The sequence below is a fragment of the Humulus lupulus genome, chromosome 3 (assembly GCF_963169125.1).
Source record: "Humulus lupulus chromosome 3, drHumLupu1.1, whole genome shotgun sequence".
In the NCBI taxonomy this organism is placed as follows: Eukaryota; Viridiplantae; Streptophyta; class Magnoliopsida; order Rosales; family Cannabaceae; genus Humulus; species Humulus lupulus.
Window position 1 is genome coordinate 235068076 of NC_084795.1, and position 72089 is coordinate 235140164.

At 36.4% G+C, this 72089-nt stretch overlaps 2 protein-coding genes and 1 non-coding gene across 3 annotated transcripts; 1 reads left to right on the forward strand and 2 right to left on the reverse strand.

Moving 5' to 3' along the window:
- Positions 1–27911: 27911 nt before the first annotated feature.
- Positions 27912–28018, reverse strand: LOC133827801 (small nucleolar RNA R71). The gene has a single exon (XR_009890452.1). It is a non-coding gene; the product is annotated as a small nucleolar RNA R71 (small nucleolar RNA).
- A 2058-nt stretch (positions 28019–30076) lies between these two features.
- LOC133821570 (uncharacterized) lies at positions 30077–32650 on the forward strand (the record flags this gene model as incomplete). Its single annotated transcript, XM_062253784.1, has 5 exons — positions 30077–30191; positions 30915–31109; positions 31311–31685; positions 31920–32196; positions 32605–32650. Coding segments are annotated over 5 exons (1008 nt in total), but the record flags the coding sequence as incomplete, so codon positions are not given.
- Positions 32651–47605: 14955 nt separating this feature from the next.
- On the reverse strand, positions 47606–52606 carry LOC133823487 (DEAD-box ATP-dependent RNA helicase 37-like). Its single transcript, XM_062256292.1, has 7 exons — positions 52332–52606; positions 51029–51920; positions 50847–50930; positions 50304–50546; positions 49876–50043; positions 49642–49755; positions 47606–48628 (listed from the first exon to the last, which is right to left on the reverse strand). Exons 2-7 carry the CDS (start codon positions 51761–51763, stop codon positions 48134–48136), a joined length of 1839 nt encoding a protein of 612 aa, XP_062112276.1. The 5' UTR covers positions 51764–51920; positions 52332–52606; the 3' UTR covers positions 47606–48133.
- Between the last annotated feature and the right edge of the window lie 19483 nt (positions 52607–72089).

Here is a 72089-nt window from a genome sequence, read left to right on the forward strand (position 1 = left end):
ATATCTTGGTCACACGGCACCAGGCCCACCATCTGAAGGAGGTCCACAGTGACCAATTTTTTCACATCCTTCTCCCTAGGACTCATGCTGGCCAACTTCTCTGCTCGCTCAAACATCCCCTTGGTAGGCAATGGTTGCTCGAATGGACCCGCGCGTGTAAAGGCCAAGTTGTTGGCCTTAATATCCGATGTAAGGAAGTATTCTTTGTGATACTTCCCAAGGTTCTATTTGTGAGAAATACCATTGAGGTATGTAGTCCCTCTTTGCCTGTGGTAGAAGTGAAAGAAGCTCGTATTGTTGTGGGAAGGATTGGTCCAAAGGTCAAATAAGTAGTGCACCTCGTGAGGGGTGGGCTCATCCCAACCATGCAGGAAGTAGAGGATGTACAACGCGAAGAGTGCCTGGATCCCATTCGGTGCGATCTGGAATGGGGAGATATTGAAGTAATCCGCTACAGACCGGAAATAGGGGTGAAGCGGGAGTGTCGCTCTGGCATGCACATGATGCCTGGACCAGGCGCAGTATGTTCCACCAGGCCTATTGGCTCTTTGATGAGAGCCCGAACATATCACGTTTGCCTCGCTCAAGCCCAAAGCTTCAATGTGTTTTTGGAACAATGCGGGATTAAGCCTTGAAGCTTCGGCAATGAACCAGGAAGGTTCTTCTTCTCCCACCTTACGTGGCCTTTGAACAGCCAACTCCTGGATCACGATAGCAAATGTCTGAGAAGGTTCTTCTGAAGGAGTGGCAGTGCGAGCGTGACTGCGCTTTACCATCTTCTGCACTGCTCTGCGGGCAACCTGTGGATCACGACCCTGAGGAAGTCTGTTGGATTGTTTCACCCTCATCGTCGACTGAGAAACTTGTTGAAGGAACTGTTCCTCGTGGAGGAGATACAAGGCTGAGCAAGGGAGGATCTGCTTGAAGCGATGAAGGCGGTCCTCTGGAGTACAACCGGTGGACGAGTTTGGTGAGGAATCGCTATTTAGAGGAGTCTCGATTGATTGCGGGATGGATGTATCGGAGTCCGTATGGTTGTCACCTCCCCTATAGTCAGAATGATTCATCTACAAAAATGAATAAAAAATGGGGAGGTGAGTAACCATACAGAAGAAATTCACCAAGAATAAAATTTATTTTTATACTTAGAAAAATTTATCTAAGTTATAAAAATATAGTTCATAAGAAAAAAAAAATGATCTTAGTGCCCAAGAGTGCCTATAAAGTACTTGAGGTATTGAAGGTTACTAAAGTTTATATAAATGGAAAATTTTGGGGTTTTCCTATGAGGCTAGATTCCCTATGCGTGTGAGTGTGCATACCACAGGGTTGGGTATGCATTTAAAAGAAAAGAAAGAAGGCCGAAGCCTAGGAGAGTGGTTGTGGTCCGACCGGACCACATTTTTTATCCTAAGAGGTGGCCTTGCCTAGTGCATCCAATCGAATGCCTAGACACGCTAATGCACACGACCGAAGAGACGTTCAGCAGCCGTGGGAAACCGAAGAAATTGCCTCCGTGCGAGCCCAGCGCCAAGTCCCCCCAAGAGACCTGATCGGACGTTGCACACCCGAGGAGAGGTGTGCCGCACGGTCCGAGCGGAGGCATTCGAGCGTCCGAGCCCAACGTGTCCGATCGGACATGGGTAGTCAAGGATGGTAAGTGTGGTCCGATCGGACCACATACTTGCCTAGAATTTTCAATGGCCAATTGGCCACTTTCCATAACTACACACTTTTCATACCCCAAACCGTACAAGCAAAGTCTTAAAATCCCTATCTTAAACACATTTCTTCATTTCACACATACAAAAACAAGATCAAAGCATGGAAATGAAAAGTTTTTCTTATGTTCTTGAAAACCCATTATACTATCAAAAACCCCAAAACCCATACTCATGATTCATGCCAAATTAGCCCATTTTTCTTGAAATTCCTATGAAATTAAAGGTAATGTTGGGTTACCCATATCACAAACATCATCAAAACCACAAGCTAACACATTGTACAAAGCATTCATAAGAACTTCAAGAACAAACTCAACTATCAAGAAGTTTCGGCCATGGCATGGATTTCCATAGAAGTATTTTGAAAAATTATAACAATGTAAAGGCATGGAAAAGAAGACTTACTCAAGGATTGGAGGACCTTTGGTTTGCTTGAAGATGGAGAGCTTCCCTTGAAGTTCTTGGAGATTCGGCAAGAAGAAGAGAGCTTTTGGGGGTTTCGGCCAAAAGAGAAGGAAGAAGAAGGAAGGGTTTTGAAAAATGTGATTTTTCTTTTGTGAAGAAAAGTGTGTAAAGTTGGGTTATTTAAAGAGAAAAAAGTGGGGTTTATTGTTTATTTTTAGACCCTTGGCATTCCGGGACTATTTTTTCTCTCCACGATCATGGGCAGTTTTTTGCAGTGATCGTGGGTCTGCTGCATGGAGATGAACAGTTATTATTTTTTATAATGACGTCAACTGGAGAAAAATTTTATTATGTGAATGTATCATATAATAAACTTGGGGGGAAAATGTTATCCCAAAATTTTTAAAGGATGATGTGGCAGTAAAATTGACACGTGGCATGGATTAGTTGGGTGATCTGGCTTAGCAGTAGCCCAATGCATCAGTGAAAAACTTGGACTGCCTGAGAGATGCCATAGTCAAACCAAATACACCCGAGGAGAATTGTAACGACCCAAATCCGCTATTAAGGCTTAAGGGCCTTGATTAGCGTGCCAGGAGGGCATGATGGGATTTATGTGTGATTTTAATGATTTAAATGCATGGTTATGATTTAAAGCATGTTATATGACCATTTGTTTATCTGAGATGCATGACTATGTATGTTAGTATGCATGTAGGCCCGGATCGTGTTAGAAGGGCATAATTGTAATTTTGGCCATGTTGGGCATAACTGCATTGATATGTGATGATTGTTGAGACCACATTGTGATGTGGATGTATCTGTGAATTGTGACTCGAGGCGATCCCAGTGAGCAGGCTAGCGGAAATTCATGACGGGAATTTATACCCGGCTCGGGGCGAGCCCGGAGGTATGAACAGGAATTCAGAGAAATAGATTGAGATTTATTTTGATGATGGGGGATAATTATTTGGTGATTTATCAGGTATTGGGAAGCAACGGGAAAATATTAGAGACACTTGAGGATTAGCGGGAATTGGGTAAATGACTAAAATGGCCCTACTTGGGAAAAAGGGTTTAGAATTAACAGGGAGGGCATTTTGGTCAATTGGCTTTTGAAGATAGAATAAATAAGGCTTTATACACTTAGTGGATTTTGTAGAATAGAGTAAAGGGGCTGAAAAAGAAAGGAAAAAGGAAAGAAAGAAAAGAGAGAAAACTGATGGGTTTTCTAAGGGATCGGTTTGGGGGTTCTAGCACCTCTTCTCTTCATTTTTCTTGAGGTCAAGCTCAGTGGGGAGCTAGGATAGGCGGTGCATCAAGAATCTTAAGGTCACACTTGAAGACTTGGCAAGGATTAGCAAGAACATCTGAAACTTGAGGTAAGTTCTTGAGGATTTCTGTTTTAGGGTTTTGGCTGGTTTGAGCTGTGTTTTGAACTGAGTTGTTGGGAACTTTAGGGGATTTCTGGGCAAGCTTTGAGGATGAACAAGCTAAGGAGGCCTAGGGTTGAATCAAGGTCGAAATTGCATCAATGGTAAGAATTCTAAGCCTTTAACTTTGTTGTTGATTGAATTTCTGGTTTTTGAGTTCTTCATGTTAGATTTTGAGATTTGGGTTGAATGTGATTGGGTTTTGAGTTCTTGGGATGCTTGGGATGAGTGTGGAGTGTGTATAAGCTTGATTTTGGGTTTGGAAAAGGTTTGGACAAGTTTGGAGTTGAAATGGGAGGAGAAAATCGCAAGATGCGATTTTTGGTTCTGCTGGGCTGCAACTAGCGCTACAGCGCTAGTCAGTGGGCGCTGTAGCGCTAGCCCCTGTTCTGGGGGGAGTGTTCTGCTTGTAGCGCTACAGCGCCCTCTTTAGAGCGCTGTAGCGCTGCACTGTTCACAGAGGTGAATTTTTGGGTTTTTATGAGGGATTTTGACCTAGGGTTCGGGGCTCGATTCCGCCGCTTTGTTTTGGGGATTTAGGACTTCCCGGGGGCTCGGGATTGGTCCCGAGGCTAGGTATTCGGACTTGGGGTTCGGTGTTGACTTTGACCTATGTTTGTGCCTAGGTGTGCGCTATGGCTCGAGTGGGATCGTGCTCAAGGAGTCAGGTGATCTAAGCTATTGAAGGGAAAGGTAAGAAAACTATAACACCCGTAGGATGGGGCGTGGGCCCATAGTGTGATTGCGAGGCACGGCCCTATATTGCATGTTGCATGATGAGATGATTGCAGGGCGTGGCCCTATACTGCATTACATGTTAGGGTGCAGATTTAATTGAATTAGCATTTGTTTGAATGTTGCTTGATTTATGCTATGTGTGATTATGATGAATTGAACGGCAAGGGCCGAGAACGGCGTAGGCCGGGTACGGCAGCGGGGCCGGAAGTAACACCTAGCACATGGGATGCTATAGTCAGGGTGGGACCCAAGGGATACATGAGTTATCCTCGCGGTGAGAACCGATACCCCAGGACTTTGGTAAGGTTTCTGGGGCGGCATGGCCGTGTTTGCTTAGTCTAATTATTGACTTGTTTATTTGTGGATTATCTGTTATGATAAACTGTATACATTGCATATGTTATGTTCTGCATGAGTTTTCTTGCTGGGCTTCGGCTCACGGGTGCTCTGTGTTGCAGGTAAGGGCAATGACTGAGTCAACCAACCATGAGTACGGAGAGCGTGAAGCGACGTGTACATGTTTGGTCTGCCCGACTGCTTTGGTTGGGGGTTTATTCGAAAATGGCTGTAATAATCTATGATTTTATGATCTCTCAACTGTAACCTTATTTCAAGATGTAATTAGTTTTCAAACCTTATTTTGGGATCCCAAATGTTTAATAATAGAAGTTTTAATGAAATGACGCATTTTCAAAGATTACAGCCTTAACTTTTAATTAGTCGCACTTTTGTTTCAGAACCTCGGTTAGCGAGTCCATTGCACACTGTTTTGTCTTAAAAACTCACTTAGTAACGGCTCTAAGGAAGTAGGGCGTTACAAGAATACTTGGGCTAAAGGGTGCTTGGCTCGGACCCTTGTCCGAGAAGCCCAAGTGTTTGGTTCAAACTCAAGTCTAAGGAGCTTAAAGGATGGGTTTGGACTTTGGCTCGAGGGACAGAAGCAGCAGGTCCGATCGGACCTTAAGCTTGAAGAGCCTCTAGAAGCTTGGCTCGAACCTATCCGAGGTGAGCTTCAAGGAGGTTGGCTCGAAGCTATCTGAGGTAAGCTTCCAAATTCCTTGGCTCGGACCTATCCGAGGTGAGAGGTCCAAGGAGATTTCCTCGGACCTATCCGAGGTGAGAAGTCCAAGGAGATTACCTCGGACCTATCCGAGGTGAGAAGTCCAAGGAGATTGCCTCGGACCTATCCGAGGTGAGAAGTCCAAGGAGATGCCAAGGAGATTGCCTCGGACCTATCCGAGGTGAGATGCCAAGAAGAGTGGCTCGGACCACCTTGGTCCGAGGAGAAGGCAAGAGGAGATTGGCTCGGACCATCTTGGTCCGAGGAGAAGGCAAGAGGAGATTGGCTCGAACCACCTTGGTCCGAGGAGAAGGCAAGAGGAGATTGGCTCGGACCACCTTGGTCCGAGGAGGAGGCCAAGGAGATTGGCTCGGACCTCCTTGGTCCGAGGAGAGGCCAAGGAGATTGGCTCAGACCACCTTGGTCCGAGGAGAAGCCAAGGAGATTGGCTCGGACCACCTTGGTCCGAGGAGAGGCCAAGGAAATTGGCTCGGACCACCTTGGTCCGAGGAGAGCCAAGCATGCATGACCTTGGTCCGAGGAGAGCCATGCATGCATAACCTTGAGCCAAGGAAAGCCTAGAGGAGTATATCTGACCAATACTTGCATGTAACCAACATGCATGTGTTCGACCAGGAGACTACGTCAAAATCCTCGGAACGACTTCAGCAAGAATCGGTCTAGGCACCCGGGAATCTCTCATTCCTCACTCAAATTGAGGAATCTGTTGTATTTTAAATATTTCTTGTAATTTAAATATAATATGAATAATAAAGTATCCCTATCTAAAGGGGATATCAGTTGAGGATCCCAAGCCTATAAATAGAGGGTTGATGGGATCGTGAAAGGACTTTTTGGCAAATTGAGAATTAGTCTATGTTCTAGAGAGAGAAAGTGTGTTTTTTTGGAGAGAACCCCTTTTTTGTATTCTTGAATATTTACGCTTAAGAAACTCAGTTGACACTGGTTCATCTGATCTTGAGTGTGAATAGAGCAATAAAATCTCTAAGTGGATTAGGCTATTACAGACTATCGGGGTGTTGACTGTGTTTTTAGCCAACGACGTGAGAACGTCAAATATGACAAACCTTCAAGAGAATTTAAATCACATAGACGGTTTAAACAAGAAAAGTAAATAACACAAGAGATTTTTATAGTGGTTCAACCCCGATCAGTCGGTAATAGCCTAATCCACTTAGAGTTGTGATTATAGATCTGTACTCAAGATCAGATGGACTGAGCCAACTGAGTTTCTTCAATACAGATTGCAAAAATACAAGGATCCTTTCGAATATCAGCACTTTCTCTCTCTAGAATACTCAGACCCAAATTTTCTCTCTCTAGAAAGAAGAAGCAGAAGAAGCCCCTCTCTCATCCCATAAGCCCTCTATTTATAGGCTTAGGGTCATACATACGGTATCCCCTAGAACCGGGATATTTTATTATATTTATTACATTTAAATTACAAAGAAACATTCAAAATTCAAAATGTAACAAACCCCCCATTTGTGGGAAGAATGAGAGATTCTCGCGTATCTTGTTGAAGTTGTTTCTGGGAATCTTGACTTAGTCCTCCTCTAGCTAGTTGATCCACCTCTCCTACTGACCACTCATGCAAGTGCTGGTCAGACATGTGCATGGTGGTAGGACATACACTTGTTGGTCGGACGTGCATGGTGGTAGGACATGCACTTCTCTCCTCATCCTTGGGGTCTCCTAGGTCCACTCTCTTGAGTTCTCCTCGGACCAAGGTCTCTTGGGCTCTCCTCCTCGGACCTCATCCTTGGGGTCTCCTAGGATCACTCTCTTGGGGTCTCCTAGGACCACATCCTTGGGGTCTCCTAGGACCACTCTCTTGAGTTCTCCTCGGATGCACTCTCCTTAGCTCTCCTAGGATGCACTTTCCTTAGCTCTCCTAGAATGCATTCTCCTTAGCCTCCTAGGATGCACTCTCCTTAGCTCTCCTAGGATGCATTCTCCTTAGCCTCCTAGGATGCACTCTCCTTAGCCTCCTAGGATGCACTCTCCTTAGCTTTCCTCAGACCAAGGTGCACTTGGCTTGGTTATGACATCTTTCATGCAGTCCAAATTCTTCTACCGGGTCACTTTCTCACAACTCTCAAGAGTCAATGTATTTATTGACTATTTAATGTGCCTTTTACGGACCATGTACTACCATTTGTCACCTCTATTGTCACGTCATTAATCTCCATTTTTGGGGATAACAGTACTGGGTTTGAGTTTTTCTAACCTGGGAATCTGTACTCCAGGGGTTTTAACTTTTCCTGATTCTAGGTTCAAGTGAAACCCATCTGACAAGTGGTTTTCAGATACCCAGGAATGTGAAACACTTCAAAATTATTATTATTTTTTTTTTTTTAAAATCTTAAACCAATAATTTTTTAGTTAATGACTTATTTTATTTTTGAAGCTTATAATATAAAAACAAATATACATATATCAAACTATAAAATGATAAATAATATTTGTTTATTTAAAGAAATTAATTTGTAAAGCCTTTATATCATTATTTTAGTTTAAAATAACAAATGAAATATTATTAAAAATAAAATAAGGGTATTTTTGTAATTTTAAAAATTATACTTGATTCTAGTATTCAATAGATGTATTTTTTTAATTCTGTTAAAAAATATTTCATGAGTAAAATTGTTTATAAATTATTTTGATGAAATATATTATTATATTAATTTTATGAAAATATGAAGAAAAAAAACAAATATACATATATCAAACTATAAAATGATAAATAATATTTGTTTATTTAAAGAAATTGATTTGTAAAGCCTTTATATCATTACTTAAGTTTAAAATAACAAATGAAATATTATTAAAAATAAAATAAGGGTATTTTTGTAATTTTAAAAATTATACTTGATTCTAGTTGTTATCCCCAAAAATGGAGATTGATGACGTGGCAATAGAGGTGACAAATGGCAGTACATGGTCCGTAAAAGACACATTAAATAGTCAATAAATACATTGACTCCTCAGAGTTGTGATAAAGTGACCCGGTAGACTGGTGAAGAGTTTGGACTGCTTGAAAGATGTCATAACCAAGCCAAGTGCATCCTAGGAGATCCCAAGGGTGTGATCCGAGGAGACCCCAAGGGGGTGGTCCTAGGAGAGCTAAGGAGAGTGCATCCTAGGAGATCCCAAGGGTGTGGTCTGAGGAGACCCCAAGGGGGTGGTCCTAGGAGAGCTAAGGAGAGTACATCCTAGGAGATCCCAAGGGTGTGGTCTGAGGAGACCCCAAAGGGGTGGTCCTAGGAGAGCTAAGGAGAGTGCATCCTAGGAGATCCCAAGGGTGTGGTCCTAGGAGAGCTAAGGAGAGTGCATCCTAGGAGACCCCAAGGATGTGGTCCGAGGAGAGCCCAAGAATTTGGTCTTTATACATATGTCCAACAAGTGCATGGTTTCCCAAATAAAAGAGTGCCATGTTAGAGGAGAGATATGGCATGCTAGAGGAGAGTGCCATGTTAGAGGAAAGGAGTGCATGTCCTACCACCATGCACTTGTCCGACCCACAAAAACATGTCCTGCCACCATGCACATGTCCGACCAGCACTTGCATGGGTGGTCAGTAGGAGGTGGATCAACTAGCTAGAGGAGGACTAAGTCAAGATTCCCATAAACAACTTCAACAAGATATGCGGGAATCTCTCGTTCTTCCCACAAATGGGGGGTTTGTTACATTTCGAATGTTTTTTGTAATTTAAATATAATAAGTATAATAAAATATCTCGGTTCTAGGGGATACCGTATGCATGACCCTAAGCCTATAAATAGAGGGCTTATGGGATTAGAGAGGGGCTTCTTCTGCTTCTTCTTTCTAGAGAGAGAAAATTTGGGTCTGAGTATTCTAGAGAGAGAAAGTGCTGATATTTGAAAGGATTCTTGTATTTTTGCAATCCGTACTGAAGAAACTCAGTTAGCTCAGTCCATCTGATCTTGAGTACAGATCTATAATCACAACTCTAAGTGGATTAGGCTATTACCGACTGATCGGGGCTGAACCACTATAAAAATCTTGTGTGTTATTTACTTTTCTTGTTTAAACTGTCTGTGTTATTTAAATTCTCTTGAAGGTTTGTCGTATTTGACGTTCTCACGTCGTTGGCTAAAAACACACCAACACTAGTATTCAATAGATGTATTTTTTTTAATTCTGTTAAAAAATATTTCATGAGTAAAATTGTTTATAAATTATTTTGATGAAATATATTATTATATTAATTTTATGAAAATATGAAAACTTAACAGATTCCTATGCACAACCAAACACAGAAAGTGATATTCCCAGGAATCATAGATAAGATTACAGTGCACAACCAAACACAATGATATAAGTTTTCAGACTATCAGATTACTCTCTTCAACTTTCCCAGTAATATGAAAACTGCAAACTCCTCATACCAAACGGCCCCTAAAAGTTTTTGTAGCTCAAAGTTACATGCATGAGTTCTTCCTTTTTCTCTAAGTTTCTAAGAACCTCTTTATCACCTCTGTAAATTCTATAATCGGCATTTTTATAGAAATATCTTTTTCTTAAAAGATAAATTGGTTGTTTCCCTTTATTGTAATTTTTAGAAATTCACTTTCCTTTTTTGTGAATTTTGGATAATAATTAGCTTCCTTATTTAGCTTTATATTATCCTAATTTGTTTATAAAGGGAAGTTTTATATTGCAAATATTCAGTACTTACCCAAAGTCATTTATGAAATATTTTATTATATATTTTCGTGCAGCTCAAGAATTGAAAAACAGGAAACTGGATCCTTAATGTCATTAATTGTTGTTTCCTTTTTTAGCTTGTTTTGGATCTGACACAGGTCTTAGCTGTCCCCACCAACATCGTATCTGACGGATCAGCATCTTCTAAAAAAGGTAACTCTTCATCAATCAAGAATATCTTCAATTATTCTTGCCTTTATTAGAAGAATTCTTTCTCAGCCTTTATGAGCACAAAAAATGACTCTATAAATAGGGCTCTAATGGCAGTGAGAAAAGTGAACTCTTAGATGCATAATTTGTGAGTATAATTGTAATATTTATGAGAGTTCCTCTTTGTATTCAAGATCATAAGTATTCACGTGATCTTGTAGAAATATGTGTGTTCAGTTTTTAGTGGTGAGTTTATACCATGTTCATGAGTGAATACACATTGTAATTTGAACACAACATTTATAGTCTTCGGGAGAAGATTTTTACAAGCCTTGCGTCGGGAGGATGCAAGCACTCACTGGCCATTGAAGGGAGTTCAAGTGGTTGAGCATTTCAATCAAGATCAGATTAGTGAAGAGAAGTACAACAAAGTTGCGGCAAATCTCAAGAGGGAGTCTTGTTTTGTTTAAGTCAATATGTTGTACTTGTGATTCTTTATTAATTGGTTTTATTCTCTGGGCATAGCCCCAAGGAGTAGGTTATCCGAAAGGGTTTCTGAACCTTGTAAAAATTCGTTGTGTTCTTTATTTTTTTGCACTGTCTTTTTATTGTGTTCAGTTTCTGTCGTGACAAGTTCGGATTCTGTCCCGACAGAACTGGAATCTGTGGAAATAGTTAATTACCATTCCGCACTTTAATTAATTCAAATGGTTTAATTAATTTGGTAATTACTCAAAACGGAATTTCAATTGGTATCAGAGCGGGTCACTCATTTCTAAGTGTGATCTTGGTTTATTCTGTTGGTTGTTCTTGTTCTTGCAATGTCTTTTTTCACAAAAGGACGATCCATAACTCGCCCCCCTTTACTCAACGATTCGAACTATCCATATTGGAAAGTTAGAATGAGAGCCTTCATCAAATTTCAAGATGAAAAAGGCTTGGAGAGCTGTTTTAAGTGGTTGGACTCCTCCAACAGAAAGCGATGATGTAACTAAGGTAAAATCTGAACTCGATTCGACTGATGCTGAAGATAAACTATCCAGTTACAATAATAAAGCATTACATGCTATTTTTAATGCAGTTGGTGAAGGTTACATTAAATTGATTTCTTCATGTGTTTCGGCCAAAGATGCTTGGCAAATCCTTCAAACTTAATTTGAAGGAACTGCTGATGTCAAGCGTTCTAGGCTTGTTATGCTCACTACAAAATTTGAAAATGAATGAAAATGAAACTCTCACTGAATTTTATGAGAAATTGTCAGATATTGCTAACGAATATTTTGCTCTTGGTGAAAAACTTGAAGAGAATATTTTGGTTCGAAAAATTGTTAGAGTTCTTCCTGACAGGTTTCAGACGAAGCTAACTGCAATTGGAGAAGCAAAAGATCTGGACAAAATAAAAGTAGAAGAATTGATGGGTTCACTTTGAACTTTTGAACTAAACCAGCAAATTAGACAAAAAGGTAAGACAGAAGAAATCAAGCAGAAATCTATTGCCTTGAAATCTTCTAAAGAAAAGAAGGAAAGTTCGGATGATGAGGATGATGAGATGGCTCTGTTGACAAAAAATTTCCAAAAATACATAAAGAAATTGGGAAACAAAAAGGCCATATCCAAAAACCCAAAAGGTAATTTTTCTAAACCCTTTGAGACTAATAAAAAGGATATTCAGTGCAGGGAATGTGAAGGATTTGGACACATTCAATCTGAGTGTGCAAATACCTTAAAGAAAAAGAAAGTCGTGACAGCTACATGGAGTGATCAAGACTCTGAACAGAGTGATGAGGAGGAAAATAGTGTTGCCTTAACCTCTGTTCACAAAGGTATGGTTCTCTCTTCAATCGATTACAAGGATGTGTTATGCCTTAATAATTCTGTTCAGAATAATGAGAATTCTGACATTGATTTTGATGATTCTGACTTAGATGAGGAGTCATCGAAAGAGTCTTATAAAATAATATATGATCAATGGCTGAAAGTGTGTTCTGAGAATCGTCTAATGGCTAGCAATAATAAAAAATTTGTTGAAAAAATTGAAGAACTTGAGATGATTATTGCTTCCAAAAATGATGAAATTAATTCTATGAGTAAAGAAATTGATCTTTTGCAAAAAGGTGTCAAAATGTTTAATCCTAGATCTGGAATATTGGATGATATTCTTTCTATAGGAAAAAAGGCTGGTGATTATAGTGGATTAGGATCTAATGGATCTGAATCCTCAAGAAAAACGGTTTTTGTAAAATCTATGAATTATCCGACTGTTGTGCCAACTAACCGTTATGCAGGAACAAGTCACTCTGCTGAGACCACAAAGTTGTCATCTGTTCCAACAGATCTACAACTAAAGAAAATTTCTCCAAAAAAAAACATTGGACAATTTGTACCATTTTGTCATTTTTGTGGGATGAAATAACACATAAGACCTAAGTGTTTTTCTCTGTTAAATTTGTTTAAAAAGAATTATGTTAAACACTTTGGTAGTATGAATCAATTCTTGTCCAAAAGAAATTCAAAATCAAAAATAATATGGGTCAAGAAAGTTAACTTTGTCTGCTTGGCTACCTTTACCTGTCATAAAATGCATGCATCTAGTTCATGGTACTTTGATAGCGGTTGTTCAAGACATATGACAGGTGATGCCAACATACTTACCAACTTCAAATCCTTGAAGTGTGGAGTAGTAACATTTGGGGATGGAATGATAGGAAATATTTTAGGTAAAGGTACTCTAAACATTGAAGGGTTACCGAAACTGAAAAATGTGCTTCTTGTTGATGGGCTGAAAGCCAACTTAATTAGCATAAGTCAAATTTCTGACCAAGGTTTTCTTGTTAATTTTTCGCATGATGAGTGTAATGTTTTAAATCAAAGTGGTGATATTGTTCTCAAAGGTTCTCGTTCTTTGGATAATTTTTACACTCTCATACAAAAATTCACATGTCATGCGTCTTCATCAAGTTTTAATATCACTGACTTGTGGCATGAAAAACTTGGACATGTAAATTTCAAAAACTTGAAAAAGATTGCTAATGCAGGTCTCATCCGTGGTATACCCAAGTTGGGTAAAGAATCGCTTGGTAAGTGTGAATCATGTTAATTGGGAAAACAGTTGAAAATTTCCCATAAAGCATTATCTGATATTAATACTTCAAAAGTGTTAGAATTATTGCATATGGATCTCATGGGTCCTATACAAGTTGAAAGTATTAATGGTAAGAGATACATTTTTGTATGTGTGGATGATTTTTCTAGATTTACTTGGGTAGATTTTTTAAGAGAAAAATCAGATACATTTGAAGCTTTTCAAACACTATACGCAAGACTTAGAGTTGAAAAAAAATTGTAACATTGGAAAGATTGTAAGAATACGAAGTGATCATGGTAAGGAGTTTGAAAATTCTATTTATGATGAATATTGTAAATCTTTTGGAATTTTGCATGAATTTTCTGCTCCCAAAACCCCTGAACAAAATGGGGTAGTGGAATGGAAAAATTGTACCTTGCAAAAAATGGCCAGAGTTATGCTTAATAGCAAAAAACTCACAAAGAAATTGTGGGCAGAAGCAATTAATACAGCTTGTTACACAATTAGTCGTGTTTTTCTGCGTCCAGGTACAAATAAAACTCCTTATGAAATCTGGAAACGTAGAAAACCCAATGTCAATTATTTTCATGTATTTGGGTGTCTGTGTTATATTCTCAGAGATCGTGAGAATCTGGGCAAATTTAATGCCAAAAGCAATATGAGAGTTTTTCTTGGTTATTCCACCAATAGTAGGGCTTATCGTGCCTATAACATGAGAACCCAAACTATTATGGAATCAGCTAATGTGGTTGAAGATGATTTAAAAGATTTTTCTAAGTACTCCCATGAGGAGGAAATTGACAGGCTCATTGATGTTCAACATCATAAAGAAATGGCAGATCTGACAGCACAGCCTTCGGAGGTGACAACAGCCACTGCTGATGTATCAAATGTTGATTCTGTCAAAACAACAACTGGGCAAATAGAGAAGGAAAATCCAGTTATTTCCTCTGACTCTGTTCAAAGAGAACCATCAACTAGAGTAAAAAAGAATCACCCTTCTGACCTTATTTTTGGAAATCTTGAAGAGAGTATGGTCACTCGAAAGAGGTATGTAAATTTGGTTCAATTTGTTTGTTTTACTTCTACTTTTGAACCAAAAAATGTGAAGGAAGCCTTAAATGATGAATCATGGATCAATGCTATGCAAGAAGAGCTAGATCAATTCACAAGGAATGAGGTATGGATTCTTGTCCCTAGACCGAGTCATACTAATGTTATAGGTACAAAGTGGATATTTAAAAATAAAACTGATGAATTTGGGACCATAATAAGAAATAAAGCTAGACTAGTTGCACAGGGGTACACTCAAGTTGAAGGAATTGATTTTGATGAGACATTTGCCCCTGTTGCAAGACTTGAATCCATAAGATTATTACTAGTTACTTCATGTGTTCTTGGTTTTAAATTGTTCCAAATGGATGTAAAATCTGCCTTTTTAAATGGATTTTTGAATGAAGAAGCTTATGTGGAACAACCCAAAGGGTTTGAGGATCCTTACAATCCTAATCATGTTTTTAAATTGCAAAAAGCTTTGTATGGGCTGAAACAAGCCCCACGGGCTTGGTATGAGAGACTAACTCATTTTTTGGTCTCAAAGGGGTACAAGAGAGGGGGAGTAGACAAAACACTTTTTATAAAAAATGTTGATGAAAATATTATGATAGCACAAATCTATGTTGATGATATAGTGTTTGGTTCTACTAATGATTCTCTAGTGCAGGAATTTGTGAAACAAATGCAGGAAGAGTTTGAGATGAGCATGGTAGGAGAACTTAATTTCTTCTTAGGACTTCAAGTGAAGCAGTCAGATGAGGGAATTTTCATTTTACAAAGCACGTATGCAAGAAGTCTAGTGAAAATATTTGGACTCGATGCATCTAAACCTGCTAAAACTCCAATGGGTACTACGGTCAAATTATCTAAAGATGAAAATGGGAAGAAAGTTGATCCAACTCTTTACAGGAGTATGATTGGGAGTCTCCTTTACTTAACTGCAAGTCGCCCTGACATCAGTTACAGTGTTGGAGTGTGCGCTCGTTTCCAAGGGAACCCCATGGAGTCTCATGTGATTGCTGTAAAAAGAATTATTCGTTACATCAATAATACTCTTGATTTAGGCATTTGGTATTCCAAAGAAACAAATTCTAACCTTGTGTGTTATAGTGATGCAGATTGGGCAGGAAACACTGATGATCGCAAAAGTACAAGTGGTGATTGTTTTTACTTAGGAAACAATTTGGTCTCCTGGCATAGTAAAAAACAAAACTCCATCTCCTTGTCAACAGTCGAAGTTGAGTACATTGCTGCTGGAAGCTGTTGTACTCAACTTTTGTGGATGAAACAAATGTTGGCAGACTATGGGTTTGATATTAAAACTTTAACCATTTTTTGTGATAATACAAGTGCTATTAATATCTCCAAAAGTCTTGTTTAGCACTCTCGCACCAAACATATTGACATTCGTCATCATTTTATTAGGGAACTTGTTGAAAACAAAACATTGATTTTAGAATACGTTGAGACTAACAAACAAATTGCAGATATTTTTACTAAAGCTTTAGACACAGTCAGATTTGATTCCCTCAGGAAATCCTTGGGGGTTTGTTTTATTTGAAATTGCGAATAAATTGATTATCTTGCCTTGCATATGTGTTTGTGTAATCTCTTGTCCTGTTTGGAAGAAATTTGATGATCATATTTTTTGTATTTTAGAAAATGATCGTTATAAGTCCTATACTCTGTTGGAATAAAAAACCATATTTGAAAAATTATAGATCATCCAATTTATATTTGATCAAATCATTATGTTTGTTTGAGCATTCCTTAATCCAGTTTCTTTTTCAGGCTCCATTTTGGAAAAGAGCTACCTATACTGATGTGTGAAAGTCGACACTGAGTAAGTTGGTACCAGGTAATTAGCAATTATATTGGAGGATACTCTACCAGTGTATAGGGCTACCATCAGTATAAGAGTTATAGCCTCCATTATGGTTACAATTTGAAAAAGGCTACAATTTCCAAATATGGGCAATGTCCCTAGCTTTAAAAGGCCAAAAAGAAATGCCAAATTGATTACACATGCACACACACATGCCTATTGACTAGACTGTGTAAGATGGTTGTAAGACTCATACATATAATGAATTGATTCAAATATGTTTTGTGATTAGTATATTTTTCGAATTATGGTCACTTGGTATTTGAATTATAACTCATTTCTCTAATTTGTGAAAAATATGGTTATCTTGTTTCTTTTGAACATGACTTGGCATTTACATGGACACATATGATATGGCAATTTACACTCTATTTTCGGCAATTTTGTAATAAAATAAAAAAAATTGTAAAATAAAATATGTTTTGAACTTTGTACTTAAAAATAAAAATAAAAGGATTTGAAAAGTTAATTGATGCAATTTATTTGTTTTATCTCAATATATTCTAAAATATTCAAAAAGTTTCCAATTTTAAGGTGTGAATGAATTTGTTTTAAAAATGAGATATTTTGGCATTTATCACATAAAATCTGGTTACCCATTTTTGGTTACCCATTATTGAACTTGCCCCATTTGTGCACCGAATACTCTATATATTCGGTTTCACTTTGGTTGTTTCATATTCAGTGTTTTCTTGTTGAATCTCTCACTTATAACCGAAGTGTTTAGGGTTTTTTCTCTCTGTGTTTCACTTGCTTCATTCTTAGCAGCCATGAAAACTCGAGGCCGTGGTTCATCTTCTAAATCAGTGAAGTCTCAGCAGGAGACAGTTCCTGAGTCAGTTCCCTCTACCACTCCTTCGGTCCCAGCATCAATCCCTGTTGTCTCTCCTACACCAGGTCGTCGACCTAAAACCACAGCAAGAGAAAAGACTCTTGCTCTTTCGGGTCCTAAAGGATCTACTGTTCTTGGAGCTTCAAGTAAAGGAGTTACGTTCCCCAACTTGGATGTTGAGCCAATCCTAGCCTCGGCGGTTCCACTCGCCTCTTCCGAAGGTCAAATCAAAGCCAAACCAGCCTTGGCTTCAAGTCATTCCCAATCAATCTCCACTGAAGTTGTGTCTGATCCATCTGATCATGACTCTGAATCGTCATTATCTCCTGATGTGTTTACCCCCACGGCAAAGGGCAAACGCAAGACAAAAGCTACTGGAACAAAGAAAGCCAAGAAGGCCAAAGTGGCTCCAACAAAAGGTACCAGCTCCATCTCTGATTCATCTCCTTTATCCCGATTTAAATTGAAGGCAAAAATCAACCCACCTCCTTGCACCTCATCGGAGGATGTTTCTCCTGAAACGGAAGACTCTCAGCCTGAGTTGGACCCTTCCTTGACCAAGCCAAATCCTGATGTTCCTTTTGATGATTTGGCAGAAGAGACTGAATCTGAAGAAGACCCATTAGAAGCCTCTAATGTCGCATCTGACCCAAAAGGCACCACACCATTGGCATTTCCCGAATGGTCTTCCAAACTCGCTAAACAAAAAGTTGCTCCTATCTGTACCTCAGGTTCTTCAAAGCCCATTCTCTTACTTTCTGTTTTAATGAGAAGAATATGCAATTTTATGAGCATCGTCACTTTATTTGTAACGACCCAAAATTACTAATAAGGCTTAAGGGCCTTGATTAGTGTGTTGGGAGGGCATAATTGGAGGTTAAGAGAATTAATGGTAAGGAAGCGTGAATATGGGTATTGAATAAGTATGCGGGCCCTGTTTGGCTGGTAAAGGCGTAATGATAATTTTGGTCGCTAGGGCATAAATGTGAATGTGTGTGATAAATTGTTGAGACCACATTATTATGTGGGTAGATTGATAAATATGTATACGTGTGCAGGTGTGTGCATTTGTAATTAGCGACACGAGGCGATCCTAGGGAGCAGTTAGCGGGGAGAGTTACAACGGGGGCTTAATAGTTGACTTCGGATAAGTCAGGGATATTATAGGTATCGGGTAGTTATTTAGACTATCGAGTTATGGAAATAAATATATGGAGATATATTTGAGGTGAGGAAGTCTAGGCGGGAATATTGGGGAAATTTACCGTTTTTCCCTCGGGGACAGTTCCGGCACCCCGAGCCTCGGGCTTGACTTAAATGATAAGGTTAGACTTACTAAAAATAGAAAACAGTAGAACCACAAATGAACCGACCTTTCTTTCTCAGCTCTCTTCTCTCTCTCAAGGGAAACACAAGGGAAATAAACAGAGAAAATCAAGTGGGATTTTGAGGGGATTGAGCTAAGGATTTCTAGGAATTGAAGAGGGGATTTTGAGGTTTAGTTCAAGAATCAACACCAAGGCAAGCTATAAGTGTGTTTATGGTAGTTAAATTCTGTGATTATGCTGGGTTTTGAAGTGATTGTGGATTTTGACATTTAAGGGTTGAATTGAGGCTTGGAGCTTGGGAGTTAGCTCAGTTTTATTTGGGGGATTGATTCTGCAGCAAAGGTGAGTTTGGAATTAAGGTTTTAATGTTTGAATTTCTGAGATTTTCTGACTGGTTTTGAAGTTCTTGGGTGTGAGAGTTTCATTAATTAAAATGAGGTGTTGAGAGGTTTTAGCCTAGATTTCTGCTGGGTTTTACTGATTGGAAGTGTTATACCCAAAAAATAGGAAGGTGCATTCTAGGAGAGTTAAGGGGAATGGTCCTAGGAGACCCCAAGGAGGATGTGGTCCTAGGAGACCCCAAGGGTGTGTAGGAGGTAAGTCTCCCAAGGTTTTCTAAGTGTTGGCTCGAACGTGTCCAAGGTAAATAGCTAAGGAGGAGGAGTCTCATGCAAGAGAATGGGGACTTAGATTTTGATAAGGAGAGCCTATACAATGTTCGATCGGACATGTTTGGGAGATGTTAAAGGAGGTTGCCTCAATGTTGTCCAAGGTGAGGTTGCCTCAATGTTGTTCAAGGTGAGGTTGCCTCAATGTTGTCCAAGGTGAGGTTGCCTCAATGTTGTTCAAGGTGAGGTTGCCTCAATGTTGTCCAAGGTGAGGTGCCAAGGAGGTTTCCTCGGACCACCTTGGTCCGAGGAGAAGCCAAGGAGATTGGTTCAAGGAGGAACATGGCATGCTAGAGGAGAGTGCATGTTAGAGGAGAGAAGTGCATCTCCTACCACCATGCACGTTCAACCCACCAAAAACATGTCCTACCACCATGCATATCCTACCACCATGCATGTTCAACCAGCACTTGCATGGGTAGTGAGTAGGAGGTGGACCAACTAGCTAGAGGAGACTAAATCAGACACAACTTCAACAACATACGCGGGAATCTCTCATTCTTCCCACAAATGGGGAGTTTGTTACATTTCGAATTTTGAATGTTTATTTGTAATATAAATGTAATAAATATAATAAAATATCCCGATCATAAGGGGATATCAGTTGAGGATCCCAGGCCTATAAATAGAGAGCTTATGGGATGAGAGAGGGGCTTCTTCTGCTTCTTCTTTCTAGAGAGAGAAAATTGGGTCTGTCTATTCTAGAGAGAGAAAGTGCTGAAATTAGAGAGAATTCTTGTATTTTCACAATCTATACTGAAGAAACTCAGTTGGCTCAGTCCATCTGATCTTGAGTATAGGTCTATAAATTACAACTCTAAGTGGATTAGGCTATTACCGACAATCGGGGCTGAACCACTATAAAAATCTCTTGTGTGTTCTTTATTTTCTTTATTATACCGTCTGTGTCGTTTGCATTCTCTTGAAGGCTTGTCGTAATTGACGTTCTCACGTCGTTGGCTAAAAACGCAGTCAACAGGAAGCATGCTAGAGTGTTGGGATAATTGAGTTGTGTTAATGGGATTGTTTATAATAGGTATGGATGAGGTTTTGGATGTTAGAAATGGGGGAAATTATGGGCTCGAAGGGAAGGGTCGCGGCTCTGTTCTAGAGCGTTGCGGCCCTAGCTTGAAGATGAGCCAAGGAGGCTCGGCCAGGGGTGAGCGCCGCGGCGCGTGTCTTTTTCCAGGGAGGCCTTGGTTCTGTTTTGAGGGCAGGGCCGTGGCTAGGCTTCAAGGGCCACAGCCCTTGGATGCATATTTGAACATTTGGGGTTTTAAAGCATGGGAATCATACCTAAAGTGCTCGGGATCGATTTCACCACCATGCTTGGTGGGATTTGTTTTCCCGGAAGCTAGTTCTGTACTCGAAAATATATACGTGAATATTAATGGAATCCATTATCTTGGTTGTGACTAGGTAATAAGCTAGGGCTCGGGAATGGATCGTGCTCGGGGGTCGTCCTCTCTAATTAAAGCATTTGGCATTAAGGTAAGAAAACTGCACCTGTGTATGTGGATAGGATGGGACTAAGTGTTCCCTATATTTGAACGTATTGTTATGTGATTGCAATACACCATGTGAATATGTTGGGACTAAGAGTTCCCTATAATGGTATGAATGTCATAAGGTGGTATTATGCCACGGGGACATGTGGTAACGGCCTAAGGGTGCTGAAATCCACACTAGCGCACATGGCGCGGCTCGGACACTGGTATCCGAGGACAGCTTATTATGCACTGAGCTCGGTTTAAGCGGGCCGGAGTCAGTGGGTTAAACAGAGGGTGCGGCCTAAGTCGTCGGCCCTGATTATTATGTGATAAGAGTGAATTATGTGAATGATTGTATCTTGAATCTGAATGTACGTGTTGAATATCTGGTGTAGATTATTGTCTATGACTTAATGAATATCTGGAGCTGGATTATTGGTTGTTGACCAGTGTGTTGTCTTGAATGGATTTTATGGCTTGAAGGAACCGAGTAATGCTTTGTGGTTATTGGATTATGCTCTGTGAACTGTTTAGCTGTTAATACTGTTATATTATGATATTATGTTTTCTTGCTGGGCTTCGGCTCACGGGTGCTACATGGTGCAGGTAAGGCAAGTTGGCCATGGGTTGGAGAGCTCTGGGGGCGAAGTGTACATTGTCAGCTGCTCGGCCATCACGGTCGGGGATTTGTACAGGAACGGGAACCTAAACTATGTATTTTTCCATTAGAGTGGCTTGGTTGTTTATTTGTTAACAAGAATTTTATATTTACGGATCCCATGTATCAAACATATTTTTTTGTAAAATTTAATCATTTATAACCAAAATTATTTTTAACCTAGCTTGTTATGCCATTAGCTACACATTATGATTTAAATGACTTGATTAGCAAGTCTTGCACTACTTCAAACACACAGTGTAACAGTCTTGGTTATCCAGGGCGTTACATTATTAGTGAGAGAAATTTCCTTTTTGCTCCTCATCGTGTTTTTGGGGTCTTACTTACTTTAGAGGAAAGGGGCTGGTTGCGTTCCTTGTCTGGGTTTGTGCCTCGGGTTGTTAAAGAATTTTATGCAAATTTGAATGATGATTTATTAGACCAGTCTTCTTTTATGTTTCATAAGGTGTATGTTAAGGGACATTGGTATAAGTTTGGTCTGTCTGAAATTGCTAAAGCCCTCAATCTCGCTCCTGTTGAGATTGATGATTCTTTTGAGTTTGCTAAGGATCAAGTGTTATCCGAGTTGGTTGGTCAAGCTATGGTGTGGGAACCAAGCACCTCTCTACGAGTCACGGATCTCACTCATTATTATGGTGCTCTTTTCAAATTCGCAATGTTTAATTGGATGCCTACCACTCATTCATCTACCATCACTCAAGACATGGCTTTTCTATTGTTCAAAATTGGGACTGGAGTCGCAATTGATCTTGATGCTGTTATTTTTTATCAAATCATGTCCTTGAATGGTCCCAAACGCAAGGGTCAACACTTGATGTTTCCACAAGTCATTTACAAACTTTTGGACTCTCAACGTCCTTTGAAGAAGTCCCATGAGACTTTGACTTCTCCTGTGGTTGGTCCTACCTACACTGTCAAAGATGACCATGCTCCTTCCACAGCTCGAAAGTTCAAATGCATTAATCTGGCTGGTTCTGGTTCTGGCAATGTTGTGACTGACACTCTTGTTGTCCCGACTGATCTCGCTTCTGTCCAGACAGGATTTACAAGTCTTTCTGACCGGTTCACTCTCATTGAGGATACTCAGCGCCAAATTTTTGCTTCGTTGGCCCTTATCAGTGCATCCCCCTCTCCTGCTCCTTAATGGTTACAGTTCCTTTCGATCTTTTTTAATTTGCTTTTGATAAATGTAACAGAACACTAGATGTGTCTTTCTTTTGGTTTAGTTTCCTTTGTTCTTTGGCATTTTCTTAGACAATGAGGGGGAGAGAGAGTAACTCTATTTTTTGGTACTTTGATTATGTTGACTGACCTGATGTTTCTTATTAGTTTTTGTTAACTGTTTTATCTTGTGCTTTGGTTATCTTTCGCAGGGGGAGTCATTTTGTGACTCTTGTGATTTTAAGCACTTACTTGTGTTTTGCAGGGATCTTTTAAAAATAGATATTCTTTGTCTATAAAATTGCCAAAGGGGGAGATTGTAAATCCTATAATTTGCATTTTTATAGAAATATATTTTTCTTAAAAGATAAATTGGTTGTTTCCCTTTATTGTAATTTTAAGAAATTCACTTTCCCTTTTTGTGAATTTCGGATAATAATTAGCTTCCTTATTTAGCTTTATATTGTCCCAATTTGTTTATAAGGGGAAGTTTTATATTGCAAATATTCAGTACTTACCCAAAGTCATTTCTGGAATATTTGTTTATATATTTTCGTGCAGCTCAAGAATTGAAAAACAGGAAACTGGATCCTTAATGTCATTAATTGTTGCTTCTTTTTTGAGCTTGTTTTGGATCCGACACAGATCTTAGCTGTCCCCACCAATATCGTATTTGACGAATCAGCATCTTCTAAAAAAGGCAACTCTTCATCAATCAAGAATATCTTCAATTATTCTTGCATTTATTAGAAGAATTCTTTCTTAGCCTTTATGAGCACAAAAAATGACTCTATAAATAGGGCTCTAAAGGCAGTGAGAAAAGTGAACTCTTAGATGCATAATTTGTGAGCATAATTGTAATATTTGTGAGAGTTCCTCTTTGTATTCAAGATCATAAGTATTCACGTGATCTTGTAGAAATATGAGTGTTTAGTTTTTAGTGGTAAGTTTATATCATGTTCATGAGTGAATACACATTGTAAATTGAACACAACGTTTATAGTCTTCAGGAGAAGATTTTTACAAGCCTTGTGTCGGGAGGATGCAAGCACTCGCTGGCCATTGAAGGGAGTTCAAGTGGTTGAGCGTTTTAATCAAGATCATATTAGTGAAGAGAAGTACAACAAAGTTGCGGCAAATCTCAAGAGGGAGTCTTTTTATAAATTGGTTTTATTCTCTGGGCGTGGCCCCAAGGAGTAGGTTATCCGAAAGGGTTTCTGAACCTTGTAAAAATTCGTTGTGTTCTTTATTGTTTTGCACTGTCTTTTTATTGTGTTTAGTTTCTGTCGTGACAAGTTTAGATTCTGTCCCGACAGAACTGGAATCTATGTAAACAGTTAATTACCATTCCGCACTTTAATTAATTCAAATGGTTTAATTAATTTGGTAATTACTAAAAATGAAATTTCAACCTTAAACCTTGCAAGAAAATGAGTAGGATGAGTGTGAAACTCAAAACAATGAGAAGAAAGAGAGAATAGGGTTCCGCCTTAAGAAGAAAAAGAGAATGAAAATCTAGAACACAAGCTTGCTCACCTTAGTTTTTGTTGTTCACAAACCTAGCTTGGATGGGGCTTTAATTGAGTCTTTGTTTAGAGAGGGAGAGAACGAAATGGTTAGAGAGAGAAGAGAGCTTCTGGTATTTTTTTTTTGCTTATGAGTGAATGAAAAGTAAAATGAGAGAGAGCTCGGTTGGGAAGATGGAAAGGAAGAGAGGTGGTCAAAGGGCTTCATGCATGGCCTAGTTTCTCTCAAAAATTTAAACTCACCACTCATCAATTTCTACCATTTTCCACACAAAATCACACTCATTAATCCCCTTTATTTTGGATGGATAGGTACTAACAATTATGATGATGTGACAACATAATGACTTGGTATAGTAAGTCACCAATATATAAATATTTTTTTTTACATTAATTTCGAATTTAGTTTTTTTTTTTTGTCATAATTAATATTGTTTCAAACTAATGTGAGACACTAGCTATATTTAGAAATTGACATGCATTTGAAAAATGAAAAGTTTGCAATATTATATTTTCATAATAAATACACGTTTTTCATCAGGTAACCTTTCTAAAAATTTGAAAAAATCAAAATTTATTTTTAGAAATATTAATTGATAACTCTACAAAATAGAGTTATTTTACCACTTTTTATGTGCTAATTGTTGCTTAATTCTTGAGTTTTTAATTGATTTATTAAGTTTTTAAGTAATTTTGAATTTATTAGGTTTATTTTGATTTTTTATATTTTTGTGTGTTTTTATAGTTATTTTGTTGTAATATATTGTAGTTTAATTATTTAAATTATTGTAGTTTAATTTGTGGTAAAAAAAATGTTATATTATTGAGCTTAAGTGTTAAATATAATTAAGTTATAATTAATATTTTCAAAAAATTAAATTGATTTATTTTATAATTGAAAATATTGTATTATGATTTATTTTATATTTATTTTGTAGGGAATTTAGGCTCTTGAAAAGCAATGAAAATGATGAAAAAAGACGGCATTTTTGTGAAGAATAGCAAAGGAAATTGGTATTTTCCCAAGCAATTTGGGCCCATAAGCACAAGGCCCAATGCCAAGCTTCACCAGGCATCTCACATGAGCATTTCCTTCTCCCCAACGTGGCTGAAGCATTTCCCTCACATATGCCAATCACATATGCCAATCACCCCAACGTTGACTCCACCTACCCAGCCTCCTCCATCAGCAAGCCCAAGGCCCAACGCCTCAACTGCCTCTCTGCCCCATTCAGACCCAACTTAGGCCCGTTCCCTTCTCACGCCTGGCACCCATTGCAGCCACCACCAGCCGCCTGTCTCACAGCCACCCCACAGCCCCTTGAGCCCATAAATTGCCCAAATGTACCATTTGTCCCCTATGACAAAAATGTCAACTTTTTACCCTTTTGTCTACACATTTTCACCACTATATCATCATTACACCCTATAATTTACCTTTACATACCATATTTATTTTATTTAATTAATCTAATCAATTTAATTAAATTAAATTGATTATTTTAATAATCTCACTTTGGCTATAAATATGGACTTTCAAGACCATTTTAGGTGTGCTTGATTTTTGGTTACTATCTTCCTTTCTCCCATTTTCTCTCTACCATCCTCTCTTCCATTTTGGGTTTTTCAAGAGCATTTTGCAAGTATGTATGTCATTTATTTTGTAATTTCTACTCTAGTTATGTGCTTCTAATCTTTTTCATAAGATTATTAAGATCATGATGAAGCAACTTGTAACTAGGTAATATTTATGTTGTATGTTGATTTCCCTTGTAATGCAACAAGTTTATGGATTTTTCTTCTTCATATATGTCTTTCATCTTTAATATCTCATATTTTGGATTGTTAGATAATATGCACTTTGTTCTTCATTTTGCAAAAACATAATATTCTTTGTATAAGATGTGTCATTAAATTGTACACATCCATGCTTAGAACAAAAATATTATGTTTTGCCTTGTAAATAATGTTCATTGATTTATTTGTTATTTCATTAGATTGATTTACACAAAATGCTTTGAAATTATAATTTTGAAAAGTGAAGAAAAATCCTATCTTTTTATAAGAAATTTGTGCTTAAAATTATAAATCTTTTTTGGAAAATGATAGTTTAAATTATTTTAACTATCACTAAAACTTAGGAATCAATATACTAATAAATATTATTAAACTTACATTTTGTGGATTCTAGTATCTTAATAATCTTTTCTTTTAACACTTATTTTCAACTCATTATTGCTTTATTTTTATTCTCTTAAATAGCTTTATTTTTCAATCTTTTATTTTATGTTCATAATATTAAAACTCATCAATCTTTGGAGCTGGGTTAGAATTTATTACTTTTGATTTAAAATAGTTTTCTTTTTGATTTTAGACAACTCATTTGGGTTCGATCTCGTGCTTACACGAACATTATATTCCATATACGATTCGTGCGCTTGCGAGTATAAATTTTTAAAACATACCCGTTTTGGGTCTATCAAGTTTTTGGCGCCGTTGCCGGGGAGTTGCAAGAGCAAAGAAACAAAAATTATCTCAAGGTTAGTAAATTCTTCTACTAGTTATTTTAATTTTTGCACTTAAAAAAAAACGAAAAAAATATATATCTATAAAAACTAAAAAAAATAAAAAAAGATAAAAAGAAAATTTGGGACGGTTCAACCACCCATAAAAAAAAATATACTTATATTTCTATATTTATTGTTTTTTTTTAGTGACGGCACTTGTGCCTCCTATCTATCATTTTAATTTTTATAGTCGATGGCACTTGTGCCTCCTAATTTTGTTATAATTTTGTTGTAATTTTATTTCTTTTATATCTTTGTTAGTTGACGGCACTTGTGCCTCCTAACATTTGTTGTAATTTTTTTTATTTATTTTGTTGTAATTTTTATGTTATTTAATTTCCACAAATTACTAGTTGATGGCAATTTTGCCTCCTAGCTAGTTGATGGCAATTTTGCCTCCTAGTCTTCTATCTTATGTTTTAGCTGATGGCACTTGTGCCTCCTAGTTTTTACCTTAATTTTGTTATGGTTGATGGCATGCTATGCCTCCCTACTCTTGCCTAAATTTTAGTCTTATTTAATTTTTGCCTTATTTTTCTTTGTCTTCTTTAATATTTTAGTGTAATATTGTGAAAAATACTTGAAAAAAAAAAAAAAGAAACCTAAATCTTGTCCTTTCACCATAAGCAATTTTTGCTTAAAGGAAATTTGAACAAAATTCCCAATCCGCCTCTACTAATTAACCTCGGGGAGTTGTTAGTAGTGCGCGAGTAAGTGGAATCAAATAGGCCTGGGGACAAGTAAACCATAAGAATTATATTGTTGTGAAATCTATAAAAATTCTAAGTATGCTCTGTGGTTGCGGTTTTAACTGATCTTCCACATCAGAAAATTGCTTGTTTGAGATTATCCTTGTTGCCTTGTTTGTGAAAATTGTATGCATCATTGGGAACGTAACTCTAAAAAACGATTAGTAAAAAGACGTTTATCTTTGTTTGAAATTGAAAGTGTTAGTAAAAATTTGAGCATCATGGAACCTATTGCTAATCCTGTTGATGAAAATGTTGTGCCTGAAAAAACTTTGCTTGAATATTTTGCACCTATTTAATCTAATGCTCCTTCATGCATTGTTTTACCTAATACTTCTGCTACTCATTTTGAGCTTAAACCCGCAATCATTCAATTATTGCCATCTTTTTATGGGTTAGATAGAGAGGATCCTTACATGCATGTCAAAGATTTCTTAGAAATTTGCTCAACATTTAAGTTTCAAAATTTCTCTGATGAGTCGTCAAACTAAGATTGTTCCCTTTTTCATTAAAAGACAAATCAAAAGCTTGGTTAAATTCCCTTCCCACGGGGTCTATAACTACATGGGATCAACTTTATAATAAATTCTTACTAAAAAATTTTCCTATGTCTAAAACTGATAGTCTAAAGAGAGAAATCTCCGAGTTTTTTCAAAAAGATAATGAAGAGTTTTATGAATGTTGGGAAAGATTTAAAGATTTATTATTAAAATGTCCTCATCATGGTTTTGAAAAATGGAGACTTGTAAAATATTTTTATGATGGTTTGACTCCCTCTAATCGTCAAATGATTCAATCTATGCATACTGGAAAATTTTTAAAATTTCAAGGACAAGAGGCGTGGGACGCCCTTGAAGATTTATCTGTCAATTTACAACAATGGAATTATTTTGATCCTAGGTCTAGGTCAACTAATTCACCAAAAAGAGGAGGAAGGTATGAAGTAAAAGAAGAAGTAGACTTAAGAACATCTTTAGATAAATTAGCGAGAAAAGTAGAAGCTTTAGCCATAAGCCAAACTATAAACTCTCCAATACAACCAAGAAAAGATGTTTGTTCTATATGTTCTAGTCCGTGCCATAATGTCCAATCCTGTCCTTCCTACCAAGAAGCCTTTTCTGAGGAGGCCAATGCTCTTCACTCTTATGGGAAACCAAATGATAGCCCATTTTCGTCCACCTACAATCCAAATTGGAGAAGCCATCCAAACTTTTCATGGAGACAAAACCAACCCCAAATGAATCAAGGGCACCAATACAACACACAAAACCAAGCTCATGCCCCACAAAATCAACCATATCCGCAACAAAGAAAACCTTCCTTAGAAGATACTTTACAACAATTTATGCAATCCAACCAACAAATCCTACAAAATCAATCTCAATCTATTACCAAACTCGAGACACAAGTAGGACAACTCGCCACTGCTTTAGCTGATAGAGAAAAAGGAACATTCCCTAGTCAACCTATCCCTAATCCAAAAGGTCAATATGAGATAGGAAAGTCTAGTCATAATGGAGAAGTCAAATCAATTTCAACTCTTAGGTCTGGAAAGAAAATTGTCAAACCCGATTACATACCCGAGGTTGAAAACAAAAAAGAAAAAGAAAAGAGTCAGTCTTCTAGTTCTAATCTCAATGACTCATCAAACAAAGAAATTCCAATCCATCCTTTCATTCCAAAAGCCCCATTCCCACAAAGATTACTTCCAATTAAAAAAGGCGGCCAATATAATGACATCTTAGAAGTTTTTAAACAAGTTAGTATCAACATCCCTTTCTTAGATGCCATTAAACAAATTCCTGCCTACTCCAAATTTTTAAAGGATCTTTGTACTGTTAAAAGAAACACTAATGTTCCTAAAAAGGCGTTTTTAACTGAACAAGCTAGCTCCATTATTCAATATAAGAGTCTTGTTAAATATAAAAATCCTGGGTGTCCCACAATTTCATGCATTATTAGTGATCATTTTATTAACAAAGCTTTACTTGATTTGGGTGCTAGTGTAAATTTGTTGCCTTATTCTGTTTATAAGCAACTTGGTCTTGGTGAGCTAAAACCTACATCTATAACTCTTCAATTAGCCGATCGTTCTGTGAAAATTCCTAGAGGCATTATAGAGGATGTTTTGATAAAAGTTGATAAATTTTATTTTCGTGTTGACTTTATTGTTCTTGATACTCAACCTGTGGAAAATATGCATGCTCAAATTCCTATCATTTTAGGTAGACCATTCTTAGCTACATCTAATGCAATCATAAATTTTCGTAATGGTGTTTTGAAATTATCTTTTGGAAATATGACTGTTGAATTGAATGTATTTAATGTGGTTAAGTCTGTCGAGTGTGAAGAAGTGCATGAAGTTAACATGATAGATAGTATATGTGAAGATGAGGGAAATGACTTACTTGACTTTTGTGAAAAATACTTTGGTATGAACTTGCATGTTGATGACTCTAATGATGATGTGAATTCTTTGGTAGAGCCTATATCCTTACATGAAACCAAAGTTGAACCTTTTCACCCTTAGATCATGTTCAATCAATTTCTGAGTTTCCAAAGTTAGACTTTAAACCTTTACCAGAAAATTTAAAATATGCTTTTCTAGGAGAATCTGAAACCTTACCTGTTATCATAGCATCAGCTTTAGATAAAGAACAAGAGGATAAATTGTTAGATGTCCTTAGAAAACATAAAGAAGCCATAGGTTGGACCATTGGAGACATTAAAGGAATTAGCCCATCCATATGTGTGCATAGAATCCATCTAGAAGAAAATGCTAAAACCTCTCGGGAATGTCAAAGAAGGTTAAATCCAAATATGAAAGAAGTAGTTAGAGAAGAGGTCATAAAATTGTTAGACGTAGGTATCATTTACCCTATTTCTGATAGTCAATGGGTTAGTCCAGTTCAAGTTGTGCCTAAGAAGTCTGGGATCACAGTTGTTGAAAATGAGAAAAATGAATTAATCCCTACTAGAGTACAAACGGGGTGGAGAGTGTGCATAGATTATAGAAAGTTGAATAATGTTACTAGAAAAGATCATTTTCCATTACCTTTTATTGATCAAATGCTTGAACGATTAGCTGGCCATGCATATTATTGTTTTCTTGATGGGTATTCGGGATATAACCAAATCCCCATTGCCCCAGAAGATCAAGAAAAGACTACATTTACATGCCCTTTTGGGACTTTTGCCTATCGTCGCATGCCTTTTGGATTATGTAATGCACCTGGGACTTTTCAAAGGTGTATGATTTCGATTTTTTCTGACATGGTTGAAAGGTTTCTTGAAGTATTTATGGATGATTTTTCTGTGTTTGGTTCTTCCTTTGATGAATGTCTGCATCATCTTTCACTTGTTTTAATTCGTTGCAAAGAGAAAAACCTTATGCTTAACTGGGAAAAATATCATTTTATGGTTAAAAAAAGAATTGTTTTAGGTCATGTAAGCTCATCTGATGGAATAGAAGTTGATAAAGCTAAAGTTGATCTTATTTCAAAACTTCCCCCACCTAAAACTGTGAAAGAAATTAGATCATTTTTAGGCCATGCCGGTTTTTATAGAAGATTTATAAAAGACTTTAGCAAAATTTCTCGACCTTTATGCCATTTACTTGGAAAAGAAAATGCTTTTGTCTTTGATAATAATTGCCATGTTGCCTTTGAAAAATTAAAAAATTTGTTGACTACTGCACCCATTATCCGACCTCCTGATTGGAAAATACCTTTTGAAATAATGTGTGATACTTCTGATTATGCTATAGGTGCTGTCTTAGGACAAAGACTTGAAAAAATACCTCATGTAATTTACTATGCTAGCAAAACTTTAAATGATGCTCAATTAAATTACTCCACAACCGAAAAAGAATTGCTTGCTGTTGTTTTTGCATTAGAGAAATTTAGATCTTATCTGTTAGGGTCTAAAATTATTGTCTACTCTGATCATGCTGCATTAAAATATCTCTTATCAAAAAAAGATGCTAAGTCTCGTTTGATCCGTTGGATCCTGCTTTTACAAGAATTCGACTTAGAAATACGTGATAAAAAAGGATCTGAAAATGTTGTTGCTGATCATTTATCTAGACTAGTTGTTGAAACTATACATGATCCCACTCCTATCACTGAAACTTTTCCTGATGAACAATTGATGTATATTTCTTCATTGCCTTGGTATGCTGATATTGTTAATTATTTGGTCACTAAAGAAATACCATCTCATTGGTCTAAGCATGATAAATCTAAATTTTATTCTGAGGTGAAAAACTTTATTTGGGATGATCCTTACTTGTTTAAATACTGCCCTGATCAAATAATTAGAAGATGCATTCCAAACTGTGATCAATCTAAAATCATATCTTTTTGTCATGATCATGCATGTGGAGGACATTTTAGTGGTAAGAAAACAGCTGCTAAAGTTTTACAATGTGGTTTTTATTGGCCTACTATCTTTCATGATACATATGTTTATTGTAAAGCTTGTGAACGTTGCCAAAAGTTAGGAAGTTTAACTAAAAGAAACACGATGCCTTTAAATCATATTCTTATTATTGACATATTTGATGTTTGGGGCATTGATTTTATGGGACCATTTCCTAACTCTTTTGGTAATCTTTATATTCTTGTTGGAGTTGATTATGTGTCTAAATGGGTTGAAGCTATTGCATGCCACACTAATGACCACAAAGCTGTGCTTCGGTTTTTAAAAGAAAATATATTTTCCCGTTTTGGTTCACCACGTGCTATAATTAGTGATAACGGTACATACTTTTGTAATAAGTCATTTGAACATTTGATGAAACAATATGGCATTACACATAAAGTCTCAACACTATATCACCCACAAACTAGTGGTCAAGTTGAAGTGTCTAATAGGGAAGTTAAGCACATTTTAGAAAAAACTGTGAATCCAACTAGGAAAGATTGGTCCTTAAGACTCACTGATGCATTATGGGCGTATCGTACCGCGTACAAAACACCCATTGGCATGTCACCCTACAGACTTGTGTATGGGAAGGCGTGCCATTTACCTGTTGAGTTAGAACATAGAGCCTTTTGGGCAATTAAGCAGTTAAACTTTTCTTTAGACAAGGCAGGTGAGAAACGAAAACTTCAACTAAATGAACTAGACAAAATTAGGAATGATGCTTATGACTATTCAAAAAAGTATAAGGATCGCATGAAATTTTACCATGATAAAAATATTTTGAGAAAAGATTTTTATCCAGGTCAGAAAGTCCTTTTATACAACTCTCGTTTGCATCTATTCCCGGGAAAGTTACGCTCTAGGTGGTCCGGTCCTTACATTGTTCGTATTGTTTTTCCACATGGAGCTATTGAAATTGAAAATCCTAAAAATAGTGATATATTTAAAGTTAATGGACAAAAATTAAAACTATTTTTAGAATTAAAAACTGATGAAGTGGATGAGATACTCCTTGAGGACCCTGTTTACCATGCTCTTTAATTCCTGTGTGATCTTGATAACTTGTGTTTTATTTATATTGTTGTTTTATGTGTGATTTAATTTTTGTTAGTTGTATCTTGTTCTCTCTTTGCGATGCACAATATCGAGGTACGACCATTCTAAACTTTACACTCTTGTCAATTTTAATTTATATTTATATTTTGACACATTGAGGACAATGCTTAAATTAAGTTTGGGGGTATCGAGTTTTATTGTGTTTATGCTTTGCATTGTTTTTAATGTTTTGTGTTTTATTTATGTTATTTATGTTTGCTTTGCATTGTTTTTAATGTTTTGTGTTTTATTTATGTTATTTATGTTTGTTTGAAAAAAAAAATATTATGTTGTTGTTTTGTTAATTTTTTTTTTTAATTTGTTCATTTTCATAAAAATTCAAAAAAAAAAATTGTTAAAAAAAAAAATTTGGTGATATTTTTCATTTTCAATGATAAAAATCTTGATTAAGTTTGAGTTTAATTCTCTTAAAAATATGAATAATTCTTAAGCTTTGTTTTTAATTATATGGTCAATTTTGCTTATAACAAAAATTACATTTTTCATAACAAGAACACTCTTATTTCCTATAAGTTTAAGGGAAAAATAATTTTAATGAAAACATTTTTTCTAAAAGCAAAATTGACAATTTAATTAATTACATAAGCTTAACTTTTATTCATAACAATTTTTTAGAATTATTTTCATTGTGCAATTTTTGAGAAAATCCTTTTTATATCACCAATAAAAAAAAATGTGTGTTTTAATTTTTCTTTTGCTTGAGGACTAGCAAAACTTTAAGTTTGGGGGTGTGATAACTCTACAAAATAGAGTTATTTTACCACTTTTTATGTGCTAATTGTTGCTTAATTCTTGAGTTTTTAATTGATTTATTAAGTTTTTAAGTAATTTTGAATTTATTAGGTTTATTTTGATTTTTTAAATTTTTGTGTGTTTTTATAGTTATTTTGTTGCAATATATTGTAGTTTAATTATTTAAACTATTGTAGTTTAATTTGTGGTAAAAAAATGTTATATTATTGAGCTTAAGTGTTAAATATAATTAAGTTATAATTAATATTTTCAAAAAATTAAATTGATTTATTTTATAATTGAAAATATTGTATTATGATTTATTTTATATTTATTTTGTAGGGAATTTAGGCTCTTGAAAAGCAATGAAAATGATGAAAAAAGATGGCATTTTTGTGAAGAATAACAAAGGAAATTGGTATTTTCCCAAGCAATTTGGGCCCATAAGCACAAGGCCCAATGCCAAGCTTCACCAGGCATCTCACATGAGCATTTCCTTCTCCCCAACGTGGCTGAAGCATTTCCCTCACATATGCCAATCACATATGCCAATCACCCCAACGTTGACTCCACCTGCCCAGCCTCCTCCATCAGCAAGCCCAAGGCCCAACGCCTCAGCTGCCTCTCTGCCCCATTCAGGCCCAACTTAGGCCCGTTCCCTTCTCACGCCTGGCACCCATTGCAGCCACCATCAGCCGCCTGTCTCACAGCCACCCCACAGCCCCTTGAGCCCATAAATTGCCCAAATGTACCATTTGTCAACTATGACAAAAATGTCAACTTTTTACCCTTTTGTCTACACATTTTCACCACTATATCATCATTACACCCTATAATTTACCTTTACATACCATATTTATTTTATTTAATTAATCTAATCAATTTAATTAATTTAAATTTATTATTTTAATAATCTCACTTTGGCTATAAATATGGACTTTCAAGACCATTTTAGGTGTGCTTGATTTTTGGTTACTATCTTCCTTTCTCCCATTTTCTCTCTACCATCCTCTCTTCCATTTTGGGTTTTTCAAGAGCATTTTGCAAGTATGTATGTCATTTATTTTGTAATTTCTACTCTAGTTATGTGCTTCTAATCTTTTTCATAAGATTATTAAGATCATGATGAAGCAACTTGTAACTAGGTAATATTTATGTTGTATGTTGATTTCCCTTGTAATGCAACAAGTTTATGGATTTTTCTTCTTCATATATGTCTTTCATCTTTAATATCTCATATTTTGGATTGTTAGATAATATGCACTTTGTTCTTCATTTTGCAAAAACATAATATTCTTTGTATAAGATGTGTCATTAAATTGTACACATCCATGCTTAGAACAAAAATATTATGTTTTGCCTTGTAAATAATGTTCATTGATTTATTTGTTATTTCATTAGATTGATTTACACAAAATGCTTTGAAATTATAATTTTGAAAAGTGAAGAAAAATCCTATCTTTTTATAAGAAATTTGTGCTTAAAATTATAAATCTTTTTTGGAAAATGATAGTTTAAATTATTTTAACTATCACTAAAACTTGGGAATCAATATACTAATAAATATTATTAAACTTACATTTTGTGGATTCTAGTATCTTAATAATCTTTTCTTTTAACACTTATTTTCAACTCATTATTGCTTTATTTTTATTCTCTTAAATAGCTTTATTTTTCAATCTTTTATTTTATGTTCATAATATTAAAACTCATCAATCTTTGGAGCTGGGTTAGAATTTATTACTTTTGATTTAAAATAGTTTTCTTTTTTATTTTAGACAACTCATTTGGGTTCGATCTCGTGCTTACACGAACACTATATTCCATATACGATTCGTGTGCTTGCGAGTATAAATTTTTAAAACATACCCGTTTTGGGTCCATCATTAATTGACAACTATAAATATAGATCATTAAACTTAATCCAATGGTTAATATTAAAATAATCATCCATAGGTAGTAACCATTAAGAGTGCACCCAAAAAAAATATAACAATAAAATTGTACAAGTTAAAATCTTTTTAGAAAATAAAATATTTGAAAACTAGTTGAAATATACATATTTTTCTTTTTAAAATAACAAGATATTCAAATTTATTTACATTTTCATGTGCAAAATATATGTACATGTTTCCTTAAGCACCATACATGAATTAATAATGAAAAAAATCTTCACGTTCTTCAATAAAATTTAGAAAAACTATTTATATTTTATTACATATAATTGATCATGTCAAAACAATTAAATTAATGAACTTTAAGTTCACTATAATTTGTATGAAATTTTCTTACAATGATTTGTAAAATTATTTCGACATATATAGTAAACGCTATAAATTCCATTTTTATATGGTAGAAGATGAAACAATTTTAATATATTTCAAAATATATAACATTAACTTTTTAGGAATCAAGAGTCTTTATTCAATTTTTGTAATATATTATATTTTACAATTTTCTTTATTCAAAGTATGGTGTGTGTACTTCTGAGCAAAAATTATATTTCAAATAACTTCATAATTCATTCCAGAATGATAATAATCATATTTGTTATAGTCAAATAGATATATTCCCAAGTGATCAAATTTATTAATGAATAAATCATTTATTATTCTTATAACTTGATATATTATATATATTTAAATAAGGATATTGGCGGCGATAATACTCAAATCTTTTCAAAAGTTACACTTTAATACCCAAATTTTTTTTTTGCGACAATAATACATTCTGTCAAGAAATTAGTACATCCATTGGTACCCACACTTAACGCCTCACATTAGCACATACGTGGCAATATTTAATTGGTCTATATTATTTTAATTATTTTAAAATAAAATAAAAATAATCTAATTTTTTTTTAAAATGAATTAAATTTTATTTTAATTATTTAAAAATTATTTAAACTTAAATTAAAAAAAATAGAATTTATTTATGTTCCTAACATCTTTTTATTCAAATCATTAATGACGTTACCATTATTTACAAAAAAAAAAAAAATTACTGACGTTGTTTGATAATTTGATTCAAATCAATATTAATCTTTTTTTTTAATCTAATCAGTATTCATCAATTCATAAACATAAACTAATAAACTCATAGATTTACTATCCTAAGTTTATCATCTTCATCCAAAAGTAGCAAAACTAAAAAAAATGTGTTCTTGAGTTAAGAACCCAAACCCAATTCAACATTAAAGAACAAAAAATCATATCTAAAGCAAAATTGAACTCATTCAAAATTCCAAATAATTGTTTAAAAGAAATATTCAACATCCAAACTCAAATTCCAAATCAAAACGTCAATATAAATCTGGGTTACAATATTTCACCATCAAAACAGATCTAAAAAACCTAGCCTTCATCTAAAAGAGATGTGAAAAACTCGACCCAACATAAAAAATCTAGATCTCCCCAGCTCAGTTGTCCCCGTCGCTGCACGTGCAAGCTATGTCGTGCGGGGCTTGGATCTCGTGCAGAACCTTTGAAACCCCAACAGCGACGGCGTGGATGTAGTGCAGGTAGCGACGACGGTGTAAAGCCTTCAAAGCCAGAACCTCCGTCCGCGAACAAATCCTCCGACCCGACATCATGGTTGCCACGTATCTCTTGGGTGCCGAAGCTACAAGTTACAGAAGAAAAAAAAAGAGAGGGAGGGGAAAGGAAAACGTCCTTGAGCTCCTTGTTTCCGGCTTTAGCATCGGCAACGCAGTGATAGTCTTCCATGGGTCTAAGCCTACAAGATCGAGTTGAAATCGATGCTAAATTAGGGGAGAAGAAGCTGAAATGAATCTCAAATTTTTTTAGGGTGTTTGGGGCTTGATGGACCCTGTGGCTTGGGAAGAGGAATGGGAGGGTTAATACGTTACGTTTTTTTCAATTTTTTGTTTTTGGTTTTGAAATTCCATTTTTAGTAATTACCAGATTAATTAAACAATGAATTAATTAAAATGCGGAATGGTAATTAGTTGTTTACACAGACAACGTTTCTGTCGGGACAGAATCCGAACTTGTCATGACAGAACTGAACACAAAAAAATTATACAGTGCAAAAGTTAAAGAACACAGCGAATTTTTACAAGGTTCAGAAACCCTTTCGGATATCCTACTCCTTGGGACCACGCCCAGAGAATAAACCAATTAGTAAAGAAACAAAGTGTACAAAAGCATTGACTTAAACAATGTAAGACTCCCTCTTAAACTATTGCCGCAATCTTGTTGTACTCTTCTCTACGAATCTGGTTTGATGAAACGCTGATTCTCTTGAACTCCCTTCAAAGAACAGCGAGTGCACACTTCCTCCCGAAGTGAGACTTAGATGGAATCCTCTCCCGAAGATCCTTATGAACACGTTCACAATAGACACTATCTGATTACAATGGACTAGATAGATATCCACAAGTACACTCAGCACTCTCACAAAGATTAAGGTGAACAAACTTAATCTCTACAAATAAAGACACTCTTCAAAATAATGTTTACAAATATTGAAAATGGAAAAGGTGAAAATTCCAAAGGCCTTGGCAAGGTATTTATAGGCAGGAAAATCGTCCAAGGCCATGATTTTCTGGTATCTTTGAAATCAATTTGCGAATTCCTTTGATTTAGGAAAACAGCCAGCCAGAAGGATTCTGTGTCGACAGAAAAGGAAACTGATGAGTCAGTAACGAAATCTGTTTTATCTGGCAGAACGAACATGGTCATTTCTTTTGACCATATTCATTTTCGACACCTTCTTTATTTCCAGAATAGACATAATCCCATATAATCCCTGAAAATAATCTCAAGATATTTGCACAATATATTTTTACCAAAAATTGATTATTTGAGATAAATAAGGCAACAAATATATTCACACTTAAAGATCTTTTCACATTACAAAACCAGCTGAAAATATTGCCAAATAAAATCGAAAATCAATATGGAGATACTACTGATTTTCCTTAATAACTTTAAAATATTTTGTCTAAAATAAAGTTAGCCAAAAAAGGACTTTACAATCTCCCCCTTTGGCAACTTGATAGACAAAAATATTTTAAGAGTTTATTTTGAAAAGTGTCTTTATTTGTAGAGATTAAGTTTGTTCACCTTAATCTTTGTGAGAGTGCTGAGTCTTTATTGAAATTCCGTTTTTTATGATTACCAACTTAATTATTTAAATTAAATAATTAATTGTTAAACTGTTACAGAAATGTTTAAACAGATACCAAAATTGTTTGAACAGAAACCAGATATGTTTAAACAGTTTGTGACTAGAAGATAAAAACGAACATAAAGTAAAGAACACACGAATTTTTACGTGGTATCAGCAATCTTTGCAGATTGCTACTAGTCCACGAGGCCACGCCCAGAGAATGAAATTTATTAGAAGAATATCTAAATGATTACAAAACCAAATTGACTTATACAAATAAAGACTCCCTCTTGAATTTGTCGCAACTGTTGTAATCTAAACTTCTAATCAAATTTCTGAAGTGCTAAGATCTTGAACTCCCTTCAAATCATAACACTTGCACTTTTCCTCCCGAAAAGTGACTCACGAACAAGACTTCTCCCGAAGCTTGATGACAAAAGTCCAAGTGTGTTCAACCTGCACAATTAACACAAAGAAAACAATACAGAAGTACACTGTAATAAACCACTAAGAACTTGCTGGACTCAAGTTCTTCACATAACAAAAAGTCTCTCTAAAAACTTGAGAAATATTTAGAAAATAATGCACCAAGAGAGATAATAAAAAACCAACGAATTAAGGATGATTATATACTGTTTAGAATCCCTTTAGGTCGTGGAACACAAATCAGAAATCAAACAGCCCATAAAAGGAAAATCTTCCAAAACAGGAAAGTCAGAATCTGTTCAAACAGACTGGCAATCCGTTCAAACAGATTCATTGAACCTTGACAGTTTTTCAACCCAGTTTCCTTAAATAAATAAGGAAACAATATATCCTTTATGATTGCAAGCTGTACACGATTTCTGGGCAACCAAATCAGATAAATAAAATAAATACTAATAATTTCCAATTCAAGAAAAATATATTCTTTTATAGGAAAATATATATATATATTTATTTTATTAACACATAAATAAAAATCTGAATATAGAAAGACATATTTCACCAAAACAAGAAACTACCCATTTTCGAAATTCACCACAAAATATTACAAAAGAGGAAACTACTAATTTCGAAAATACCCTTTTAATTAATTTTGTCTTTATTATAAAAAATGCCAATAAAGGATTTTACAGGTTTTAGTTTTAATTTAATAAAAGAACTAAAATTAGTTTAAATTTAAATTTAGTTCAATTTTTAGTTTTGTGATAAGTTTTAAATTATTTTTTATTTTAAAAAATTAAATAATATAAGCCAATTAAATGTTGTCACGTATGTGTCAATGTCAGACGTTAGTTGTGGGTAACAACGGCTGCATCGATTTCTTGACAGAATGTATTATTGCCACAAAAAGAAAATTGGGTATTAAAGTGTAATTTTTGAAAATATTTGAGTATTATTTCCATTAATATCCCTATTTAAATATATAAATGCACGGTTGGTACATAAAAATATGTTTTACTTTATCTGTCGAGAACTAAAGTGTAAAGGTTTCTTCAAGAACATTTTCAAATCATCTTTGTAGTTTTTCTATCAATTTGTCGAATATACTTATATATATTCTGACCAATGACAAAGTTTACTTTAATGCTAGTAATTTAGACATTCACTTTTGGAAATGTGTAAAAATAATTGACTTAAGTAATGACTATATATTTTTTTTATCACCAATAATAATTTAATATTATTTACTTCTGGGATTTTAAATTGTATTATATTTATATCTTTTCGTTGATCATTGATACAATTTATAATGAAAACATGAAAACTTCTCAATGGTTATTACCCATGAATGGATATCATAAATCACTAAACAAGTTTTCGATGAGGAATGATTATAATGATGATAAAAATAAATAAATAAAATATATAAAATCAATAATTTCGAATTTTTTAGATTAATTAGGCAATAAACATTAGTTGGAAAGATAATGGTTACATTAATTATTCTTATTAATTCCAAAATAATTTTTTTTCTCATGAAATAGATCAAATGAATGAATCAGAAATGAAGAAGGAACGGAGAATGAATATTAAACAAGATTCTCTATATTATGTATTTAATAAATATGTGACCATCATGTCATCAGGTAGCCCTTCCAAAAGTTTGAAAAGTTAAATTTTTTTTTTAGAAATATTAATTAACAATTATAAATATGAGTCATTGATATTAATCTAATGATTAATATTAAAATAATCATTTATGAGTAATAACCATTAAGAGTGTCTCCATATATATATATTTGATAATAATGATATCTCAATTAATAATAATAATTGTAATAGCATTCACCTTGAGGAATAATATTGAAAAGATATTAGTTGGTTTGGCAAACAAAATTATATATATATATATATATAATAACATGATTAATAAATGAAATATCGATATTTTTAAAATAAAATAAAATTTCCACTCATTCTCTTCAAATAATGATGTTTAAATATTTGTAAATGCACGTCAAAATTGAAATAGATGTAAAATTCTTCATTGTACATTTCACATATAACATTAATTCAATAACCACGGGGAGCAGCTCCACTTGAATCACTTTGTCCTCTTCATTTTGTTTTCAATCATGTTCATTATTATTTCACATTTTGCTGTTTTAATGCAATTTTCTACAATTCTTTTGGGACTTAAAAAAAAAGGTTTATATACTTTGAGATTATGTTTTTTTTTGTATCATTACCTGTTTAGACCCTGTATTTTGACAAATTAATTTTTAGACCCTATGTTTTGTAAAATGATTCAAATAGAAACCTAAACCCGATTTTGGTCAAAGTTTTATGAATTAAAATAACAAATAATTCACCAAACTAAGAATTCAGAACAAACAAAAATTATTCTGCTTAACAACTATATTGTTATATTTAATTTTTTTTCTTCATCAAAATTGGGCTTAGGGGTCTATTTGAACCATTTTACAAAATACATGGTCCAAAAAAAAAATTGTCAAAACACAAAGTCCAAATAAGTAATATGACAAAATATAGGATCCAAAAATATATAAACTCTAAAAAAAACAGTCTTCAATTGCATCAATCATAAAACATTTCAATGTTCTTTAGTTATATTCATAGATGTAATATTATTAACAAATATGAAATATCAACTTCAAGAAATGTTTAATAAAATATCACAAATATTTAGCAATTATATTTCTTTTTCAATAGTGTCAAAGAACACACACATATATATACTAGATACAAAGACGTTTGCTTAGATTTATTAATTATATTTATCAAATTTGTATCATTATCATATAAATTTCAAATAAATAAACAAATTAAAAGAAAAATTAAACAAAAATACTATTTATACTTTTTTTTAAATATATTTATAATATGATAACATTTTTAAACATAAATGATAATTTTTTTAATAAAAAGTAAGATTATATATTATATATTATTTTTATAATATTTAAATTTATATTAATATAAGTATTAAATTTCTAATTTTGTATTAAATATTATTATAATAATAATATTTTATAATATTTGAATTCAAGTTAATATAATTAATTAGTAAAAAATTAGGATTATATATTATTATCATATTTATATTAATATAATTATTATATATGTAGTTTTATATTAAATATTATTATATATAATAATGATATTTTATAATAGTTGAATTTATATTAATATAATTAATAAATATTCATTTTTAAGTTAGTTTTAAATGTATATTTCGTTAAATATTTAGAATATTCCATTAAAATTAACAAAACAAATCGTTAAAATCAAAAATTTTCTTTATGTACACACTTTTACTATAGAAGATATGTATAAATATCTCTTAATAATATATATCTTAATCAATAATTATAATGAAGAATATCATTTTTTTCATAATCTTCGAGATATATGCAAGATCTTATATCAAAGATCTATAATATATTTTTTTCAATATGTCATAAATATTGGACTTCACTATTTCTAATGTAAACATTGTAAATAACTATAAAATAAACTCTATAAAGAAATCAAGATCAAATATGTGAGATAATATTAACACATACTTATAAATAATCATATTCATCATAATAAGTCATTAACTCATCTCATACTATCACAATTGTGAAATAGCAACGCATATCTTACCTATTATATAAAAGCTATCAAACGGTATTTTGTATTTAATAGAATTTAGTATGGTTTAACAGAATTTGGTATGACTTTAACAGAATATGCTCAAAAAAAAATTACAGTTTAACAGTAATGGTAAATAACATTTCGCACCCTTTCAGAAGTACACATCCTTTCAGGAGTATACAACCTTTCGCATTCTATAACACATTACAAATAGATAAACATTATCTCATCAAACCTCCTCTCTCATCATTATAAACTCTCAAATAATATATTTTCTATTTAACAAAATTTAGTATGGTTTAACAAAATTTGGTATGACTTTAACAGAATATGCTCAAAAAAAAGTTACAGTTTAACAGTAATGGTAAATAACCTTTCGCACCCTTTCAAAAGTACACATCATTTCAGTAGTACACAACCTTTCAGGAGTATACAACCTTTCGCATTCTGTAACACATTACAAATAGATAAATATTATCTCATCAAACCTCCTCTCTCATCATTATAAACTCTCAAATAATAAAAAATACCTCTCGAAACATACTGGGGATGAGATAAACGAAAATTATGGTACTTTTTACTTGTGAAATTTTTAACCTTTCTCTGTTTTTTTTTTAAACTTATCTATATTTTTTTAAAGAAACCCAAACAAACTTAAAATCAATTTTGTCAAAACAATAAAAATAAAAATTACTATTTAAAATATATTATGTCATTCTTTTAAAATGTTATTTTTCTGAATTAATTTTGATATATTACTTATATTATGGTATAATAATATTATAAAAATTTGAATCAATAAATTTAAAATAGGTTTATAGTAATTGAAAAAAATAACAAAATTAATTAACTATATAATGTTTTTGAGTTTTTTTTTCACACAATTAATTATATGCAACTTTATCATGCAATGATAAAAATAACATTTACATTTACAGTGACATTTCTAATACGACCAATATCCATGGAACAATGGGGAAAGAACTACACATAACATCCAAACAAAAAAAATCAAGAGAAATTATTTTAAAAGTTGTCAAAGAAAGAAATAACTTTTTTAAATTAAAAACAACATTATAATTATATATATAATCATATGCAATCCACTTAATATAAGAGAAAAGAAAGAATAGAGATAAAAAAGTCTTTTTAGGATTTTAAAAGAACTTAAAAAAATTGATTTTAAATAATTGTTAATTGTGCTTCTTAAATTTTGTTACTTATAAATATTTTTAAAAAATAATTTTTATAAATTACTAATATCACTATTATCTAACCTAGTCTAACCGTTATGTTTTGATTATTAACCAAAGTCTCATGACTATTTAAAAATAATAATGTTTAAAGACAGATAAGATAGATAGAACTTTGAGATTGGGAAACGTGCATGACAGTTGAAGATTGGTTTCCATATTGGAATAATATAGAGATGAACAGTTCGGGCAAAGCTGTCCTGTGTGTTTGTAGGAATTAGAAGTGGGAACGAGCTATGCACATATGCCATAATGTTTACATTTGTGTTCATGTGTATTGTATTGTTAACTCGCTTTGTCGAAATCATTCTTGCCCAATTTTGTCGAGCTTAATTATTTCTTTTAATTAGATTATGTTATTCAAACAATCACTGTTTGAAAATGTACCTAACATTTTTACTTAAATCATGTTGTAGATTTTAATGATTTATCAACTTCTAATATATGTTATGGGGTTTACTTTGGACCTTGGATTTTAGTGAGGAAATTTTTTATGAGGGAAAATAAAAGGGAAAAAATGGAAGAAAATGTTTTCCACAAATTTGATTAGACTTTTTTTAATATTTTCTTTTTTTGTAGATATTTATAATTGTTGTAAATTTAAAAAAATTATACTTCATTTAAGTTTTACTTTTTCTAGAAAAAGAATTCTTAATTTATTGATTCAACCAAAACATGAGAAAATAGAATCTTTTGGATATTATTTTTTTTCTCTCTTAAAATCTAAGATCAAAACAAAGCCTTAGTATATAAAAATATTATCTAATTTTTTTTTTTTAATATTACATCGTTTCTAAAAATAAAATAAAATATAACGTGCATTGCAGGTATTTTCTGCCTAGTATATATTAGGGGTGAGCATCTAAACCGGCAAACCGCGGCGACCGACCGCACCGCACCACACTACACCGCAAACCGCGGTGTCAAAAGTGGAATGGTTCGGTATGGTTTGTATCTTAGCTAAACCGTGCAGTGCATGGTTTGGCGGTGTAAAATTTTGGTTTGCACCACACCGCACCGTATACTTACAAATATGTTAAAAAAAATAAACTTTACATATATACCATTTTTTAGTAACCCAATCTAAAACTAGGAGCCCACTTAAATTAGGGTATAACCTTATTCTCTAACACATCATACACAACAACAACTCCTTCCTCTCTCATCTCATTTGCGCCTCCTCCCTATCACCTCTCTATCTCACACATATTTTTTTAACACACTTACACCGTGGAAAACCACCCAAACCACACCGCAAAAAATGGTTTGGTTTGGTTGGTTTGGTGCAACGAAATCACACCGCACGGTATGTTCTAGCTACTACACCGCACTTGTGGCGTGGTGTATTAAAAAGTGTTCAAACCGCTCAAACCACACCGTGCACACCCCTAGTATATATATATATATATACAAGTTTTATTATCAAAATATATAGCATGATAATAATATAAACATACCTTGGCAACAAAAGATTTCTATCTCAATGAAATATGATGACTAGAGGCTTGATGATGATTTTTTATTTCAACACAAGATGGTGGTTGAAGATTGAATTGTCAAGTTTAAATTTCAACGAATGATTATAGCTAGAGATTCGTGATAAAATTTTGAACCTACCAACAATGATAGTATGATAATCGTACTGATAACGTGTTATAAAATTATTAAGAATAATGAAATATAAAATATATAGAGAAAAAATAGACAGAATAACAAAGAGAAGTCTAAAGAGACGGGGAACTCTTGTATTTTCTCTCAATGGGAATGGGCCTAGATTTCATTATGATGATCTCAATCTAGGAAATTCAATGGAATAAAGGTAAATACAATGAGGAATTTATAATGATATTTCACTTAGGAGCTTTGGTGAACTAAGGAGATTCTCCATTTCTATAAGATATCCATTTATATATATTATAATATTTATAACATTTTATATATAATTTCACAGTTGAATTATTAGATTGGTAAAGGTAAATACAACGAGGTAAATGGAATAAAAGTAAATACAATGAGGAATTTATAATGATATTTGACTTAGGAGCTTTGGTGAACTAAGGAGATTCTCCATTTCTATAGATATCCATTTAGATATTATAATATTTATAACATTTTATATATAATTTCACAGTTGAATTATTAGATTGGCTTGGATAATCTTCACTTCTTCCCTGCAAAGGAGAACAATACAAGCCCAACATTTTTTATAAAATAGGAAAAGTCAACAAATGAAAGCAACCTTTTTCTTTTCTTCCTTTATTTTGTCTCCTCCAAGAACTTGTTCTTAATTTCACTCAAAGACAAATATTTTTTAAAAAATTAAATAGAATTGAGGTTTAGGTTATGTATATATAGACCATCTGAGAGACTGAGATTGAAAGTTCTTTTCCTGCTTGGAAGCTTCAAGCAAAAGAATGTAACTCATAATAGATTGAATATTTTTAGTCAACGTTGAAGATTGTAATGTTTTTGAATAAGATCAATTTCTTTGTGATCAGCGTATTGGGTAGCTTGATTCAAATAGCATTCCTCTTTGATTGCTTTGTCTGCCTAAGTTTTGGCTTGGGCCACAACTCACCGTGGAAGACCAAGTTGAGTATTCGAATGACCAGAGTTGAGTTATGAGCAAATAATCCTCCCCATTCTTGGGTGGGTCTTCTTCCTTTTGTGGTCACTTTGTTTTGTAAAAAGTGCCTATGAAATGGTTGAGAATGCAATTTATCAACTCCTTGACAAACTCACAAAGAATGAAGAAGACGGGCTTCTCGTTTGACTCTCTGTTACGTATACATATGAAACCTATACTTTGTGTTGGTGTGAATCTAAAGTAGTATACGTTACATTATTCAAACTAAAACGATACATATTTGTTTAATGAAATAAACTCCTTAGGATTTGCTCAGGCCTATGCCATTTCAGTTAAATTTGTAGACTAGTAGACTGACCTTCGCAGTTGATTGTATAAGGGTTTCCAATGACGTCAACCGAAGGAAAAAAACATCGACTATTATGTAGAATATAGAACTTGTTCTTCTTTTGAATGATTTTGCTTTTGCATAGTAATACTAATATCAGGTTGCCAACTTCTAAGTGAAGTCTTCATGAAATTACCCATACAATGTTAATACTTCACAATTTTTTTTCCCTCAAACTTGCTATTGTAAGGTAGTAACAACTAAATAATATGACAAAATTGATGTTAAGTTCAAAATCTATACTACAATTCTCAAAAAGCCTATTATTATTATTAATTCCTAGTTAATTGTTATTGTTTTTAAATTAAAGGACATTGTCAGGAAAAAATAAATCAAAGACAATTTTGTCAATCTCATTAAATTATAATGATACCAAAAAATATAAAAATGTACCATATGATAACAAACCACTACCCACAAATACTTGAATTTTCTTTGGAGAAGACCATATTTGACATGGAAACAATTGAGAAAACAAGACGCATTAAAAAAAAGTCATAAATTAACTGGAAAGTTGGGTGAAGAAACTTGTACAAACATCATAAAATGCCCATATGAACCATAACGGATAAAACTCTGAGACAGAAACAAAAAAGTAAGCAGAAAAGGATGTTTTCAACTAGACTTCAGTTACATTATCCAGGACAGAACAGAATACATTTATGCTTTCCGGGCGGGTTTGGCACTATAGCAAAACTATAATAAATTTATAAAAGCGTCAGCCTCATCTACAGTCTAAATACATAGCATGTACCTAACTCTAACTGAGCTTTTCTGCTAAGTTGCCCGGGTTAGTAATAAGATATTATAGGTCTCTCCCGGACATGTATTTTTTGTGTTCACAAGGACAAAACAATCGAAAACTTTCCCATAACCAAAATTGTTAGTAGTTCTTCACCATCAACCTGGCCTACTATGACACCTCTGGTTACAGGCCATCCTTCGGCCAAAACCTATGGTCCTTCCCACAAATTCAATATTAGCATTCCCCACATCAGAATCAAGAAGATAGCAACAATAAACAGGTCGGAAAAATAAAACAAAAAAAGGAAAATTCCATTGGATCTGAAAGAAGAAAAAATATATATTCTCTGAGACAAAATTAGAGAAACCCTGTTGCAGGACTAATCCCAAGCACTGCTCACTCCTGGACCATAACCTCCACCACCACCACCATAACCACCGCCAGCTCCATATCCACCGCCACTATTTCCTCCACCGTAGTAATCTTGACCCCTATTGTAAGAACTATCCCTCCTGAAATCACGTCCACCAAAGCGACCTCCACCACGGCGATTTCTACCACCACCACCACCATAAGCCCTTGATGCATACCGAGTAAGCCAATCAGGAACTTCTTGGTTTGCTTCTTGCATCAGATCAGCAAGAGGCCTTGCCAATGATGAATTGTTCTCATTGAAAAAAGCTGTTGCCAGACCTGATTTGCCAGCTCGGCCTGTTCGCCCTATCCGATGAACATAGTCATCAATGTCGTTGGGAAGATCAAAGTTTATTACATGAGAAACATGAGGAATATCAAGACCACGTGCTGCCACATCTGTTGCCACTAAGATTGGTGTTTTCCCAGTCTTGAAGGATTTCAATGCGTATTCTCTTTCCTGCATTAAACATGTGATTAAATGATTACGTTGAAGTTTATGGTAAAATATTGCAGTCACCCCCACTGGATTGGAGAAGTTCGATACATAAAATATGCATATTATACTTTAGGTGGATGTGTGTATCATTTTCAGTTCGTGCAGAAAGACAAGCATTCTGGGCTGGGAAGCACAGCAAACTGAGGCAGAAACTCCACAAGCATCCTTTAATGTGCAATCTTGTGTTGTGTGTTGAAGCATATTCACACTACACCTTCCCAAGTTCTAATCAAAACAATGTAACTTTTGTTTTTTGATTCCATCCACTCGTATTTCTTCCATTTCATAACTTTTGTACAGATCCTCCTTTATTCAGAGAAAGGGGAAACAGAAGGATCTTTGATCGATCCTCCTTGTTCCTGAAATTGTTTCTCTTTCAAAATTTGTTTCTTCCATTTCTAAGGCTTTTTTCAGTTTCACTAGTTAAACACTCAAAACCCCAAGGCGCTCCCAACCAAATGATCCCTAGTACAAGTAATGTCTAAAATCCAATTATTTCAAAACAAATCAATGTTTACCAATCCAGTTCTTTTCTAAATCTTGTTTTAGGATGTTTCACTTTCAATGTAAATGTCCCTCAAAACACCAAATGGCCTACAACATACAATCTTAATTTTGTCATCTACTAGAACCTGTGACCAATCTCGATGTTGTTTTCACTAGCACCATAATAGAAAATCATCAATGCTGCTGATCTCACTCACCATATAAGTTGAATAAAATTAAAATGTCAAACTGATATTTATCAGTAAGCAAACTTTTAAATTCGTATTTCACAATATTCACATTCTCTCTCCTAAATTGGATAGCTGTCAAGTAAAATTAAAAAATATATATTCTCAGAGAAAACTATAAAATAACATTAAAAAAATGACAAAAAACAACTATAATTATCAAGCAATGCACATGATCACAAACACATCCAAGGAGAACTAGAAAATTTCTTTGTTTTAAGAGGATCAAGCTTCACAAACCTGTTGAGATCTATCACCATGAATACTTGTAGCAGGAAACCCAGAGCCAGTCAACCAATATTCTAATGCGTCAGCTCCTTTCTTTGTCTCAACAAAAACTAATGTCAAAGATTGCTGCACATTCAAGGGCACAGCACAATTATCAATATTAAAAACTAATAGTTAGCATCAAAATAAATTGCAAACAAAGCACATCTTATGACCTAAACATGTAAAATATGTCTCTGAATTTACCTTGCCATGGGTTCCATTTTCCTTCTGAGCATGGAGAAGGTCCATCAAATGACTTCTCTTGTCAGCTTCATGAACAAATTCAACTCTTTGGACAATTAAATCAGTACTTGAACCAACTCTTCCAACGGCCAAAAATATATAATCTGAAAGAAAGTCAGATGCCATTCTCTACAAGACAAGCAAAGTTGAAAAATTGTAAAGTTAGACGTTTGCAATTACTCAAGTCAGAAGTACTGCTAGTAGTAGTACTGTCAATGTTTATTTTGATCAAACCCTGAGTGCATATCCTTTAGAAAGTTCCCCCTGATCAAACAAATAAAAAGCAGACAAGAACAAGAATGCTAACGGCACAAGATGTATTATCCAGTCACAAGGATAAATTAAAAGTACTCAATACCATAATTTTTAATACTTAAATAAAGACAAACCTGTATCTCTTTAGGAAATGTAGCACTGAATAACATTGTTTGACGCATGCCAGGTGGAGGCATGTCCATCTGCTCCACAATCTTTCTAATCTGAGGTTCAAAACCCATGTCTAGCATCCGATCTGCCTCATCAAGAGCCAAATACTTGATCATCTGAAGTGACACTCTAGCTCTCTCAAGCAAATCTACCAATCTTCCAGGAGTTGCGACAAGAATATCAACTCCTCTCTCAAGCTCTCGCAACTGGAAAAATAAACAGAATTAACAATAAGAGGTGCAACGCCAGATCAGTCAGCCAAATTAAGCTAAACAGTGAGATTCCCTAAATAATATATATAGTAAAAAAAATTATAATCAGTGGGAAATTCCAGTTTTGTTATAACTGACTATTAAATCCATAAAAGAGGAAGAGAAAAGGGAAGCAGTGGTATAAACTCCCTTGTAAAAAAATGAATGAGATATAGACAATAATAAATTTATCACACACCTAGAGTCAAATTTAACAGCATAATAATAGAATAAAGTGGACAGAAAATTAAAAACCTGTTGATTTATTGGTGCTCCTCCATAAGCAACAACCACCCTGACACCAGTTTGATATGAAAACTTTTTAGCTTCATCATGTATCTGCAAGACAGATAAAACGAAATAGCAATTATATTACACACCGAAATAAAGACGGCTCTTACAGGAAAATTATCTAAAGTATAAATTCAGAATCCCACCTGGCTAGATAACTCCCTTGTAGGGGAGAGAATAAGAGCAAGAGGAAAAACAGTACGAGTTCCACGAGGCCTCTGAATATTAGACTCCCGCATGATTCCACTAATGATTGGGAAACAAAATGCAGCGGTCTTTCCTGACCCGGTCTGAGCACACGCCATCAAGTCTCGCCCAGCTAGAGAAATGGGAATTGCATGTCGCTGAACAGGAGTTGGCTTCACATACTTGCACCTCCGAATATTATTATTTAATGCATCCCCCAAATCTATTTCGGCAAAAGTATTCACAGCCGGTGGGACATTACCCCCACTTGTCTCCACCGGAATATCCTCATAAGCATCAAAGTTAATTCCCGTGTTCTCTTGCTCGCTAAACGAAGGTTCTGCTGCATCATCTTCGGTTCCAAATGGATTTACCTCACGCTCCCTTCCACGGTCCCACCCCCTGCCTCTACTGCTGTTCCAGCCACCACCGGAACTATATCCAGGGCGCCCAACATCCTGCCGAGAACCACCATTCCAGCGAGACCCAGTCGATGGCACACCATAAGCAGTGCCAGCTTGTGATGGAGCAGAATTTGAGACAGTTGATGCATCAGATGAGGCTGGTCTGTTACGAAGATGCGGTGGAACATAAGTCGATCGTGACGGGCGGGAGGGGGCACTGTTATCAAATGAACCGGTAGCTGCACTCTCAGATTGAGAGTTGGCTACAGAATCTGCCCATGAAGTGCTCATCACTGCAAATACCTATGTGTAACCCTTCTTCTCCAAAAAAGTGCTCGAACAATAAAAATGAAAAATCCTAATGCACCAAACACCCAGAAGCAAAAATCGAATCTTCAAACGAAATTTCCCTTGTTCCTATGCTCAATAGCTTCACTCGATCAAAACCCTGATTGAACATTACGAGATTACAGTCAATCAATATAGAAAAAGGGGAGGAGATAAACAGTAAAGTACTAGCAAACTCTTAAAAAATTTCAATCAAAGATCTTAAACATATAACGCCAAAACCTAAAACTTATTGATTTTAGCACCAAAACAAAATCATGCAAAAAAAGTACAACAAATCTTATAATAATAAATAAAATAAAAAAGGATCATAGCAAAACCAAGCAAAAACATAAATAAATAAAACAAGTACTCAGTTCCATAAAAAGGACTGGACAATATACATATATCAAGAGGAAGAAAGATAGCATGCATTGAAATCGGCCTTTCGAAGAAATGCGAAGCCATTATAAAAAAAAATAAAAATAAAAAGTGCTTCAAACCCTAGTTTAGAGAAAGATAGCGGAAAAACCTTGAGAGAGAATAAAAGCCGTGAGCGTAGCGAGGATAAATGGAAGATTGAAAAACCTAAAATTCAGCAAAACCCAATCTTTTATCAGGGAGAGAGAAGGAGAAGCTAGATCGGACACGCAGAGTAGAAATCGCTTTTATCTATCACAACTAGATCTTTGTTTTTTCCTTTTCTTCTCTCTCTATCTGAGATTTTTTAAATTTTCTTTTGAAATGTAAACCAAAAACTCTATTTTCTTTTACCTTTTTATTTTTCTACCCAACCAAACGATAGATGGAGAGAAAAAGAAAGAGAAAATATATTTCTAAAATGAAAATAAATAAAATATCTGAAAAGCAACGGCGTACGTGAGAAGTTGGATGCTGCCGTCAATATTTTGGGTTGTTTGAAAATCCAATTAAAATCTAATAATTCTGAAGTATTTTGTCGTGGCGTATTCTCATTGGCTAATCTCTTTATTAAAAGGTATACTCGTCCGCATGTGATTTTTAGGTTAAAGTTAGCAAAGCCCAATATCTCTTGCTTTGGTTTGCCGCCGCCGCCAATTCATTCCCCTACTTCCTCTCTTCCGCTCCTTTGTCTCTCTCTCCTCTCCTGCGGTCTCACCTACTCCGCCAATATCGCCCGTTGTATATCTATCATTTATATCCATACATGAATCTGTATAAATCTACCTACCAGTGAAAAATAATTAGAGATCAAATTTTACAGCTCCTAATTTCTTTATGAGACTACACGCCTGACTTGGCTAGATAGCCCGTGATAGGACGATGTCGTTTCTTGGGAAAACGACAATGTTATAATTAAATTAAAACAAATACTAAAAAGTGACATTAATATTATTATTATTTCTTTAAAATATAGTTTCATGTTATGTGATGAAATATTTTGTATTGTGAGGTGTTTTTAATAAGAAATAAAAATAACTTACAAGCTAAGGATATTAAAAAAAATTATAATAATAAGTACATACATATACACATTAACCACTAGTTCCTAATATTATGAAATTTTGAATACAGAAGACAACACTAATTAGAAAACATAGTTGCAGTTTTTTATAATGATTAAAAAATAAATATTTTTATGGAGATTATGTGTAAGAAATTTATTTTCATTTTACTTATACAACATGTTCCTTATATGAATACGTAATGGTATCTTACCGTAATTTTTTATTTTCATGATAATGTTCATTATATAGCGAGTCTCCTACAGATTTTTAAGAAATTCTGAATAATTAAAGTGTCAAAAATAAAATTTAAACTACTTGTTGTACGTGCGTTTTTATTTAATATTAATATTATTTTATAAGCTTTACGTTGTATTTTTGTTTATATATAAATTTTTTAAGATTTTTATATTTTAGGGTAGAAAATTTATAAATCATGACATTTTGCATAATCATTAATTTTTTTTAAATAAATATTTTTATTAATTTAATTAATATTATTCTTAATTAAATTAATATCACGTGTATACATGTTTTTTTTAATTGTTAAGATATTTTGATTTTAAATTTGAAATATCAAAACAATAAATTTTGAAAATAAATATCAATTTATATATGATTCATTTATTATTATAATTATTAAAAAAATTAGTTATTTCTAAATCTTTTGTTTAAATATAAATAAAAATATTTTTATTTTAAATTTGAAATGTCAAAACAATAAAAATATTAATATAAATGGAAAATTTTGAAATAAATGTCAATTATATATGATTATTTATTATTATAATTATTAAAAAAATTAGTTATTTATAAATGAATTAAGATTTTTAAAATTTTGAATTTAAAATATGAAACAATAAAAAGATTATTATTAATTGAAAAATCTTCAAGATAAATGTGAATTTATATATGGTTGATTTATTATAATAATTATTAGAAAATTAGTTATTAATAAATATTAAAAAAAAAGTTACGGAAGAGGCATTGCCGTTGATGATTTTAGATGTTATCCCTCGGAAATCTAAAGATGACGTGGCGAATGAGAAGGCGGCATGTGACATCACAATTCGTGAAAAAACAACAAAGTATTGAAAAAAGACCGACGAACAAAGATGGATAGGTCCAAAACCTATAGGAAGTCAACCAGGCCTAGACCCCTTAGGGGTGGTCGGCAAGGCATTGGCCCCTTAGGGGTGGTTGGCCCACCCTATCCTCATAGGGTGGTCGGCCTACACTCCCAAAGACACTTCACAGGGTAAAACTCACGCTCGTTCAAACTGAGATTAACAGGCCTAGCACCCAGAAGATCAACAGGCCTAGCACCCAGAGGACCAACGGGCCTAGCACCCAAGCTCTAAAGAGTCGTCGAGCCCAACACCTAGGTCTCATAGACCAATCAAGACTTAGCATTTTCTCGAAGGTCTCAATCGTGCATTATGGACCACGATCCAGAGAAGACAATAGGAAGACCCACGATCTCATAATCATGGGAAGGTGGACACGTATCTCCACTCCCAATGATCGTGTACCAAACCACGATCCCACTCTTACTGATCATGTAACAGCCCCTGGGTACTATAAATAAAGGACTCGGGGCTTCGTTTCAAGGGATCTCTTTTTCTGGACTTTTTGGATTGATATTTTGGACGAACTTGTGACGAGTAAAATCCAAGTTTATCTTTGTAATTGTTTATCGAGTGATTAAATACAAAAGACTAAGTGGATTAAGCTATTACTGTTCAGAAGAACATGGTTGAACCACTATAAATTCTTGTGTGTTTTGTTTAAATATTTGTATTCTGTCGTATATTATATTCATTCTGTTCAAAAGGTGTCGTATACTGTACATTCAATCATTGGCCAATTTCACAGGTCAACATTTTAGTGCTTTCATTGAGAGTACGAAATCAAGAAACACACTTTCATCAGTTTTAGAATGCCTCCAAAACCCAATCAGACAAAGAAGACAACTCGCAGGGATTCCACCATTCAGGATCCCATCGATCCCGTTAACAAACCTCATGTAGAGGTTGGAGATCAACCTAATGCGGAAGATCCACAAGATGCTCACCTGGAGGAGATGGCGCAATTTCTGGCGAGGTAGGAGGCATTTGCTGCAGAAATTGCCCTCCAGAGGGCAACTATGGAACGACAACGACGGGAGATAGATGAGTAGGTCCAGAAGCTGATCGGAGGCACCGCGAGGCTGTTGTGGCCCTGAAGGTGGCAACCTAGTTAGCCCGAGCTAACGCTGAAGCTGCTGCTCAGGCGATGAGGGAGGCTATGGCCAAAGCAGCAGGGATGCGAGACAGCGATAACAGGGAATCCCAGGGGAGGAGTCAAACCCCAAGGACACTCTCAGAGCCACTTTCCCAAAGACAAGATGAAGAGGCGCAGTCTAAGACTGCCACTTCCATGACTAAGAAGAATAACACTTCATCTCGGAGTAAGAGTGTTACTAACCCAAAGGCCCCCTCCCAGGGGGACAGACATCTAAGAGGCGTGATAGGAATGGAAATAGCCGATCAAAGTCTCAAAGTCATGTAGGAGGAGAGGCTCGGGGGCAGGATCACATTGGCAAGGGCAAGGCGGACCTACCACCCCTACACCCTCAGTCTTGCAAGGGAAAAGAACCAATGAACAACACCCATACCATGTTCGATAGGCTCGGGAAAGATTCACAACCTCAGGATTTGAGGGAGGTCATCAACAGGAGGATTAGCGCTCAGGAGTTGGTACCAGGGACGTCTACCCCACCTGGAGCAACGATCTTACCAGCAGTGCAAGCTCAAATAGATGCACTCGTCATGGTTGTTCAGGGTGTGACAAAGAAACCATCCGATATCGAGCTGGCTCATAGAAGTGGGAGTCTCTTCAGTGCCAAGATCCAAGCTACTCAACCACCACCGAAATACAAGACCCCGGAACTTCCAACATACACTGGGAAGGAGGACCCAGTGCGACACATTGGAAAGTTCGAGGATCAGATGGAGTTACTCAGTGTGGAGCATGATTATAGGTGTAGAGTATTCCCTACCACTCTCTCTAACTCAGCTCATGAATGGTATTGGAAATTTAAAAGTGGATCCATCACTTCCTGGGAGCAGTTCAGGAAGGAATTTTGCAAGGTCTTCAGTGCCGGACGGATTCAACCAGTTTATGCCAACTAGCTAGCTGACATCAAGCAAGGGAAGCATGAATCACTGAAGGACTACATCCAAAGATTCATGAGAGAGGCAAACCGAGCATCCACAGTAGGAGATGAAGGGAAGTTCGTTGCCATCTCGGTAGGAATAATTCATCGTAGTCCCTTGTGGGATAACATACATAGGAACCCCATCAACAACATGCAAGAGTTCCTGGGCCGAGCGAACAAATACATGAAGCTAGATGACGCTATCATGAACGAAGAAAAAGGCATAAACCATCTGACCACTATCAAGGTAGGCAAGAATGGTGCAAACCCTCAGCCCATCAATGGGGGCAACGGTGAAAAGAGGAGTACCTCAGGGGGCGAGCAAGGTGGAGAAAAGAAAGCTAAGTCAACACCAGCCGACAAACAAACTAAGCATCAGCCCTACCAGCCCAGGTTCACCAATTATACCGTCCTGACTACATCAAGGGTTGAGATTTACTTGGCAACATACCAGGAGGTACCATACCGAAAGCCACCACCCATGCATTCAGAAGGAAAGAGGGACAAGAATAAGTTTTGTCGTTTCCACAATGATTATGGGCACGACACAAACGAATGCAAACAATTGAAGGATGAGATAGAGTTTCTCCTCCAATCAGGAAAACTCTCGAGGTACCAAGTTGTAACGCCCCAAACTCCAGGGACCGTTACGGTGTGCCTTGTAAACAGTGCTAAACTCGCTAACCGAGTCATTTGGCCAAAATCGTGAACTAAGTGTGATTAGCGGTTTAGGGATTAAAAACTTTGGTTAAGATGTAACGTTTCACTAGAACGATTAATATATACATTGGGATCCCAAAAACATAGTTTTAGAGTCTATTACAGAAAAACATTTACAACAGGCCGTTCTAAGCGGCAAAACAGGGTTCAACCCTAGTTCCACTTTAAACCTCGGCCGTGGCGGACGAGCAGCTGCATATGTACACGTCATCACCTAAGCTCTCCAACTCAAGGATGGTCTAGCTTCCTCTTGCCTTTACCTGCACCACGTAGCACCCGTGAGCCGAAGCCCAGCAAGAAAACACAATATAACATGATATAATATCAACAGATAACATGACATAATATCATCAGGTAACATGATATAATATCAACAGATAACATGACATAATATCATCAGGTAACATGATATAATATCAACAGATAACATGACGTAATGTCATCAGGTAACATGATAAAATATCAACAGATAACATGACGTAATATCATCAGGTAACATGATATAATATTAATAGAAATTGTATTGTTTACTCAGGACCAATAGCTTAGGCAAATAGGTGACAATAGCCCAAAAGTCACAGAAGTGGGTACATCTCTCTCTCCAGCCTTGTGACGATAGGGTCACCAGGGCTTAATTGATAGGTGGTCCATTCGTAAGCTTGATCAGGATAGGTGCATGGTGATAGGTCACCAACATAACCATCCTCCCGACTCTAGAGTCGTAACTAAGGACAGCGTCCCCCAGCCATGTGACGATAGGGTCACCAGGGCCATGATCATCTGGTCTTAGACCAGGCAAGCGCTTATAAGTTCTTCGACTTTAGGGTCGGTCCAGCATTAATGCCATAGAGCTATTCAATGCATGATTCTCGACTTTAGAGTCGGTCCAGCATCAATGCCATAGAGCCATTCAATGCATGATTCTCGACTTTAGGGTCGGTCCCTGACTAGTCAGTGCCATACACAAGTAATTCATGCCACCAATTATATATCACGTGTCCAATACTCATAAACAAGGTGTTCAGCATGCCTACTAACCAGATACTAGTACAATTAGGACCATGCACAACCACAGAGGCTCAACCTCTGAACAATATCATACCCAGTATACAAAGCATGTCCTAATCACATGTTTCTCGTGCATCACACACATCATACTTAACAGTCCAACATGCACCAGTAATAACCATGCATGTCACGTTTAATACTCAACCAACATGCATCAAGAACAGCCATGCATGTCATACTCAATGATCAACCAACATGCATCGATAATAGCCATGCATGTCACATATACACAGGGTGCAGTTTTCTTACCTCAGATTCGAGCTAGAATGATTTAAAGAATGACCCTTGAGAATGATCAACTTTTAGTCCTTTAGTGGTCACCTAGTCATAACCAAATATAAGATACCGTCAATAAAAATGGTCAACATAAATTCCCAAATCAATATCTAGCCTCCGGGACATCAATCCCCACTTAACCGGGTACTAGGTATAACCCCGAGGCCTAAGGCTTGAATCCCCAAGCTAAAAACACTATTTTGGGCTAAAATGACCTTAAGGGCCGCGACCCTCCCCAGCTGCACCGCGGCGCGCCCTCAAATAGAGAGGGCCTCCCTGCCAGACGCCAAGGGCCGCGGCGCACCACAGCTGCACCGCGGCGCTCAGCCCAGACCAGGCAAAAACCCAGCGCGCACCTGAATCTTTCCCCTGCGTTTTCTTTTGAATCCAACCCTTCAAACCTGTCTCAAATCACAACTTAACACCCAATTCAACCACCAAACATATCTACAACTCACCCTCACCAAAACTCAAGTCAAACATCAAGCAAAACCACCTTGAATCCAAACTATCCCCAACAAGAACATAGGCTGAAAACCAAAAAGGAAAACAGAGTATGGCCCAAACTCAGGTTCAATTCCTTACCTTAAACCGATTTGAATCCTTCCCAGTGGCTGAACTCAATCTATAATCCCCAAGCTTTGACTCCCTAGCTTGGTTCTCCACCTTGAGCTCAAAACTCCAAAGAAAAGATGGTGAGGGATGGTGTACGGGTTGAAGATGAAAACCCCTGTTTTGGCTCTGTTATTTCTATAACCTTCTACAGCCAACTAAAGGATAATATAAATCCTTTCAAATGACTAAAATACCCTTAAGTCATTAAAGGCTTCTAAAACCATTCCAAGGGTAAATTTGGTACTTTCCACTTACACCGCTAATCATAATTAACGCTTCCCAATTCCCGCTATACTCAATATTCCCAAATACCAATAAATTATCTCCCATTACCCTTTAACTCCCGGTAATGCTCTAGTCATCAAAATGACCCCGAGACTCACCCCGAGCCCCGAACTTAAACCCGTTATAACTAGACCGAACACTTACATCTCATGATCATCTCATGCCGAATTGCTCGAACCAATCAACCTTATAATGTGGCTATATTAATTAATCACAACCATGCACCAAAAATATACAATTACGCCCACAGTGGCCAAATTACCAAAATACCCTTATAATAGTAAATACGCCCATATGCATGCATTTACCATCATATAATAATATAATTCACGTAACACATGCATATATTAATTAAATACTATAATAAATCAATTATGGCCCTCCCGGCCTCCTAATCAAGGTCCTAAACCTTATTAGGAAATTTGGGGCATTACACAAGTCAAGACCGAAACCCCGAGCATGAATCCAGAATTCTGATGGCAGATGAGTCCACCATTGGAGCCAGCGGCCGTGGACTTCACATTGGATACCATATGTGGGGGGCCCACATAGTAGGCAACAGTAACAATGTTCATGAGCGATATGCAAGGACCCTAAGACATGAGGTATGGGAGTCTTCCCAATGCATGACAGTCGAGGAACAGTCTCCAAAAAATCTGAAGTATGAAAGTGAAACTCTCACTTTTACAGAGGATGACGCCAGGCACGTGAGGTACCCCCACAATGACCCTCTAGTCCTTACCATTCAAATCGCCAATGCCCGAATGAAGAGATGTGTAACGACCCAAAATTACTAATAAGGCTTAAGAGCCTCGATTAGTGTGCCGGGAGGGCACAATTGGAAGTTATGTGAATTAATGGTGGAAATGCATGATTATGTGATAAGCATGCTTATATGATTATTTGGATATATGTGATGCATGACTATGTGTAGTAGTATGCATGTAGGCCCTGATTAGGTTATAAGGGCATATTTGGAATTTTGGCCCGCTGAGGGCATAAGTGTAAATATTTGTGATAAATTGTTGAGACCACATTATTATGTGGATATATCTGCAGCCTGTGACTCAAGGCGATCCTAGTGAGCGGTTTAGCGGAAAAGTCACGGCGGAGATTTATACCCGGCTCGGGGTGAGTCTGGGGGTATTTCTGGGAATTTAGAGAGTATATTGGAGACTATTTGATATTAAGGAATATAATTGGTGATTAGTTAGGTGTCGGGATGCAAGCGGTAAATATTAGAGACATTCGAGGAATTAGCGAGTGACGACCAAAATGCCCTTAGAATGATTTAAAGGCTTAGGATTTATGGGAGGGAAAATTTGTCATTTGGTTTAAAATCAGGGATAAGTATTACTCTTCTTTATTGGCTTAGTGGAATGTTTAGAAACAAGGAGAAGCTAAAGGAAAAGAAAAGAAGGAGGAAAGAAAGAAGGAAAAACAAGGGACTCTCTCTCTCTGTCGGTTTGGCCATTTTTCACCATCTCTTGAGGAGTTTTGGAGTTGGAATCTCAGGGAAGGCCTAAGCAAAGACTTGGGTTTATGATCCTTGAGGTGGCTAGAGGTTCAGTTGTAGGTTATACTCAATTCAGGTAAAATTTCCAGAGTTTAGTCTGAACTTTCTAATTTTGAGGAAATTGATTTTGATTTTGAACTTTGAATGAAAATTAAAGGAATTTGAGCTTTGGGAATTGAAGAGCTTAAGGCTAGAGGGGCATGGTGATAACCTAAGGTCGAATTTCTCCATTGAAGGTAACCATTTCTGGCTTTGAAGTTATGAGTTTTTGTTGAGTTTTTGAGCTTCAAGCTCAAGCATGGTTTTTTCTTTGTTTTGGGGTGCATGTAGCTAAGTTCTATATGGTTGTGTTGTATGGGGTGAGATGTAGATGATGGTAGGCTAAATTTGGTGTGTGGTTGAAGTTTGGAGGGGTTTTGGAGAGTTTTGGCTCAAGGAAATTCGAAGGAGAAAATCAGTGTGATGTTGGTGTTGTAACTAGCGCTGTAGCGCTAGCCTTAGGGTGCTACAGTGCTAGGCTTGAGTGTCTGAGGGATTTTTGGCTCTGTCTGTAGCACTATAGTGCCCCCTTTATGGTGCTGTAGCGCTACTCTGTCTCCAGAAGAGGATTTTTGGGTTATTTCTTAGGGTTTTTGCCCGGGGGCTCGGGTTTGATTCCACCACCCCGTTTGGTGGAATTAGGGCTTCCCGAGGCCTCGGGATTGGTCCCGAGGCTAGGTTTTGGAATTGAAGTTTGGTATGGTTCTAATTTGTGGCTGTGACTAGGTGTATGCTAGGGCTCAGACGGGATCGTGCTTGAGAGTTGATTTCATTGAACAAAGCTAGCGGAATCAAAGGTAAGAAAATTGCACCCAGTTATGTGATTATGTTGGGACTAAGAGCTCCCCATATCTGTATGATGTCATAGATGGTATTATTCCATGGGACATGTGATAAAACGACCTAAGAGTGCCGAAATCAATATTTGCGCAAAGGGCGCGGCTCGGCCACTGGTAGCTGAGGACAACTTGATATTCACTGAGCTCGGTTTAAGCGAGCTGGAGTCAGTGGGATAAATAGGAGGTGCGACCTAAGGGCGTCGACCCTGGTTATTATATGTGAATTGGTTGAATGTTAAATGATAAGCTTGGTATGCTGAATGCCTGATTATATGGATGTTTTGGACTATTGAGTATATGATTACACTGTATGAATTATCTGATTGTTTGATTGATGATTATGTTCTGTTATTGTGTTTTCTTGCTGGGCCTTGGCTCACGGGTGCTACGTGGTGCAGGTAAAGGCCAAGGTAGGATGGACCAGTCCTGACTGGGAGAGCTTTGAGGCTAAATGTACATAGTCGGCTGATCGGTCGCCACGGCCGAGGAGTAGTACAGGACGGGAAAAGCTTAAATGTCTGTTTTGCCCTTAGAGTGGCTAGTAGCTGTACTTGTAACTTGGAATTTAGTAAACCATCTTTTAAACGCTATTTCTTTTGGGATCCCATGTACTAAAATGTGTAATTATATGAAATGCAACTTTTGTGACCAAAATCTTTTTACCCTAGTTCAATTATAGTTTCAGTAACACGTTTCTAACTAAATGACTTGATTAGCAAGTCTTGCACCTTTATAAACACACAGTGTAGCGGTCTTGGCTATCCAGGTCATTACAAGATGCTTGGTGGGTACCAGAAGCTCAGTAGATATCATCTACAAACCATCCCTCCAGAAGATGAAGCTCACGGTTAAGGACCTGACACCGTGTTCTCAAGTGATATATGGGTTCATGGGAGAATGCCTAGCATCAGTAGGAACTATCAGACTACCGGTCATGGTGGGGGATGCCCCTAGGCACGAGACTGTGATGATAGAGTTCCTGATGGTAGATTGCTCATCAGTTTACAATGTAGTGCTCGAGAGACCCCTGACATCTACCTATGAAGTTCCCCACAAGTGTAGGGCAAGGATGCATATAGGGTAACCAAAGGGAGGCACATGAATGCTATAATGCGTCAGTGGTCAAGGCAAAGAAAGGATCATGTGTAAACAACATGGTAATAATCTACTGCAAAGGGAATGAAGGAACCGATGAGGTTGTCAACATGGAAGTTGACGTTGAAAGAAACACTCTACTAGAGTTGGGGGCTCCTTTTAACGAAGATTTGTTATTATAGCAAGTTTCCCAAAGCAAGGGAAACGACATCGATCCTTGCTTTGGGGATGACGTCATGGGGGTAGGACCAGTCGAAGATCTTGACGAAGTCCTACTAGATTAGGAGGACCCAACTAGAGTAATTAAAGTCAGGAAGGAGCTAAAGGAGGAAATTAAGGCACGGTTGGTAGAATTTTTGAAGCAGAACCAAGACATCTTTGCCTGGTCACATAAGGACATGGTTGGAATTTCTCCATCCGTGATAAGCCATGTCCTCAATGTGGACAAGAACTACCCACCGGTGCAACAAAAGAGGAGACTGCTTGAAAAAGACCAATCTCAAGCCCTAAAGGAGGAGGTCGAACAGCTCAAGGAAAATGGTTTTATGAGGGAGGCCTACTACCGAGATTGGGTATCAAACCCCGTGCTGGTCTCAAAGCCAAACAGGAAGTGGAGGACATGCGTGGACTTCACAGATCTGAACAAGGCCTGCCCCAAAGATTGCTTCTCACTACCCTGAATAGACCGACTGGTTGATGCAACTACCAAACGTGAAATACTCTTATTCATGGATACATATTTTGGATATAATCAAATAAGTATGCACCCTCCCAACAAGAAACACACCAGCTTTCAGAAAGACAAAGGATTGTATTGTTATAAGGTGATGCCATTCAGCTTGAAGAACGCAGGATCCACCTACCAACGCTTAGTGAATGCATGTTCTGAGACTTGATCGGCAAAAATATGGAGGTATATGTCAATTACATGTTGGTTAAGTCCAAAGAAGCTGGAGGGCATGTTCAAGACTTGGAGGAATGCTTTGCAATACTTAGAAAGTATAGCATGAAGTTAAACCCTCTCAAGTGCTCATTTGGAGTTGGTTCTGGTAAGTTTCTCGGATACATAGTCAATTCACGTGGAATCGGGGCTAACCCCAAGAAGATCAAAGCATTGATCGACATGAAGTCACCTACCACAATCAATAAAGTGTAAAGCTTAACAGGGAGAGTAGCTGATCTCTGTAGGTTCATATCAAAGTCTACGGACAAGTGTGTCCCTTTCTTTAACTTACTTAGGGGCGACAAGAAGATCCAATGGACCGAGGAATGTGAGGAAGCCTTCCAAGCCTTGAAGGAGCATCTCACTCAACCTCTCGCCCTAGCAAAGCCAATAATGGTGAAGTACTATTCATCTATTTGGCAATCAATGAGCACGCATTCGGCTCTACTTTGGTAAAAGAAGAGAACAAGGTACAATACCCTGTGTACTATATCAGTAAAAGGCTAGTAAGTGCGGAGTCTAGTTATCCCCTATTGAAAAGCTAGCCTACTGTTTAGTAATCGCCTCTCGAAAGCTATGTCCATACTTCCAAACTCACTCGATCTGAATCCTGACCGATCAACCGCTGAGACAAGTTCTTCAGAAACCAAAGGCCTCGGGATGATTACTCAAATGGGAAGTGGAACTAGGACCGTTTGATATCACTTATCATTCGAGGACGGCGATAAAAGGACAAGCATTGGCAGACTTCATAGTCGAAGGCACCAACCTTGAAGACCCTTCCTACCAATTGGAGAATGGAGATACCGAGAAGGAAGGAGATACTCTCGTATGGAAGTTGTATGTTGATAGAGTATCCAATGAACACAACTCATGTGAAAGAATCATACTGATCACCCCAGAGAATCATCGAATTCACTGCACTCTCAAAATTGGATTCAACGCTTCAAACAACGAGGTTGAGCACGAGTCATTATTAGCAGGATTACGCTTATCTTGGGATGAGCATGCATAGTCTCTGGAGATATTCAGCGATTCCCAGCTAGTGGTGTACTAAGTACTGGGGGAGAATCAAGCCAATGGACTTAGGATGGTGCAGTACCTGAACAAGGTGAAGGATTTGTTGACACAGTTCAAAAGATACTCGATTATACAAGTCTCAAGGGAGCAGAATGCCAATGTTGATGCCTTAGCCAAGCTTGCCAGTGCCAAAGATGCAGACACCCTGAATGTCATTCCCGTCGAATACTTGGCGGAAAGAAGCATAACCGAGCAGGAGGCACTACCTGTTAAGTTAGGAGATACATGGATGACCCTATTATTAACTATCTCAACCAAGGAGTAGTACCCAGTGATCAGAACAAAGCAAGGAAGTTGGTGAGACAAGCTGCACGATATATGATAGTCGAAGGGGTTCTGTACCGACGAGGGTACTCCCTACCACTGCTAAGGTGTGTTACACCTGACTAGTTAAAGTTGTTAATGATCGAGGTACACGAGGAATTTTGTGGAGATCACGCCGGGGGGCAGAGCCTATCAAAGAAAATCCTAAGACAAGGATACTTTTGGCCAATGATGAACGAAGACTCGATGGAGTATGTCAAAAGATGCCACAAAGGTCAGATGTTCTTCAAGATACCCTGGGCGGCACCTAATGAGTTAACACAAATGCAAAGCCCTTGGCCCTTCACTATTTGGGGAATTAACCTGATCGGAAAGCTACCAATGGGAAGGGGAGGAGTCCAATTTGTTGTTGTGCGATAGACTACTTCACCAAATGGACTGAAGCATAATCGCTCGCCACCATCACCTCGAATAAAGTCTTAGACTTTGTGGTGAACACATCATATGTCGATTTGGTCTACCAAAGAGGATAGTCTCGGACAATGGGACTCAATTTGACAATGATATGTTCATCGACTTTTGTACGAGGCATGGAATCACAAAGAGCTTTTCCTCGGTAGCACACCCTCAAGCTAATGGTCAAGTGGAAGCAATGAACAAGACTATCAAAGGCACTCTGAAGAAACTCCTTGAACAAGCCAAATGAGCTTGACCATAATTACTTTCGGAGGTCCTATGGTCACATCGAATGATGGCACGGATGGTGACAGGTCATACACCATTCTATTTGGCATTTGGGTATGAAGCCATGTTTCCAGTTGAACTCACTCCCCCATCGCAAAAACGAGAGACATATGATCAAGGGAGGAACCATCAATTGATAGAAGAGTCGCTCGACTTAGTCGAAGAAAGATGAGAAAAAGCAAGCCTCAGAGTAGCAGCACATCAACAAAAAGTGGCTAGATACTTCAACTCCAGAGTGAAAGATCGAAAATTCCAAGTTGGAGACTTAGTACTCAAGAGGGTGTTCTTAAACACTAAGGACACTGCATTAGGGGTACTAGGACCTAATTGGGAAGGGCCATGCCTTGTGGAGGAGGTGATCCCACCAGGGACATACAAGATAGCTCGACTGAATGGAGAACTAATAAAAAACTACTGGAATGTCGAACACCTCCGCTGGTATTATCAGTGAAGCTATTCAGGAGCAACACAAGTTTTAATTTACAAATTTAGTATTTTCAAATTATCCATGTAACAGCCATTGTGCTTCAATGAATTAATTTAATTTCTTAAGTCTCTCTTAATTCTTTAAATTATGTTCAACAAGAGACTAGTCCTAGGACCTTGTCGCCAAATTAATGGATCATGTTCGATCTTGGTTCTTGAGGAGCCTATCGACCCATACGATCCAAAAGAGAGACAGGTCCTAGGACCTTGTCACCAAATCATTTGATCATGTTTGATCCTGGTTCTTGATTAACCTATCAACAAATACGATCAACAAAAGAGATTGGTCTGAGGACCTGTTGCCATTATGGATCATGTTCGATCTTGGTTCTTGAGGAACCTATCGACCCATATGATCCAAAAAGTATATACCGATCGGGGTATACACAAGCAATGAGGACGTGACCTTAGGTACTAAGAAAGCTCAAGTTTTTCTAGGACATTTTGTTTAACATATGTTCCGAAAGTGCAAAAAACAAAAACAAAAAAGGCATTGGTGGGGAGACTCCTAGCCAAGTCCCTTATAGGGTGGTCAGCCAAATCATCAACCCTATAGGGTGGTTGGCCTATGTAACGACCCGAAAATCACTAATAAGGCTTAAGGGCCTTGATTAGTATGTCGGGAGGGCATAATTGGTTTATGTGTGAATTAAGTAGTTTAATGTATGATTCTGTGATAAGCATGCTTGTATGATTATATGAATATATGAATGCATGTCTACGAGTATTAGTATACATGTAGGCCTTGTTTAGCTTCAAGGGGTATATTTGTAATTTTAGCCCGTTGAGGGCATAAATGTGATTATATATTATAATTGTGAGGACCACATTATTATGTGGGTATATCCGTAGCATGTGACCTTAGGTGATCCTAGGGAGCCAGTTAGAAGGAAAGTCACAACAGGACCCAATACTTGGCTCGGGGCGAGTCAAGGGGTATTTTGGGTATTAGATGATTATCTGGGTTATCGGGTTAAGGAAATAAATAATTGGAGATATATTTGAGGTTAGGAAGCCTAGGTGGGAATACTGAGGGAATTTTACCATTTTGCCCTCGGGGACGTTTTTGGTACCCCAAGCCTCAGGATTGACTTAATTAATTAAGAATAGATTAAACAAAACTCAGAAAGTGGTAGAACAAGGCCAACTCGACCCTTCTCTCTCTCTCTCTCTCAAGGGAAACCATAGAACTAAGAAAAGAATGGCTGAAAACTCAGAGAATTTGAGCTAGGACTTTAGAGAATAGCTCAGGGTTAGCTAAAGGATCTACTCAAGAGTTGAGGTAAGTTCTGAGTTATATCTTTAGTTATTAAATTCTGTAGATATGGCTGGGTTCTAAGAGTTCTTGGGTTCTTAATTTAAAGGTTGAATTAAGGCAGAAGACTTGGGTATTAGCTTAGCAATTTCTTGGAGGATTGGTTCTTTAGTGAAGGTAAGCTTCAAATTATGGTTTAGTGTTTGAATTCTGGGTTTTCCTGGCTAGTTTTGGTGTTCTTGAGCTTATGGGTTTCAGAAATTAAAATGTTGTTTTGATGAGTTTCTAGACTAGGTTTTTGCTGGGTTATGTTGCTGAAAACGTGTTAGAATTTTTGTGATAATTGGATTGTATCATTAGGATTGTTTTGGGTGGATTTGAGTGAGGTTTGAGTGTTAAAAATGGTGGATTTTCTGGGTTCAAAGGGGTTGGGCCACGGCATAGTTCTTGGTGTTTCGTGACCCTTTGAAGCAGATAGGTGCTGGAGAAGAAGGGCGAGCCACGACATGGGGAGTGTTGGGCCGTGGCCCGTGTCTGGTTTTTGGTGAGGTTGGGCCTTTGGTCAGGGGCAAGCTGCGACATAGGAAGCTTGGGCCACGACCCTTAAGGACATTTTTGGCCTTTTGGAGTTTGTAAGCGCGGGAACCTAACCTAGGGTGCTCGAGATCGATCACTACCGTGTTTGGTGGAATTCGATGTCTCGAAGGTTAGAGCTTTATCTGGAAACCTTTATGCAATTATTAATGGAATCCCTTATCCTGGTTATGACTAGGTTCAAGCTAGGGCTCAGGAAACGGATCGTGCTCAAGGGGTATCTCTCGTTATCAGAACACTTGGAAGTTAAAGGTAAGAGAACTGCACCCGGTTGTGAGTTTATAATGGGACTAAGGGTTCCCTATTCTTGTATGCATTATGAAAGTTGGTATTATGCCATGAGAATATTAAACCAACGGTCTAAGAGTGCCAGAGTTTACATTAGCGCACAGGGCGCGACTCAGCCATTGGTAGTTAAGGACAACTTATTATTCATTGAGCTCGGTTTAAGTGGATCGGAGTCAATGGGGTAAACAGAGGGTGCGACCTAAAGGCGTCGACTCTGATTATTATGTGATCTGATTATCATTATTAACTGTTGAATATGATGTGCTGAATAGCTGAGTATCAGCTTGTGGATTCATGGTTATGTTTATGAGTTATGTGATTAATATGGATTGCTACGTGTATGAACATGCTTTAAGAGTTATATGATTATTATTAATGTTTGTGCTATAATGTTATGTTTTCTTGCTAGGCCTTGGCTGACAGGTGCTACGTGGTGCAGGTAAAGGCAAGGGTAAGCTTGATCAGCCCTGATTCGGAGAGCTTTGAAGGCAGAATGTACATGACTAGCTGCTCGGCCGCCACAGTTGAGGAGGAGACAGGAACAGGAGGACCATAAATGTCTGTTTTTCCCTTAGAGTGGCTAGCGGTTGTTTATACCTTGAAATTTTGTAAACTGACTTTCAAATGTTATTTCTTTTGGGGATCCCTTGGTCAAAACATTTGATTACATGAGATGTATCTTTTATGACCAAAGCCCTTTTAACCCTAGTTCATTAGTGGTTTTAGTGACACGTTTTCAACTAAATGACTTGATTAGAAAGTCCTACACCTTTATAAATACACAGTGTAACGGTCTTGGCTACCCAGGGCGTTACAGCCTATCACTCATGGGGTGGTCGACCTGATTGTTTTGTTCATGGTATTTGGTGAAGTATTGTAATACTCACATTACCATGGTTGTTAACATGAAAAACATAAAGGAGTAAGGTTAGTATGGCACGTGAAATACATGTGTTCAGAGTATACTGATACTTGAACCAATGAGGGTTGTGAGTTGATATACTTAGTAAGCCTTGGAAATGAAAATTTTCAATCAATACACTGAGTACTCATAACAGAAAAGCATAAAGGCATAAAATGTCATATGTAAAAATTATCAAGTACAAGGTGCCCCACTAATGGCACGAAAGGAAAGACAGAGTAAGATACCAAAAGAAGACTAACTAGGGCGAGGAGTATCATCTGAAAGACCACCCTGAGCCTCGGTAGCCTCACGAGCCAGACACTTCCTAAGCTTCTTCGCTTGCGTCTTCTAGGGAAGGAAATCCAAGTTCAGATCTTTGTTGGACTTCCAGATCAAGTAGAAGCAAGAGAAAGTTGTCTCTGAATACTCCTCTCAAGCCTTGTCCAGGGTAGCCTTGACCTCTTGCTCCTTCTCGACAGGAGCATCCTTCTGCAGTTGGTCCATGTTAGCAATCAACTTCTCTTTCTCAGCTTCAGACTATTGGAGCTGATCGGCAAGTTTCTTCTCCATCTGGGTTATCCTGAGAGTCAACTCAGTCACTTCCTGTTGTTTGAGCTCCACGATACTGCAGAGAGTGCTGATCTCTTCATCTTTCAAAGCAATGTCCACATCCCTAGAGCCAAGAATGCGCCTAAGGTCCAACACCTCTTGGCGGACAACTTCAAGCTCAAAATGAAGGTTGGAAAGCATAGAGGTATACTCTACAGACCTATCACAGACATGGGAGACCAACATCAGCGTCTGCAAAATACATACAAGTGTTAGATAACGTCAGCACACAAGCTAACTAGACAAAAAGAAAACTGTAGAGGACTTACACTCTGAATGTCAAGGAGTGACTTCATGAGGATGGTGCTCAAGTCCTCATTCTTAATCCCATTAAAATTCATTGTCGTCTGCTCTAGATGGGACGCTCGGTCCATGATGGAACCTAAATTCCGTATGGCAGACTGGTGTGGCTTAGATAAGGGAGCAGACGTAGAACAGGAGGCACCTGCATCAGTGAAACTAGGAGGAATCGGCGTAGGCAAGAATGGCTCTACCTCTGCGACAGGACTAGACGCCAAAGGAATCAAAGAAGGCACCTCAGGAGGAACCTCCGTTATCGACTCAGGCTCAACCCTGGCCCTCTTGGCCGCTTGGACAGAAGGGTTAGTCTCAGTTGAATTCGACCTCTGTTGGGTATGAAAAAAGCCGAACATATCTGAACTTGCAAAAGAAGATCAAATGTTAGCGGGATATAAAAGATAGACGAAAGATAAAGTAAAGATAATAAAAGTGTCGGACCTTCTAAATGAGATTTGGGTTTGAACGTGGCTTCATCAAAATCATCTGAAGCAAGTAGTGAGTGTGTAGATGCACCCACCTCATCATCATCCTGTCCAGCTAGCACGTCAAAGAGGGTACCTCCTCAACATGAATAGGTCCCGGGGAATCTATGGCATTCACGGACTCGAGACCATCTTCATCCGGAACATCAGCTATAGTAGAAGGAAACAACCCAACCTTCCTAAGGTTCTCTGAAGTAACGAGGGTCTTGAGATTCTTCTCCCCAGGGGCCATGGCAATCAACGCCTTGGCCCTAACAATCATAGCATGGGTCAAGAGCGGTCTATAAAAAGGTCGACGTGCTTAAACTTGGAGTAGTTGGCCTCTACATCCTTAGTGAAGAAATAGTTGTCGGCATATCTAAATGCCTTGCTATTTCTAGAGATATCTTCCAAGAAGGTGTTGTACCCTCACTCATATAATGGTGGAAGTGGAAGTACCCCGAGTTGCGCTGAGAAGGGTTCGTCTTCAGATCAAATAAGTAGTGGATCTCATGAGGTACTGGAGTAGCCCATTTTCTATGATGATAGATAATGTACAACCCAGATAACACCAAGATCGTGTTGGGAGCCAGCTGAGAAGGACTAATACCAAAATAATCTGCCACACTCCAGAAGTATGGATGAAGAGGAAGTAGGGCACCAGACTTGATGGCAGAGCGTGTCTAGGCATACATACCCAAAGGTGGGTCCTTAGCTCTATTGTTTGGACCAGGGATAGTAATAGACACGCCAGAGATGTAACACCCCAAGTTGCTAATAAGGCTTAGGACCTTGATTAGCATGCCTGGAGGGCAATAAGTAAATTAATATGATAATATATGAATTTAAATGAATATGTGATTAGAATGCATGTTTAGGTGGTATAAATATGCATGTGGGCCCCGTTTGCATGATAGGGGTAAATTGGTAATTTTAGCCCGTTGAGGGCATAAATGTGATAATTATACTATGTGATTTGTACCATGTGGGTGTGGTGATATTAATGTGATGCACGTGCCGAGACGGTCTTAGAGAGCTAGATAACTCAAAAGTCACAACAAGATTTTATACCCGGCTCGGGAGGAGCCTAGGGGTACTTTGGGGAATTTTGTGAGTTGAGTTGAGAATTTGTGGTTAATGGTTATTGGTGATTGAGTAACCTGGGTAACCATTAGTAACTGCTGAGAGTAACAAGTTTAGGTGGAAGAAATGGTAGAATTGTAATA

Excerpts from the sequence above, each read along its gene's own strand:
- LOC133823487 (XM_062256292.1), bottom strand. The coding sequence starts at position 51,763 with ATGAGCACTTCATGGGCAGATTCTGTAGCCAACTCTCAATCTGAGAGT. Across the intron at positions 50,931-51,028 it reads CAAGGGAGTTATCTAGCCAG|ATACATGATGAAGCTAAAAA; the intron begins GTGGGATTCTGA and ends TCTGTCTTGCAG. Across the intron at positions 50,547-50,846 it reads GAGCACCAATAAATCAACAG|TTGCGAGAGCTTGAGAGAGG; the intron begins GTTTTTAATTTT and ends TTATTTTTCCAG.